Raw genomic sequence first — 72,089 nt, 5'->3', positions numbered from 1 at the left:
AGTAAATATGAACAGTTTAGGGTTCCATAGCCGCAGGCAGAACAGTTGAAACTGGAACAGCAGCAAGGCCAGGTGGACTGGAGACAGCAAGGAGTCATCATACCAGGTAGTCCTGACGCATGGTCCTCGGGCTCAGGTCCTCCTCCGAGAGAAAAAGAGATTTAGAGAGAGCATACTTAAATTCCCACAGGACACTGGATAAGACAGAAGAAGTACTCCAGATATAACAAACTGACCCTAGCCCCCCGTCACATTAACTACTGCAGCATAAATATGAGGCTGAGACAGGAAACACTATGGCCCCATCCGATGAGACCCCCGGGCAGGGCCAAACAGGCAGGATATAACCCCACCCACTTTGCCAAAGCTCTACTCAATATTGTGATGCTGATGCCAGGTGCCATAGCAGTCTCTTTCTACTGTAAAGCAGAGGGTCACCAAGCATGTGGCGCAGGTGATGGGGGACTTCATTTGGCAAAGAACACAGCGACGCATCCATGCTGTGCCCTTTTGGCCCTGAAGCACATCCATGCCTGCATAAATACATTTGGGAAGATGAACACCACTTGTGGCAGGAGCTGGATGAACCAGCTTCAGTGGGGGATGGACACCTTGGCCCTGGGGGCTGCCATTCGGAGTCAGTGTCACTGTGAAAGAAAATATTCAGTTAGAATAGTTTCACATATGAGCCCTGTATCAACAGTTATAATAAACATATATATATATATATATATATATATATATATATATATATATATATATATAGAGAGAGAGAGAGAGAGAGAGAGAGAGAGAGAGAGAGAGAGAGAGAGAGTACAGGGAACATAAGGTTGAATATATTATGACAGGCCAGCTAGATCTACTGTCTTTATTATATTACAACAGACCAGCTGTATCTACGGTCTCCATTTCACTTTGGCCATTGTTGTGGGCCTGCCCTCCCCTCAACAGCCTCAAATAGGCTATTTCATGTGGGTTGGGGTGGGGCGGCAGACTCACGCATCTCACATTTCATGACATTACATGTTCATATATTGCTTCTAAAATTTAAATATCACAAATAATATTTTATATTATTAATTTCAAACAAGGGCATTAGCATGAGAAGAACATACCAGTCCAAAACGATGTCCTCTCCCGTTCAAAAAATATTCCTCCACTTGGGAATCGCTAAATGAATTGTCCTACAACAATCTCTGTCTCACTTTCCCAATCAATTTATTCTAAAATTGTGTGTACATCTGTATATCTAGACTTAGATTTAGCTTTCCCTGACTTAGTCTTAATGAATGATATATAAACAGCTGAATATGCGAAACATTGCTGTGCGTAATATGTGTTGCTCCTTCCGGTATGAAACTTCAATAGCAAATTACTCTATTTACGCTGGAGCTTACTACATGGGTTGGTCTTGCAACACATAAACATGACCTATTGCCGTTTACCTCAGCTCATTGGCTATCTACCCATCTAGATTTCAAGATGATCAGTGGTCATTGGGGTAAAATACAGTCAATCAATGAAACAACGGGCAAATCATTGGTGGCAAACCATTACTTGTTGTCTTCAAATCGGTTTCTTTCAGTCAATACTGAAATGACCCATCACGTTTGATTGTGTTACAAATTGTGTTACAAACAAACCAGTTGATTGCAGTGAAACCAAACATGACTGGAAAAGTCACGTTCTGTGTGGGTTATTTACCTGGAATGTGTCGTTGAAAATGGAATGAGACGGAATTCACGACACAAATGGTTCACAAAATGTTTTGTGTTAGGCTATAAAAACTGATTTTATCAAACAAAAGATCATTCATTGTGTAACAATGAGCATTGGGATTGCAAACAGACGAAGATCGTCAAAGGTAAACAATTTATTTTAATGCAGTTTGTGATTATGTTACGCCTGTGCTGGTTGAAATGTTTTTTTTTTATGGGGCTCTATACTCAGATAATCGCATCGTATTCTTTCTCAGTAAATCCTTTTTAAAATCTGACAAATCTGATTCTAGGCTTTCGATACATGTGAGACACTTTTATTTTCATAAATGTTTAATATGACTATTTATGTAGGTATAATTAATTACTAGAGATTTGTTAAAGTAATGCTGAGAATATCATTAGATACCATTTAAACCACCCATTCGTAGACGTACGTAGGTTTTGAGTTGGTATCTTTAATGGATAATTTGATAAAGATGAGGGTTTAACCTCTGAAATTCCACAACATACGGTGATCCACACACATACAATTTATCATAATTTCAAATATTCACAGAATCCATATAAAACGTAAGAAAATCTTACTCACACAGACCTTTAAGGATCACCCACACAGGATTGGGCAGATGTTCACACAGAACTGGTCAGACGTTACTCACACAGAGTCAACCTACCCCGCTCACACAGAACGCTCCGACAAATATTACCTAGTGATCCCATAACAAAATACTCAGACAGAGTAACCTAGGGCATACCTGGCTAGCACATTTAAAATAATTGGAATTCACCACGTCTGAGGGTCACTTAGACAATCACACAGACACACAGAATGAGGTCCTTCTTCCAATAGGGCTTCACCAAGTACCATGTTTCACACAGAACACACAGTCACCCTGGCACTGAATTGATCACAGACCGCACCAATCCCCACTGTGATCAATTCAGTGTCAGGACAGCTCTTGGTCACTCGCAACTGGACAGTGGCAGAGTATCTTTGAGTCCACAAACTCTCAGATTACTCTCCTCTGACTCGGCCCTGCTGACGCCTCCAAGGTGCCCTCCTTACAAAGGAATTTTCACTCAGAGTATACGTAACAGAGGCATATTCTTTTTAAACTAGACTTCAAGTGTGTGTGGTTCGCTCACCTCTTTCTTTTAAAAAAACGAAGTTTGAGATGTGGTATCCACTCGGCTCGCTTCCTCTCAGATCAAAGGTTGGTCCATCTGCTTCGTTCCCGAAGTGTAGTTTCTCTAAGATCCCAAGTTTGAGGGATCCCTCGTGCACGATTTATTTACCTAGATCGTCAGGAACGGTCACCGAGTGAAGATTCACATCCCTTCCTCGTCGCCAAATGTCGTGGAAATTTCCTGTATTACCAAATCATGAGAGAGCAAACCACACACAAGTCCATCTGTAATTATATGAGCTTCACCATAGCCCTGTGACTCTCAGATCAATTCAGTGTATATAAATTAATTCTCTGAGTTTGCTTACAAAACAGTTCTTAGTATCATTTATAGCCAAGACACACCCCTCTCAACTCACATGGCAAATAACACAGATCTTAGGAACATTACAAAAAGGAAGATTTACTTTAGAGAGGAGTATCCCATAGCCAGACAGCATTAGCTATAAATTATTGTTCAGTTTGCTCTCCTAAAAGTTCTTATCTCGTTCTTGGTACCACTTAGGACCAAAACATTATCTCATCCAATGGCATATATCAATTGTCAATTCTAGATACTCCCATCAAAAATACAACCCCTCCTGGACAAGATCATGGAGAGGAGTGACTTGCACACAGACATTGTGGAGCCAACTAACTGGTTCCCCATTAATCACACCATCCCTTCACATGGTTTAGGAATAGTTACAGACACATTCACAGATAAGACTAACCTGACCTCTCCCCTCTCTGGGCCCCAAGTAACTTTCCCACATAAGCATACTTATGAAAATTGATAAAACATCTTATTTAACAATGTTACCTAAAAGATTCTGATTCTGCCACAACAAATGTCAAGTCATTATGCCTACAGAATGTTTGGTGCCAGGCATTGTCCATCAAGGATGTTACAGAACTCACGGTGGAACGCCGCAGTGGCTTGTATTGGCTAGTATTCATGGATGCCAAGGGAAGCCTGGCTTCCCCAAAACATTTACCAAGAAAAAAATACATTATTTTATATCTTTCGTCTCTCTGTGTTTAATAATTTTCCTTCAATTCGCAGGAGGCTGAATGTATCTCACCGGAGAAAGCATCTGAGCAAGTGAGACAGCGCCCCACTGTCTCAGAATGTGTAGGCCATCTATCTGATGCTGTCTGGCCAAAAAGAGTATGACATTGTTGCAAAGGAAGCAAAAGAGCATTTGGCTTGCCTTGATAAAAAAAATGAATAAAATAATAACCAATCTGCGTTGAGTTAAAACTTAGTGAGCTCAACTGTGAATGGTCCTTGTGCAACAAACAAAAAGTGTCAAGGGAAGCCAGTTTAGCTTTGGCTTCACACCAATCACATCAAATCAAAAGCACACGTAATTTACAGAAAGACTTTGCGTCGTCCTCTGGTGGCTAGATACAGTGCATTCGGAAAGTATTCAGACCATTTCGCTCTTTCCACATTTTATGTTGCAACCTTATTTGAAAATGCATTAAGTTAAATGTTTTCCTCACCAATCTACCCACAACATCCCATAATGACAAAGCGAAAACAAATTTTGTTTGCATATTTAATGAAAAATAAAAACAGACCTGATTTACATAAGTATTCAGACCCTTTGCTATGAGACTCGAAATTGAGCTCAGGTGAATCCTGTTTCCATTGATCATCCTTGAGATGTTGCTACAACCTGACTATTCCATGGAAGAGGCCTGTTTTGTTGACAACACTGTGACGTATTTACTATTACTACTACCAAACATTCAGATCTCATGTAACATGTGTTTAGATACTAATTGGATTTCAGAAGAACAGCTATCAGAGATAATTTCTTCAACCGCCAGGGTCCTCACCTCAGAAACCCTATGGTGTTATTGTCTTATTGCTGAACTGACGATTGAGTGTGATAAGAATGTGTTTTTCTGCTGTAAGTGCTGGTGATATCATCTATCATGTCAGTCCTCTCTTTTTCATGGAAGCGTCCAATTGCATTCCAGTGAAGGCACAGTGGTATCAAATTAAGGTAACATCCCTCTCAAGCTTCTGGGAGAGAATTTACCTGAAATTGAAAATGTTCTCGCCTAGCTACTCACTGAACCCTATGATCACTCGACTACGCATGCCTCTCCCTAATGTCAATATGCCCTGTCCATTGCTGTTTGGGTTAGTGATTATTGTCTTATTTCACTGTAGAGCCTCCAGCCCTGCTCAGTATGCCTTAGCTAGTAGCCCTTTTGTTCCACCCCCACACATGTGGTGACCTCACCTGGCTTAAATGGCACCTCTAGAGACAAAACCTCTCTCATCGTCACTCAATGCCTATGTTTACCTTGTCTGTACATTATGCCTTGAATCTATTCTTCTGTGCCCAGAAATCTGCTCCTTTTACTCTCTGTTCCAAACGCACTAGACGACCAGTTCTTATAGACTTTAGCCCTACCCTTATCCTACTCCTCCTCTGTTCCTCTGGTGATGGAGAGGTTAGCTCCACTCCCAAGTCTCTCACCGTTGCCGCTTTTTATAGACCCCCTTCAGCCCCCAGCTGTGCCCTGGACACCATATGTGAATTGATTGCCCCCCATCTATCTTCAAAGTTCGTACTGTTAGGTGACCGAAACTGAGACATGCTTAACACCCCGGCCACCCTACAATCTAAAATAGATGCCCTCAATCTCACACAAATGATCAAGGAACCTACCAGGTACAACCCTAAATCCATAACCAGGGGCACTCTCTTAGATATCATCCTGACCAACTTGCCCTCTAAATATACCTCTGCTGTCTTCAACCAAGATCTCAGCGATCACTGCCTCATTGCCTGCATCCGTAATGGGTCAGCGGTCAAACGACCTCCACTCATCACTGTAAAACGCTCCCTGAAACACTTCAGCGAGCAGGCCTTTCTAATCGACCTGGCCGGGGTATCCTGGAAGGATATTGATCTCATCCCGTCAGTAGAGGGTGCCTGGATATTTTTTTTTAAATGCCTTCCTAACCATCTTAAATAAACATGCCCCATTCAAGAAATTTAGAACCAGGAACAGATATAGCCCTTGGTTCTCCCCAGACCTGACTGCCCTTAACCAACACAAAAACATCCTATGGCGTTCTGCATTAGCATCGAACAGCCCCCGTGATATGCAGCTGTTCAGGGAAGCTAGAAACCGTTATACACAGGCAGTTAGAAAAGCCAAGGCTAGCTTTTTCAAGCAGAAATTTGCTTCCTGCAACACTAACTCAAAAAAGTTCTGGGACACTGTAAAGTCCATGGAGAATAAGAACACCTCCTCCCAGCTGCCCACTGCACTGAAGATAGGAAACACTGTCACCACTGATAAATCCACCATAATTGAGAATTTCAATAAGCATTTTTCTACGGCTGGCCATGCTTTCCACCTGGCTACTCCTACCCCGGTCAACAGCACTGCACCCCCAACAGCAACTCGCCCAAGCCTTCCCCATTTCTCCTTTTCCCAAATCCATTCAGCTGATATTCTGAAAGAGCTGAAAAATCTGGACCCCCACAAATCAGCCGGGCTAGACAATCTGGACCCTTTCTTTCTAAAATTATCTGCCGAAATTGTTGCCACCCCTATTACTAGCCTGTTCAACCTCTCTTTCGTGTCATCTGAGATTCCCAAAGATTGGAAAGCAGCTGCGGTCATCCCCCTCTTCAAAGGGGGGGACACTCTTGACCCAAACTGCTACAGACCTATATCTATCCTACCATGCCTTTCTAAGGTCTTCGAAAGCCAAGTCAACAAACAGATTACCGACCATTTCGAATCTCACCATACCTTCTCTGCTATGCAATCTGGTTTCAGAGCTGGTCATGGGTGCACCTCAGCCACGCTCAAGGTCCTAAACGATATCTTAACCGCCATCGATAAGAAACATTACTGTGCAGCCGTATTCATTGATCTGGCCATGGCTTTCGACTCTGTCAACCACCACATCCTCATCGGCAGACTCGACAGCCTTGGTTTCTCAAATGATTGCCTCGCCTGGTTCACCAACTACTTCTCTGATAGAGTTCAGTGTGTCAAATCAGAGGGTCTGCTGTCCGGACCTCTGGCGGTCTCTATGGGGGTGCCACAGGGTTCAATTCTTGGACCGACTCTCTTCTCTGTATACATCAATGAGGTCGCTCTTGCTGCTGGTGAGTCCCTGATCCACCTCTACGCAGACGACACCATTCTGTATACTTCCGGCCCTTCTTTGGACACTGTGTTAACAACCCTCCAGGCAAGCTTCAATGCCATACAACTCTCCTTCCGTGGCCTCCAATTGCTCTTAAATACAAGTAAAACTAAATGCATGCTCTTCAACCGATCGCTACCTGCACCTACCCGCCTGTCCAACATCACTACTCTGGACGGCTCTGACTTAGAATACGTGGACAACTACAAATACTTAGGTGTCTGGTTAGACTGTAAACTCTCCTTCCAGACCCATATCAAACATCTCCAATCCAAAGTTAAATCTAGAATTGGCTTCCTATTTCGCAACAAAGCATCCTTCACTCATGCTGCCAAACATACCCTTGTAAAACTGAGCATCCTACCAATCCTCGACTTTGGCGATGTCATTTACAAATTGGATGCAGTCTATCACAGTGCAATCCGTTTTGTCACCAAAGCCCCATATACTACCCACCATTGCGACCTGTACGCTCTCGTTGGCTAGCCCTCGCTTCATACTCGACGCCAAACCCACTGGCTCCATGTCATCTACAAGACCCTGCTAGGTAAAGTCCCCCCTTATCTCAGATCGCTGGTCACCATAGCATCTCCCACCTGTAGCACACGCTCCAGCAGGTATATCTCTCTAGTCACCCCCAAAACCAATTCTTTCTTTGGCCGCCTCTCCTTCCAGTTCTCTGCTGCCAATGACTGGAACGAACTACAAAAATCTCTGAAACTGGAAACACTTATCTCCCTCACTAGCTTTAAGCACCAACTGTCAGAGCATCTTACAGATTACTGCACCTGTACATAGCCCACCTATAATTTAGCCCAAACAACTACCTCTTTCCCAACTGTATTTAATTTATTTATTTATTTTGCTCCTTTGCACCCCATTATTTTTATTTCTACTTTGCACTTTCTTCCATTGCAAAACTACCATTCCAGTGTTTTACTTGCTATATTGTATTTACTTTGCCACCATGGCCTTTTTTGCCTTTACCTCCCTTCTCACCTAATTTGCTCACATTGTATATAGACTTGTTTATACTGTATTATTGACTGTATGTTTGTTTTTCTCCATGTGTAACTCTGTGTCGTTGTATCTGTCGAACTGCTTTGCTTTATCTTGGCCAGGTCGCAATTGTAAATGAGAACTTGTTCTCAACTTGCCTACCTGGTTAAATAAAGGTGAAATAAAATAAATAAAAATTTAAAAAATTCACTCGTCACCCCCAAAGTCAACACTTTCTTTGGCTGCATTTCCTTCCAGTTCTCTGCTGCCAATGACTGGAATGAATAGCAAAAATCTCTGAAGCTGGAGTCTTATATCTCCCTCTCTAACTTTAAGCATCAGCTGTCAGAACAGCTTACCGATCACTGTACCTGTACACAGCCAATCTGTAAATAGCACACTCATACCCATATTGTTACTTATCCTCTTGCTCTTTTGCACCCTAGTAGCTATATTCTCTACTCTCTCATCATCATCTGCACATCTGTCATTACAGTGTTAATGCTAAATTGTAATTATTTCAACTCCATGGTCTATTCTGCCTTACCTCCCTACTCTTCTACATTTGCACACACTGTACATAGATTTTTCTATTGTGTTATTGACTGTACGTTTGTTTATGTGTAACTCTGTTTTGTCGCACTGATTTGCTAAATCTTGACCAGGTCACAGTTGTAAATGAGAACGTATTCTCAACTGGCCTACTTGGTTAAATAAAGGTAAAATAATAATAATAATAAAAACAGTACCAGTCAAAAGTTTGGTCCCACCTACTCATTCAAGGGTTTTTCTTTATTTTTACTCTTTTCTACATCAAAACTCACAATTCCCACGTGAAGCATGGAGGAGGAGGTGTGATGGTGCTTTGCTGGTGACACTGTCAGTGATTTATTTAGAATTCAACGCACACTTAACCATTATGGCTACCACAGAATTCTGCAGCGATACACCATCCCATCTGGATTGCGCTTAGTGCTACTATCATTTGTTTTCAACAGGACAATGTCCCAACACACCTACAGGCTGTGTAAGGGCGATATGACCAATAAGCAGAGTGATGGAGTGCTGCATCGGATGTCCTGGCCTCGACAATCACCCGACCTCAACCCAATTGAGATGGTTTGGCATGAGTTGGACCGCAGAGTGAAGGAAAAACAGACAACAAGTCCTCAACCAATGTGGGTACTCCTTCAAGACTGTTGGAAAAGCATTCCAGGTGAAGCTGGATGAGAGAATGCCAAGAGTGTGCAAAGCTGTCATCAAGGCAAATGATGCCTACTTTGAAGAATCTAAAATGTATATTCATGTAAAAAAAATTGTTTAACTACATGATTCAATTTGTGTTATTTCATAGTTTTGATATCTTCGCTACTATTCTACAATGTAGAAAAAAGTATAATAAAGAAAATCCCTTGAATGAGTAGGTGTGTCCAAACTTTTGACACGTATTATACATACACACTATACGTGCTTGCACACACACAAACACACACACACACACACACACACACACACACACACACACACACACACACACACACACACACACACACACACACACACACACACACACACACACACACACACACACACACACACACACACACACTCCCTCTCTTTCTCCCTCTTTCCCTTTCTCTCTCTTTCTCTTACACACACTCACACACAAAACACACACACACACACACACACACTCCCTCTCTTTCTCCCTCTTTCCCTTTCTCTCTCTTTCTCTTACACACACTCACACACACACAAACACACACACACACACACACACACACACACACACACACACACACACACACCCTCTCTTTCTCCCTCTTTCCCTTTCTCTCTCTGTCTCTTACACACACTCACATACATGCTCTCTGTTTTTGAATACCGCTGATTAATTATGTACCAGTAACCGTAACTATGCAGAGTAGAATAATTACATGTTATTCACATATGATGGCTATCTAGAGAAACCATGGAGAATATATATAGAATGTTGGGCAAATGCCCTGCTCTGCTCAAGTGGAATGCATATTTTCAAGTATTGTGGTGGCAGTTGTCGTTCTGCCCCTGAACAGACAGTTAACCTACTGTTCCTAGGCCGTCATTGAAAATAAGAATTTGTTCTTAACTGACTTGCCTGGTTAAATAAAGGTAAAATAAAAATAAAATAAAAAGTTTTATCAAATCAAACTTTATTTTCCACATGCGCCGAATACAACAAGTGTAGACTTTCTGTGAAATGCTTACTTACAAGCCCTTAACCAACAGTGCAGTTCAAGAAGAAACTGCACTGGGTCCAATGTTATGTGGCTCAGTTGGTTGAGCATGGTGCTTGCAACGCAAGAGTCGTGGGTTCGGTTGACCAGGATGAAAAGGTATGCAAATGTATGTACTCACTACTGTAAGTCACTCTAGAAACAGTAAGAGCGTCTGCTAAATGACTAAAATGTAAAATGTCTTGTTAGTGGGAGGGACTGGGGGGTTTGTCAGGATCGAAAGGAGCATGGCCCAGGTAAAAAGGTGGTCAACCCGCCTTCTGAAAACCTAAACCTGGGATAGTTTTATTTTTCAGCTGGACAATTACACAAATTGTAATGCCAAAGACACACTAGAATGGCTATCTAAGAGGTGTTGGGTGTTCCTGAGTGGTCCAGTCTAAAATTTGTTTGAAAATCACAGTCAAAGTTGGAATATTGCTGTCCAGTTGGTAGATCATGGTACTTGTAATGCCAGGGTAGTGGGTTCGATTCCCAAGACCACCCATACGTAAAATGGATATACACTGGAGGGAAACATGTTGGATGGGTGGGAGGTTAGGGGTGGAGGCTCATTTTATTTTTAATTCTCTTTACATACTCAATTTATTGTTACTTTTTGGCTCTGTAATGCGAGCTAACTATTAAAATATGAATTTGTGTATTGTGCATGTGGTCCCCCCCTCCCAACCTCAACAAGAAAATACTTTTTTATATAAAGATTTGGTCACAAATTAGCCTAGTATCAAGATCTTCCTCCTGGTGATTCATTGTAAGAAGTAAGAAGTTGCCCATATGACGTGATGAAAGTGATGCCTATTTATCGCCATCATCGCTGTTCTGGAGAATGAGATTAGCATTAGTATCTACAACATCTCAGTCCTGAATATTCCGTGGAAGAGGCATGTTGACAGCACTGTGACGTTTTCAGTAGCAGTGTGTGGGTAAAATCCCTGGGGAAGCCAATCCAGGGAAAATAAGCAATATGCCAACCTATGTGGTGTGACAATTGCGTTGTTTGCTATATAACCTGTTTGTTCATATGCCTAGACACTGTGATATATAGGCCTAAGGATGAGACAATAAGAAGACACAGTGGCATAATAAATTTAACAACACCTTGGTTTCATCACAAAACCAGAGATCAACATCTGTTCAGGTAAAATCCACAAAATATGTTGCATGTAACAAACATTTACATGCCCTACAGCAAGTTAATGTTTCCCACATTTTCAAAATGAAAAACAAACAACTAATGATTTAGAAGCACAGAGTTACCGCAAGTCGCAAAGTCCACTATTCCAGCCAATCACTTTTGCTAAGTCTAATTCAGTAACAACGAAAAGATACAAAAAACAATTTAGTCCAATCAACGTGAGCTAAATATTTGTCTGTCTATGGTAGATGTGGCTGTCCATGGCACTAATTTCTCTGTGTGTGTGTGTGTGTGTGTGTGTGTGTGTGTGTGTGTGTGTGTGTGTGTGTGTGTGTGTGTGTGTGTGTGTGTGTGTGTGTGTGTGTGTGTGTGTGTGTGTGTGTGTGTGTGTGTGTTTGTGCTTGCAAGTAGAAAAAAACATGTTGACACCCTAGTTGTAGAGAAATGCCAATGCCATCCTCCTCTTTCATGTTGCCTAAACTGCCTATGACTCAATCACACAGTACACGCTTTTAGTTTTTGTTGTCCTTGGCTACCTGGCTAAAATACTTGCTCGCTAGCCTAACTTCCTTTCATGGGAAACTGAAGAGAGAAACTGAAAGAGAGCAGCTCTCCAGTTAGGCTGGTCTGTGATTCACAGACACCTTTCCTGGTCATAGGAATAAGGCAACCTCACAGAGAGTTACACACACTAAATAACTTTATTTCCAGAGGACTTATGAGATGGATGTGGTTCTGTAATGAGATGAATTAATATACTAATAAACAGCATGAGACTGAATCAGTAATAGCATTAGAGCAATAATAATTGACTGTATCAGGAGATGGTGACATATGCAAAGGACTGTATAACACATACAGTTGAAGTCGGAAGTTTACATACACCTTAGCCAAATACATTTAAACTCAATTTTTCACAATTTCTGCCATGTAAAAATTCCCTGTCTTAGGTCAGTTAGGATCACCACATTATTTTAAGAATGTGAAATGTCAGAATAATAGTAGAAAGAATGATTTATTTCATCTTTTATTTATTTCAGCACATTCCCAGTGCGTCATAAGTTTACATAAACTCAATTATTATTGGGTAGATTTGCCTTTAATTTGTTTAACTTGGGTCAAACATTTTGGGTAGCCTTCCACAAGCTTCCCACAATAAGTTGGGTGAATTTTGGCCCATTCCTCCTGACACAGCTGGTGTAACTTTGTCCGGTATGTAGCCCTCCTTCCTTGCATACACTTTTTCAGTTCTGCCCACAAATTTTCTACGGGATTGAGGTCAGGGCTTTGTGATGGCCACTCCCAATACCTTGACTTTGTTGTCCTTAAGCCATTTTGCTACAACTTTGGAAGTATGCTTGGGGTCATTGTCCATTTGGAAGACCCATTTGCGACCAAGCTTTAACTTCCTGACTGATGTCTTGAGATGTTGCTTCAAAATATCCACATACTTTTCTCACCTCATGATGCCATCTATTTTGTGAAGTGCACCAGTCCCTCCTGCAGCAAAGCACCCCCACAACATGATGCTGCCACCCCTGTGCTTCACGGTTGGGATGGTGTTCTTTGGTTTGCAAGCCTCCCCCTTTTTCCTCCAAACATAACAATGGTCATTATGGCCAAACAGTTCTATTTTTGTTTCATCAGACCAGAGGACATTTCTGTCAGGTGTCCTTCCCCTCCAGCAACCTCCCTAGCAACCTATCAGTGCCCACTGGCAGTTTGGTCACTGGCAGTTTGGGGAGACAGTTTATGAGCCCCTAGTCATCCTGGCACTATAGGGGGAATGGGTGGAGTGAGCTGTATGACATTTTAAAACTCACAGGCAGGGAAATCCATAACAGAAAGGTTTCTGGATCAAATCCTTGAGCTGACAAGGTAAAAATCTGTCGTTCTGCCCCGAGCAAGGCAGTTAACCCACTGATCCCCCGGGCGCCGAAGACGTGGATGTTGATTATGGCAGCCCCCCGCTCCTCTCTGATTCAGAGGGGTTGGGTTAAATGCGGAAGACACATTTCAGTTGAATGCATTCAGTTGTTCAACTGACTAGGTATCCCCCTTTCCCGTTTCTCTTTCCATTCAATGCTATGGGCGGCAACAATGTCATACTCTTTTTGACCAGACAGCATCAAATAGATGGGCTACACATACTGAGACAGAGGGGCGCTGTTTTGTTCAATTGGATGCTTTCTAGTGTGAGATACATTCAGCCTCTTGCAAATTGAAGGACATTTATGAAACACTGAGATCAATTATTTTCTTTCTTGGTCATTTTTTCGGGGAAGCCTTGTCATCCATGAATATACACCACTGTTACAAGTGGACCTAAACCATGCCAGGACAATTCACCCCACACCCTAACATATTATTTGTATACTTCATTTACTCAAGTATTTCCTTTATTTAGTCAATTACCAGTTGCCTACAGTCGAGAAGGCCTCCATTTAGCCAGCATGCACACCAAATATAGTCTACAGCTTGTTGCTTTGTTGCCATAGACATGTAATCCATAGAAGGGTTTTGGAACCCCTGGCAGTTTGACTATTAAACTTGTGTGTGTTACAACTTCTAACAGTGGTGAGTGGAGGAGTCAAGCGCAGAGAGCAGGTAATTCAGTTCGTGGATATTTCATTCCATAGACTGTGGAGTGTCGTGGAAATTTCCTCTATTTACCAAATCATGGGAGCAAACCACACACACACGTCAGAGTTAGTTATAAAATTCCATCTTTAATTATATGAGCTCTATCACAATCCTGTGACTCTCAGATAAATTCAGTGTCTCCCCAGTGAATTCTCTGAGAGTCCCCTTACAATGCAACTGAGTTCCTTTAATAGCAAAGACACCCATAGTCAGACAGCATAGACATAATTCATCGTTCAGCTTTGTCTCCTTTCCCAAAACCCCAGAACCATAAACCAATCCTCCAAATCAACAGGCATATATCAAATTGTCATTTAGATACAACCACTCTAAATACAAACTCCTGGACACACTCACGGATAGGAGAGTGATCCTACAGGTCAACAAAGAGGGAGCATAGAATGATTCCAGACACTGCAACCCCTCCTTTCCCCACTGGGAAAGTTAGGGAGTATAAGATATGTTTACACATGATGACACTTTGACCTCTCCCCTCTCATGTGGCCCATGCAACTTAGTTTTGACATAGAACAGATAACTGCAACCTCGCCACAGAATTACACAAAAATACCATTCTGATGGGAAGTAACTTACACACATTTGATGAATATTAAACATCTTACAAATGTTACCAACATATTCTGATAATTCCACGACAGGAGCCACGACATGCAAAACACCAGGGCGCATGAAACAACCCGTCCCAAAATACAACAGGCGCACAGTGTTTCCGCCGACACATTGGTGTGGCTGGCTTCCGGGTTGGATGGCGCTGTGTTAAGAAGCGGTGCGGCTTGGTTGGGTTGTGTATCGGAGGATGCATGACTTTCAACCTTCGTCTCTCCCGAGACTGTACGGGAGTTGTAGCGATGAGACAAGATAGTAGCTACTAAACAATTGGATACCACGAAATTGGGGAGAAAAAGGGGTAAAATTCAAAAAGAAAAAAACAGTGTTTACGGGCATATTCAATCTCTCCCTGTCCCAGTCTGTTGTCCCCACATGCTTCAAGATGGACACCATTTTTTCCTATACCCAAGGCGGCAAAGATAACTGAATTTAATGACTTAATTTAATTTAAGCACTCACCTCTGTCATCATGAACTGCTTTGAGAGACTAGTCAAGGATCATATCATCACCTCTACCTTACCTGCCACCCTAGACCCACTGCAATTTGCCTCCTCTCCGCTGATCCTCATCAATGTATTTGAGAGACAAGTGCTCATTATGCAAATGTATTTATGCTTTCAATAAACATTGGAGACTAAATATTGCTTACATGTTTTCAACAATCTAAGCCAACCCCGTCTACTTTGTCCCATCGTTGTGCACGAGTCGCTAAACAACCTTTTAAGGTTGGTTGAATAATGGTTTATAAATACACTTAAAATGGTCATAAGACAAACTCTTATTCCATCATGTAATCTTGCAAGGGTTTCACTGTTGAGGAACATTCTCACTTTTGGATTGGTTACATTGGTGCAATTATTTATTTATCCCAGGAAATGAGGATCTGCCCATCTAGATCAAGATCTGCCCATCTATGCAACACGCTCAAAATAACATCAACCTCAAATGTGCCCACGTGTTGACACTGACGTCATGTAACAGTGCAAAAATAATGGGGTCAAAAAGGTCCGTGTGCAAAATACAGACATGAAAGATTGACGCGAAGTGTTGTAGGTCAAAAATGGCAACACATGAGAAAGCACGTTTCCCATGCTAGTTGTTAAGCTTTTTTGGATACATGAATTCTGCTGGACGATTTGGCATAGGTAGTTAGCTAGCGTTTAGCATGCGTCAACACAAGCACTATCAATGTTAGCTGGATAACATAACAACTAGCTGGGCCTGACTAGCTATATTCAATTCAATTCAAGGGGCTTTATTGGCATGGGAAACATGTGTTAACATTGCCAAAGCAAGTGAGGTAGATAATATACAAAAGTGAAATAAACAATAAAAATGAACAGTAAACATTACACATACAGAAATGTAAAAACAATAAAGACATTACAAATGTCATATTATACATATATATATATATATATATATATATATATATATATATACAGTGTTGTAACAATGTACAAATGGATAAAGAACACAAGGGAAAATAAATAAGCATACATATGGGTTGTATTTACAATGGTGTTTGTTCTTCACTGGTTGCCCTTTTCTTGTGGCAACAGGTCACACATCTTGCTGCTGTGATGGCGCACTGTGGAATTTCCCCCAGTAGACATGGGAGTTTATCAAAATTGGATTTGTTTTAGAATTATTTGTGGATCTGTGTAATCTGAGGGAAATAATGTATCTCTAATATGGTCATACGTTGGACAGGAGGTTAGGAAGTGCAGCTCAGTTTCCACCTCATTTTGTGGGCAGTGTGCACATAGCCTGTCTTCTCTTGAGAGCCAGGTCTGTCTACGGCGGCCTTTCTCAATAGCAAGGCTATGCTCACTAAGTCTGTACATAGTCAAAGTTTTCCTTAAGTTTGGGTCAGTCACAGTGGACAGGTATTCTGCCACTGTGTACTCTCTGTTTAGGGCCACATAGCATGTGTCAAGTAATTGTCTTTTTGTTTTCTCATGATTTGGTTGGGTCTAATTGTGCTGCTGTCCTGGGGCTCTGTGGGGTCTGTTTGTGTTTGTGAACAGAGCCCCATGACCAGCTTGCTTAGGGGACTCTTCTCCAGGTTCATCTCTCTGTGGGTGATGGCTTTGTTATGGAAGGTTTGGGAATCGCTTCGTTTTAGGTGGTTGTAGAATTTAACAGCTCTTTTCTGGATTTTGATAATTAGTGGGTATCGGCCTAATTCTGCTCTGCATGCATTAGTTGGTGTTTTACGTTGTACCTGGAGGATATTTTAGCATAATTCTGTATGCAGAGTCTCAATTTGGTGTTTGTCCCATTTTGAGAAGTCTTGGTTGGTGAGTGGATCCCAGACCTCACAACCGTAAAGGGCAATGGGCTCTATGACTGATTCAAGTATTTTTAGCCAGATCCTAACAGGTATGTTGAAATTTATGTTCCTTTTGATGGCATAGAATGCCCTTCTTGCCTTGTCTCTCAGATCGTTCACAGCTTTGTGGAAGTTACCTGTGGCGCTGATGTTTAGGCCAAGGTATGTATAGTTTTTTGTGTGCTCTAGGGCAACAGTGTCTAGATGGAATTTATATTTGTGGTCCTGGTGACTGGACCTTTTTTGGAACACCATTATTTTGGTCTTACTGAGATTTACTGTCAGGGCCCAGGTCTGACAGAATCTGTGCAGAAGATCTAGGTGCTGCTGTAGGCCCTCCTTGGTTGGTGACAGAAGCACCAGATCATCAGCAAACAGTAGACATTTGACTTCAGATTCTAGCAGTGTGAGGCTGGGTGCTGCAGACTTTTCTAGTGCCCGCGCCAATTCATTGATATATATGTTGAAGAGGGTGGGGCTTAAGCTGCTATATGCCTAAACTATAGAAATCATGATGATGATGGTAACTAGGGGTAATGTATAGTGTCTATGAAAACTGTCATACTCTTCTTCTCTGATTAAAAAACATGAGCTGGCGCACCCAGAAAAAATGTGTTTGTGTGGAGGTGCTGACTAACGGCGGTTTATTTTGATAGTTTATACTCTTCTTCTCTTCCACAGATTCCCAAAATGTCTCAGACTCCAGGAATGGGAAAATGCTTACAAGAAAGAAACGGATGAAGACAGAGACTGAGTTGTCGATTTCCATTGTTTCTTGTAATGTTAAAAATGGAAGAAAAAGACAATCCCGTTTTTCTAAATTAGCTAGCTATCTAGGCTACTCACCATACTTTAGGCTACAGATTTGAGTAACCTCTAGAATAGTTATTTTTATGTTATTGAGTAGACCTATATATCCTTGTTTAATGTAATTCAACAAATGATTAATCTAACAACAAAAATCCTTATTGTTTTGTAAGAAATATAAGGTATTTTTTACATGTTGCAATAAAATGTACTAAAGTAGAAACTCTTATTTGTTTGTAGGTATTTTCAATTGGTAATGAGTAATTATATAGAAATGTATCATAGGTATCTGTAAAGTTACACTTCACTTCAAATAGCTAAATCCTGTGTAAGAACTATCGACAACTTTGTATTTATTACAGATATGTAAGTACACCTCAAGATACCCTTCATTTTAACTAGCCAAATCCTGTGTAACACTTAGTAATTACATTGTACTTATGCAGATATTACATGTACTCTCTGGTGTACTTGTGGGTTTATCCTCTGACTCAGATGGCAAGGAGGTTCAGGTTGTCATAATGGGTAATCTAGATTAAAAAGCATGAGCTGGCACACACCCAGAAAAATTTGTTTGTGTGGAGGTGCTGACTAACGGTGAATAATGGTAATCTACACAATAATTATACGTTTGTTTTTAAATTATAATCTGTTATGACAGCCGTATGGTAGACCCCAGTCAGAGGTTTATCTATGTCTGATCTGTTATTGTAAACCCAACCAAATGAACCCAGATGGTACACTTTTTGGGGACAAGTGCTAGCAACCACATGTGGAGTGGAGATTTTGAAGAGTGCACATTCACGGGTAGGTAATTAAAGCCTATTGATCCACCAACCTCTGTAATCTTGGACACCCAGCACATCTGTCGACAAGAGATTACAACCTTGTGACAGTTATCACTGAATCAGATGCAGCTGAGAAGAAACTACACACTGAATTGGAGATTTTAGGGGAAACTTTCCCATGTGTAACAAGTATTTGCTACTCCTCTGTAATTACAGACCGCAATAACCACCCCAGTTATTATTACATGTTGTTATTACAGTGTAACTATGAGCTATTACAATGAACTACAATACTTGTTACAGTGTAATTAAACATGCAATTACACTGTAATAAGGACCCCTTAAAATGAAGTGTTACCCTACTTTCATAAGAAGACATTCCTATCTACAGTACCTTTTCAATTTCACCATTTCAGGTCAGTTCTCTAAGGAAGCTTGAGAGGGATGTTGCCTTAGGTTTTCTAAGAAACTTCAAAACTGGTCTGATGGTGACTTGTTTGTTTGTTCCCGTACATCAGTCCCATAATAGCAGTAGAGTAAAGATAGATATATGATACCACTGTGCCATCTCTGGAATGTAACCAGACGCTTCCATGAAAAAGAGAGGATTAAGATAACAGATGATGTCACAACAGCTCTTACAGCAGAAAAATACAATTTCTTATCATACTCAAGAGTCAGTCGTAAAATATTTTGGCAAATGCGATGACCACCTTAGGGTTTCTGAGGTGAGGACCCTGGAGGTTGACGAAATTATTTCCAATTGCTGTTCCTCTCAGTTCCAATTAGTGTCTTAACAATGTCTCAATTGTCTAAATAATAGTAAAAACGTCCAATGGCATGTTTTCATGGATGCCAAGGGAAGCCAGGCCTCCCCAAAAATCTAACTGAAAACTGTCTGAGATTGTAGCTCACCATAACAGCACTGTTGCAGACTACAGGGAACATTGTCAGTTTCAATTATCTGATATCTATTTATCCAGAAATGTATTCAATACCTTCACTGTAGGAACATCCGCTTTATTGGAATCGCACACTTAAATTAGTAATAATCAAAAATACTTAACCTAGTCAGCCAAAAAACAGAAAACACTGGAAAACAATATTGGCATGTCAATCACATTGTATGGGTATGAGCTGGAAAGTTTGCACAGTGATTCCTTCATTCAAATGGAAAGTTAACTCAGCATTAGAATATAACTTCTTCTTTTTTTAAAAGTGATTAGGGAGTTCAGGTATATACATCATACACATACAGTATGTTTCATATTGAAGTATGGGATTCAGATTTGAGTGGAAAGTGTCATTCAATTCAAATTGTGACCTAGTTTCTTCATACACTAAAACATTTACAAAAAGGGAATTATGTGAATACATACAACTGACCAGGTTAGAGTGAAGATAAACGTTCAAATAAGTTTTATCTACAAAATAAGTATGGTTACTGTTAAAAAATAATTAATTTGTGCTGTGGTCAGTGTTCTGTCGTGGAAATTCAGTACTGAGAGAGACTTGGTCATTTCTTCAAACAATCATCTTTATGTAATATCAATTAATTATTGCAATAATGAAACCGTCGGCTGAGAGCCTAACTGATAAGGAATAAAGAGATATTATATAGGCCCTAAAAATGCTTAGTCAGTCATTTCTAACCTTCCCATAAGCCCCCTTGGTTGATGTCCTGGTTATCTGCATGGGATGTTGTTTTACTTCCATCCAGCTTAGTTTCCCAGATGCCAGGAAGATGAGAAAATGAGGCATTGTTCTAAACTCTTCCAGGTTATCTCTATCTCGGGTCACACACACCACATCTTGGAAAACAATATTGGCATGTCAATCACATTGTATGGGTATGAGCTGGAACGTTTACACAGTGATTCCTTCATTCGAATGGAATGTTAACTCAGCATTAGAATACAATAAAAGGAACACACCACATCTTGTCTATGAAGTGCCAACTTTAGGTTTTTATCAGCAAGCCATTGTCAGCTCAAGCAAAACCCATTTTCCTTGACCATACGCCCAGACTAACTGCAGGAAGCTAGAGTGGAAACCATCTCTTCAACAGTTGCCAGCCCATGCTTCAAAAGACTCCTCTCAGTTAACTCAGAAAGAGAGTCCTAAGAACCTTACTCTATTTCATAAAACAACAATTTGGTGTATAAACATAACATAATCTTGTAATTATGCTATCACAGTTCATAAAAGTACTGTTCTGTTTTCTCTTTTGATAACTTGGTCATTGGGATCTGTGCGCATCACTGAAAGTTTATGGGCTCTATTAAATCCGTATCACGGAAGTTCAGCGTTACGGCGTGATTGAAATTGAAAGGCAACATTCCTGCGTTAGTGGAGACTGTATTCACGCGTCGGAAATTACCTTTACATTTCTATTACGCTTCAGCACTACAGGTTGAACAGAGCCCTGGATGTATGTAAGTCTCCCATTTACATCAATAAATGATTAAATCCGAGTTATGCATGTGGATCTCAAGTTAGGATTCATGTCAAGTGCTTGTTGATCAATGTCAGTTCATATGCTGTCAGTTATGAGGCAATAATTACTTAAAATGCAGGAACTGAAGGACCTGTCTGTTGTATTAAGTGCTAAGGGGTGAATCCTGACTACATATTTTCTAAGTCAAAATCATATTTGAGTGGAAATGAGGATTTGCCCCTTAGACTGTTTATAAGCAATACATACAAGTAGATGTGGTCACTAAACCATCACAAACATTTGTCTCAGATCATTTAACTGAACCTGAATCTAAATCAAAGCGTAGGTAAGGGTGGCCAGATGCCTACTTTTCTCATGCTTCAAATGACAGGAGACTACAGGTAGTGATAATTCATCAGAACACTAGAAGTCTCTATTTAGTTCATAAGAATTCTTGTTTCACTATCTGTTTCTAACCAGTAATTACAAGCCATCAACTGTGGAATGTAAGCCTGTGGAATGTAAGCCTGTGGAACGTAAGCCTTGATGTGATTTTATCATGTCTCATCTGCACTTGATATGGAATCTCCTCCCTCTTTGTATCTGTGTGGTATACCTGTCACAGCATTGTGCAATCTATATCTCCAAAATGGCACCCTACTCCCTATATAGTGCACTACTTCTGTTCAGAGCCTACACTATAGGGAATAGGGTGCCATTTGGGACACAAACAGAGTTGACAATGAGGCTCCTCATCTGACAGTCTTGTTGAGGTCATTGTCAGGATCGAGGCCAAATGGATAACAAGAAAAAAATGAAGGATGGCAGGTTCCTAAAGGTGCCATTTATTTTTTTTAAACAATTGGCACTCAAGGAAACCTTCCATTGAAGCAAGGTCACTAAAGTGAGCAAATGTGTAAGTGTATACCACCTTTCAAACGTTTGGAGTCACTTAGAAATGTCCTCGTTTTTGAAAGAAAAGCAAAAATGTTGTCCATTAAAATAACATAAAATTGATCAGGAATACAGTGTAGACATTGTTAAAGTTGTAAATGACTATTATAGCCGGATACTGCAGATTTTTTATGGAATATCTAGGCGTACTGAGGCCCATTATCAGCAACCATCACTCCTGTGTTCCAGTGGCACGTTGTGTTAGCTAATCCAAGTTTATAATTTTAAAAGGCTAATTGATCATTAGAAAAACCTTTTTCAATTATGTTAGCACAGCTGAAAACTGTTGTTCTGATTAAAGGAGCAATAAAACTGGCCTTTAGACTAGTTGTGTATCTGGAGCATCAGCATTTGTGGGTTCGATTACAGGCTCAAAATGGCCAGAATCATGTACACCGGGGCCACCCACTCCTCTTTCTATTCTGGTTAGGGCCAGTTTGCGCTATTCTGTGAAGGGAGTAGTACACAGCATCTTCAGTTTCTTGGCAATTTCTCGCATGTAATAGCCTTAATTGCTCAGAACAAGAATAGAATGACGAGTTTCAGAAGAAAATTCTTTGTTTCTGGCCATTTTGAGCCTGTAATCGAACCCTGAAATGCCTACGCTCCAGATACTCAACTAGCCTACAGAAGGCCAGTTTTATTGCTTCTTTATTTAGAACAACAGTTTTCAGCTGTGCTAACATAATTGCAAAAGGTTTTTCTAATGATCAATTAGCCTTTTAAAATTATAAACTTGGATTAGCTAACACAACGTGCCACTGGAACACAGGAGTGATGGTTGCTGATAATGGGCCTCCGTACGCCTACGTAGATATTCCATTTAAAAAATCTGCCGTTTCCAGCTACAACATTAACAATGTCTACACTGTATTTCTGATCAATTTGATGTTATTTTAATGGACGAAAAATTTGCATTTTTAAGTGACCCCAAACATTTGAACGGTAGTGTATGTTCTGGGCCTCTTCCTCAATGAAATGGCATCTAACAACATATTACATAAATACACAACTGACACGGCGTTGAAGCAACAACCTCAAAACGTGAGGTCTGGGGCGTCTCTTGTCGCCTCTTATCATTCTTGTGGTCTATAGATGGGGGAGGGAGTTGTAAGTACTTTCATCCAATAGTAGCAGGCTATGGGAACATGATTCAGTCAACTGCCAATCATCAGGCAGCAGCCCAGGTTCTGGGGTGAAGTTTCCCCTAGGTACAGAGCTAGGATCAGCTTCTCCTCCCCCAAAACTGACTTTAAACATTAGTATAACTGACCCATGATCAGTGTCTAGTGGCAACTTCCACCTACACCTCAGTGGGTCTTCTTTGGTGGCCACTGGGTGACAGTGACACAACCGTGGTAGCTGACACTGCGTGACATGGGCTTCTCGTCTGTCAGCTTGCCGCTCTCAGGACTGTAGGCCCAAACCTGGTCGGTGGCCGAGGCACAACTATCTCTCCCCCCGACGATGTAGACCTTCCCCTCACACACAGTCAGGCCACAGCTCTCCTGATAGACAGACACAGAGACATAAAGGTCAGGGGCCTTATTCATAAAGGGTCTCAGAGTAGGAGTGCTGATCTAGGATCAGGTCGCCCCTGTCCCTGTGATCTTGTTCATTATGTTCCAAAAGATAAAACTAAAAGATAAAATCCTAGATCAGCACACCTACTCTGAAAAGCCTCATGAAAACCATCCCAGGTTTCCTTTCCTTTGATAATATGTCATTTGGAACTTCCTGACTGAATGAATTTCAACCCATACAAGCCAAACTAATGTGTAACAGGCAGCTCCAAAATCATGTGGCTTTAGAAGCTTTACAACCCACAAATGATAAATGAATGGCCTACTGCTCCTCAACTCCTGTTTCTTCTCATATGTGGCCATATCAGAAATTATAATCCCATTCTCTGTACACGGGTGTCTACATAGGGATTGTTTTTGTTGTGATTTCAACAATTGTGATTGTAAATCCTTATCTGGCAATTGACAAACAGGAGTTGTCAAAAGCAAAGTGATTTCCCTATTTTATGTAACCCACTGGTTACACCTACTAGTATCAAATTCACTTACCAGCTTCATTGGCAAGTCCACCACTTTGCTCCAGTTATCGGTCTTTGGTGTGTAGCTGTAAATCTGGTCCAGGAGTCCTCCCACCACATAGATGGTGTTATTGTGTGCGGTGGCATTGATGCATCTCTGAGAGAAGGGACAGGATGACACATACTGCCATTGGTCCTCTTCTGTGTTATAGCATTGAACCTGCATGGACCATAGAATTACATTTAGAACATACACTATGACCAAACGTATGTGGACACCTGCTTGTCAAACATCTCATTGCAAAATCACTGGTATTAATATGGAGTTGGTTCCCCCTTTGCTGCTATAACAGCCTCCACTCTTCTGGGTAAGCTTTCCACTAGATGTTGGAACATTGCTGCGGGGACTTGCTTCAATTCAGCCACAAGAGCATTAGTAAGGTCGGGCACTGATGTTGGGCGATTAGGTCTGGCTTGCAGTCTGCATTCCAATTCATCCCAAAGGTGTCCGATGGAGTTGAGAGCAGGGCTCTGTGCAGGGCACTCAAGTTGTTCCACACCGATCTCGACAACTTCTGTATGGACCTCACTTTGTGCACAGAAATGGGCCTTCCCCAAACTGTTGCCACAAAGTTGGAAGCAAAGAATCATCTGGAATGTCATTGTATGCTGTAGTGTTAAGATTTCCCTTCACTGGAGCTTAGGGGCCTAGCCCCGAACCATGAAAAACAGCCCCAGACCATTATTCCTCCGCCCCCAAACTTTACAGTTGGCACTATGCGGTTGGTGATCTTAGGCTTGTGTGCGGCTGCTTGGGCACGGAAACCCATTTCATTAAGCTCCTGACGTTGCTTCTAGAGGCAGTTTGGAACTTGGTAGTGAGTGTTGCAACTGAGCGAGGACAGACTATTTTTACTCGCTACGCACTTCAGCACTCTGTGGTCCCGTTCTGTGAGCTTGTGTGGCCTACCACTTCGCGGCTGAGCCGTTGTTGCTCCTAGACATTTCCACTTCACAATAACAGCACTTACAGTTGACCGGAGCAGCTCCAGCAGGGCAGAAATTTGATTAACTGATATGTTGGAAAGGTGGCATCCTACGACAGTGCCACGTTGAAATCAAAATCACTGAGCTCTTCAGAGGGGTCATTCTACTGCCAATGTTTGTCTATGAAGATTGCATGGCTGTGTACTCGATTTTATACACCGGTCAGCAACGGGTGTGGCTGAAATAGCCGAAATCACTCATTTGAAGGGGTGTCCAAATACTTTTGTGTATATATTGTATAAAACAATCGGATCTCTATGGTATGGACAGCACAAGCAGGGTTGTTTAAGAGAAGGTTAAACATAAAATTAGGTGTGCTAGAGATATAGAGATCACATATTAGGCATTACATATTTTTTTTTACGTATGCATGTGTATATAAATAGCAAATTGTATCTTTATTATGTATTTTTAGACATTTAGTATGCCTAAAGGGTTTTCTTATAATACATTACTTTTGGGGATGGTTTCCTGATATTAAGACTAGTCTAGGAGTAAAATTAATTCTCAATTGAGAATCTCTATTGAAACTGCTTTTTAGTCCAGGACTATTCTGTGTCTGGGAAACTGGCCTAAAATGCACTGAACCTCTATGGACAGTAAAAGTAGGGTCTTGTAAGAAATGGCTTAACACTACATTTGACTAATACTACAGTATTGTGTGTGGCTTCCACATCAGCAGAACAACAGTGTCTCACTTTTTATTGATCTCTCTAAGGCTTTTGATTCAGATGATCATGCTATACTAAGGCAGAGATTGTCGAGTGTAGGTCTTTCGGAGCATGCAGTTGCATGGTTTGCTAACTATCTGTCTGATAAAACTCAGTGCACTCAATTTGATGGGCTTATGTCTGTTAAATTGCCTGTCTGGAATGGTGTGCCCCAGGGCTCTGTACTTGGTCCTCTCTTATTCACTATTTATATAAATTATTTAGACAAAAATGTCCAAAATGCACAACTTCATTTTTATGCTGATGATACTGTTATTTACTGTTGTGCCTCGTCTCTTACAAAAGCTTTCCAGAAAATGCAAACTCCTTTTTATACTGTTCAACATACCTTGTGTCAATTGAAACTTATCCTCAATACTGAGAAAACTAAACTAATGGTGTTTTATAATGCAAGAAATAGACCTCTGAACCTTTCACCTATTACTACCTGTCAGGGCAAGGAGATTGAGGTTGTAACCTCATATAAATATCTTGGAATTTTAATTGATGATGGCCTCTCTTTTAAATTGCATATTCAACAACTTACAAAAAAATTTAAGCTGAAATTGGGATTTTATTTTAGGAATAAAGCCTGTTTTTCTTTTGAAGCCAGAAGGAGGCTAGTATCAGCTACATTTATGCCTTTACTAGACTATGGGGATATTTTATATATGAATGCTTCCGCTCAGTGTTTGAGATCAATTGACACTCTTTACCATTGCACTTTAAGATTGATTTTAAACTGCAAAACCTTTAGGCACCAATGCACTTTGTATACCAGGGTTGCCTGGCCTTCTCTAGTCACTCGTAGGCTCAGTCACTGGTATACTTTTATTTACAAAGCCATTTTGGGTTTATTACCTTTTTATTTGTGCATTTTTATTGTTCAGAAATGTTGTTGGTACTCTTTGTTCGCTGGACTTTATCCTGCTAACTGTTCCAAATGTCCGAACTGAATTTGGTAAAAGGGCTTTTATGTACTCTGCGCCATCGTCTTGGGACACCTTACAAAATACTTTTAAACTGGAAGAACTTGTCCCGATTGGTGTTTTTAAATCACTGATGAAGGATTTTGAGGCTGATTCCCTGACCTGTCAATGTTTTAATTTGCTGTTTTATACTCTTGTGAACTCAATGGTTTTTACTAGATTACTTGTAGTTTTACATGTTGTCTGTCTGTAATTCTTTTGTAATGACTTTGTGCTGCCTATCTTGGCCAGGGCGCTCTTGAAAAAGATATTTTAATCTCAATTAGCCCTTCCTGGTTAAATAATAGTTAAATAAATAAATAAAAACAGCAGATCCATTTGACACAAATAGTGTGTCTGTTTTGTATGCAAATACTAAATGAGGGGGTTCTTAATGGAGTATGATAGTACTGACAGTTTGGAATGCTGCTGGTTTCCTGGAATCCATTCTAAGAATCGTGTTAAGGCAAGCCCTAAGGCATAAAAGAAAAGCATCTTTTGATCTTTAGAATTTGGTTATAGCCTACAGTCCAATGAGCATTACAGTATAGAGAACATCTTCAAATGGACAACAAGATATAACATGAAAGTAAGTAATGTGATTCTGAAGGTATTCTTTGGAAAAGGTCACTTCCATAACCACTTCCATGGCCAATTCCACAAAACTTTCCAAGACATTTCACAAAAGCAAAGCAAGGCTCTCTATGTCAGAATTTAAGAACCTTGGTTGACATTTAATATATCTACATAGGGAGTACTTGTCATTCCGTAATCCAGCTATTGTTTGTTTAAGCCGTTGTCTAAGTGTGGTGTGGACTACAATATTTATTTTAATTTATTTAACCTTTATTTAACTAGGCAAGTCAGTTAAGAACAAATTCTTATTTCACAATGATGGCCTACCCCGGCCAAACCCTCCCCTAACCGGACGACGCTGGGCCAATAACAACAACACGTGCTGGTAGATCATGAAATGTCAACAATATTGCTATTCTGTTCTTAAACTTTAACCGTGATTTCATGATACGTGTGAAGTAAAGCAAATAGTTTTAATGTAATAGTTTACCTCAACTCTCAATACCCTTTTCACACTACCATACCACCCAAACCGTACTGTGCTGGCTCAGGTCTTTTCTTTTCACACATGGTTCCAACAACTATGGTGAATGCATAACTCAGTTCGCCTCAGTTCAGTATTCTGAAAAGGGTAATCTAACCTCTACTGTATGCCTGACCCATTTCGGGCAGAAATTTTCCATAGGTACAGATTTTTTGCCCGTGCTACAGATGCCTATATCGGTCCATTAATACAGGACTAGTAAAGGCCCAGTGCACTACTTTTGTGTGGAGAAAAAAAATCTTCAAAAAACATAAAATGCATTATTAATGTGTATTTTTTTATTCCGATTTTTCACAGGGGCAGCAGCATCCTCAGCACCCCTACTTCCTGTGGCTATGTCCAGGTATGTCATGAAATTGCACAAGTGGGGGGGTGGGCATTTCCTCTTTTGTTCTCTATTGCTCCTCTATTGTTCCTCAAGCGAGGAGGCCGATGGCATAACGGAATCCCATCAGACTAACTCCTTGAATACCCTACTCCTTGAAGTTTGCTGTGTATTTTCATGTATTTATATTTGTGATATCGCTTTTCAACATTAAAAGTAAAACAATTGCTGGAGGGGGTCTTTAACCATTAGTGGGGGAAATGCAAAACTGACCCATGATCAGCGTCGAGGGGCAATTTCGCTCTACACCACAGATTAAAGCTCACCTTGTTGGTATTGCAGTCATTGTTCACGGCCCCACCAATGACGTAGAGCTTGCCAGAGCAGCCCACAAGAGCCGCTGAGCTCACGGCCAGCAGTAAAGGGGCTACAGTCCGCCACTGGTTGTCGTAGACGCTGTAGCACTCCACATTGGACAAGCGCTCCAGCCCATTGAAGCCTCCCACTGCATACAGCTACAACCACAAACACACACACAGCTTAACTCAGTACAATTCTTATTCTACCCAGTCAGTCTATGGTCAAATTGCAAACCAGCCTGCTCAGACTCTACAAATATTCATTATGGGAGATCTCCTAAGCGCTCACAACACTGACTTTGACTTAATCACAAATGGATGTCAATTATTATGGGGAGGGAGGCAACTGGAACAAAGGCAGGCTCACCTTTCCAAGCAGAGCAGCCATCTTGTGCCTCCACCTGGCCTTGGCCAAGGAGGCGACACGAACCCAGTGGTCCACCTGGGGCATGTACTTCCACACATCTGAGCTATTCAACTGGCCTCCTGCAGGACGATACAATCAAGTCAGGGTCAATATGAAGGCTATCAAGCATCTTAGAGTAGGAGTGCTCATCTAAGATCAGGTTTGCCATTTAGATCACAATGAATAAGATTGAATGGACACTCCTACTCTGAGACTATTGATACATATAGCCCCATATTTCAGAACTGAGACAGTGGCCATGTTTAATAACTTTCAAAAATGCCACTGCCTTGGGTTTTCTTATAGGCTGTGGACATGCCTGTCTGGGAAAATAAACCTAGAGCAGAGATGCTATGGAAAAGCAATTAAAGACATCCCACATCCCACAGAAAAACATGCATTTCCCTTTGAATAAGCAGAAGCTCTGTCAGTTGACAGTAGAACTGACGTAAGGTGTAAAAACAGGTTTGACAGCAATGTGCTTTGCACAATAACAAACATGGCTTGTTCACAGCTATTGCCCTGATAAAGTATGAATAGCTTATTATCTAGGGGACAGTTCCTAAACATCTACCATTACATAATAAAAATATTTTGGTAGCACTTTACATTACAGCATGGGATAAAGTTGTAATAACATGGTAATAGTATGTTCACAAGTAATTGTCAAAGATAAAATACTAATATAAACCTATAGTAATATGCACCATCGTCTCATCTTGTGACGATCAACATTTCCTTATAACAGTGGCACACCTGACACGTATACTTCATTCTGCAGCTCACAACTGGCAAACTCGGACTTAGAGTATCCTGGGATGGTGGCACCGGGCACCCACTCTTTTGTGTAAGGATTGAGTTTCTCAGTGAAGGACAGTCTGGAGAAGCCGTTTCTGTCACAGCCTCCGATCACCACGATCACCTCCGCTCTCCCCATGCACCTGAGCACAGACAGACCGACAGCCAGAGTGAATATATTTTAACTGAAGAACTGAGAACAAACTGGACAACAATACAGACTCCCTGAATATGTACTAGTATTTTTACAAATGTGACTATTAGTGATATGAGTCTACAGCAGAGAGACATACCAGAACTGTATTTTCGCTCATAGAAGAATTCCCTCTTCTCTCTCCTTTACTTTGTTTTGGTTTCAGGTTAGAAAAAAGGTAGCAAAATCCTGGTCCTGAAAGAAGCTATGTTCCAGCCTAGCACTTGATTTAACCAAATATCGTATCATCAATACTTTAATTAGCTGAACTAAATGTGTCTGCATTGGGCTGGGGAAAAAAGCCTCCACACCTCAGGACCAGTGTCAGCGACCACTATAGAGCATAATTGTACATACATACATAAGGCTGGCTAATGTTTTTGACACCAATAGCTTTAGTACTTACTTTCTCGGTCTGGTCCGCACAGAGTCCACTTCCCTCCCCAGGACATGGTACATCCTGGCCTCCTGCAGCAGTGGCCGGCACTCCCTGCAGTCCTGGACCAGGTCGTCCGACTCTATCACATTAACGAAGAAAACAGGGTCCACCAGAGGCAGACGCACTAGCTCCAACAGCTCCTGGAGGGCCGCTTTCCTTTCTGCGGGCACGTGGTGCACCCATTTCAGCACTGCCTCCACCAACACCTCCTCCTTGTCCACCTGGAGTTGCTCGCTGGTCAGAAGCTCCACCACACGCTCTTTGGCTAAGCTCAGGAACTCTTCGTGCTTGTAGACCTCCACAAAGTCCCTGTACAACATAGTCTGGCACTTGTCTGCCAGAGGCGTGATGAGGTATGAGCTAGCGAAGTCCATGATGCCTAGGCAGTTGGAGTGGTCCATACGCTCCTCCAGGAACTGCACACATGCCTTGCTGAGCACGCTGACACCCAGCATGTCGGCGGCGCCGAACACGCTTCCCACGTTGGCCTCATCCAGCACCGCCTTGCCCTCATACACGAAGTTGAGCACCGTCTCCATGGTGGAGGCACCTATGCCCTGGATGCGCACCAGCTGCTGGCGGCTCTCGCGGAGCTGCCCGTTGAACATCGTGCGGAAGTAGATGCTGCCGGCGCAGAGGATGGCGCGGTGGCATGGGAACTCACTGCTGTCCACCTGCAGGACCATGTCGGTGAAGGTGCCGCTGCGGCGGTAGACGTTGAGCACCTGGAGGATCTGTTCTGAGTGGCGTGGGCCCTCGCAGAAGCTCATCTCTTTCCACTGGGGATGTTGGTCGCCCTGAGGCAGAGGTTGAGGCTCACCAGCGCTTCCAAACCCCATGGTGAGGAATGGACGAGGGAGCTGGAGGGAGGGAGAGAGAAAGAGTGAGCGAAGATGAGAGTAGAGAAGGCTTCAAATTATTGGATTAATTAATGTTTTACAGTACTAGGTCTAATCTATATATTTTTTCATTTGGTGTTAAGAGTTCGACATTGAATAAAGCTGATTTTAACATTTCAATTAAAGTGAAATCTGACTTTGATTTTATGGTGAACTATCCCTTTCATTGCATATGCTTTATAATTAAAGTCACTTGTACACAGAATAAGACCACTGTAGCATACATTTTATGGTTGCTCGTTTTGAATTGGTAGACGATTGTGCACCGATAACACAATAATAAGCCATCTACATGCACAGGCGGCACAGCATGAAATTTGATAGCCATGCACAGCAGCTGCTCCCTGCACGATAATATCACCGCCGGGATAGCCAATCAGCCTTCCAGGCAGCATGCGCTGTTATGGTTCTGATCCACCCACACCCTTTGTCAATCTATTCGGGAATAAACGTGTATAGGCTATACTGCATTCACAACCTGGTCGTTGGCTTTTTTTGAATGTGGTATATAAAAAGTAAACATCTAAACGGAGTGTTTTCTTTATTTTGTACGATCGTGAAATAATAGGCTATTTACTTATTGACTGGAACAAACGTATTATTTGAATACAAATACGATTAAACATTCACTGCATAATACGAAACTATGGTTTGTTGTTCAGATAATTAACATTTCCATTAAAAAACAATAACATTAGCCTACAATATAACTGTTTTCCAAATAAGTGTTTATTTGGTTAAACTAGACACTCACATGCAAACTTATTTACTGAAAAAAATAGGCTAGATCTAAAATACAATAAGGTAATAAACGAAAAAATCAGACATGCACAATAGCACAACATATTATAAAATGTACCTTCAAGACTTCACCTGGCATGGATGGGAAATTAGGCTATGTTGCTTAAAACCAATAACGGTCGATCATTCAACGACAAGAGCAACTGTTCAGGTATCCTCTACAAAGGAAGTTACACACTAGGCTTTTTATATGATTGCCGACAGGGAAGATGCGAATACAAAAAATAAACAATAACCTGGAAGTTCACGTGAGGTATCCTGTGCAATATTAACCGTAGCCTAGCCTACCTGTCTCGACCACTGAGGTAGCGACTGAAAGAAAGGGGGAGGAGCGTAAGACAGCATCAGTTATGTCCAACAAACACAAAGGGGATAAATGATTTGCCTATGCCAGTAGGTCTACTGTGGAATTAGACGCATATTCCCCCACCCCTTTGTTACCCAGACCCAGTGCTTTTCACAGCCTACACAAAGCAGATTATTTCAGGTTTGTCTGAAAGGGGCCATCAGAGGTAGGCCTATTCCTGTTTTTTGGTTGCAAATCACATTTCCCTATGATATAATAACATATTATATGATATTCTATTTCATTCTATTATATTACATTCTTCTAAGACCTGAGTAGGGCTCCATGGAGGATTTTTATTGATGTGTGCCTCTCATCTGATCCTGTGCCCCTATAGGCATACAAAATAATAATAGTAATTGTACTTAATTTATATAGCGCTTCTCATTACAAAAATAATGTCAAACTGCATGAAAGCAAAAAATACAAAAAACAAATATACATTGATGGTCAGCTTCCAATGATGGAAAGGGAGTTGGAAAGGGAGTTGCAGTTTGGGTTGGAAAGAGTTTTAAATTATTTTAAAATAGAGTTTAAGTGTTATTTAAAACTAAAAGCACATTATTATCACTCGATTTTTTGGCAAAAAATAAATACAAAATAAAATATTTACATAAGTATCCAGACTCTTTGCTGTGAGACTCAAAATTGAGCTCAGGTGCATCCTGTTTCCATTGATCATCCTTCAGATTTTTCCACAACTTGATTGGAGTCCACCTGTGGTAAATTCAATTGATTGGACATGATTTGGAAAGGCACACACCTGTCTATATAAGGTCCCACAGTTGACAGTGCATGTCAGAACAAAAAACAATCAATGAGGTCGAAGGAATTGTCCGTAGATCTCCAAGACAAGATTGTGTCGAGGCACAGATCAGGGGAAGGGTACCAAAAACATTCTGCAGCATTGAAGGACCCCAAGAACACAGTGGCCTCCATCATTCATAAATGATCAAAGTTAGGAACTACCAAGACTCTTCCTTGAGCTGGCCGCCTGGCCAAACTGAGCAATCGGGGGAGAAGAGCCTTGGTCAGGGAGGTGACCAAAACCCCAATGGACACTCTGACAGAGCTCTAGGGTTCCTCTGTGGAGATGGGAGAACCATCCAGAAGGACAACCATCTCTGCAGCACTCCACCAATCAGGTCTTTATGGTAGTGACCAGACAGAAGCCACTCCTCAGTAAAAGGCACATGACAGCCCGCTTGGAATTTGCCAAAAGGTACCTAAGGACTCTCAGACCATGGGAAACAAGATTCTCTGGTCTGATAAAACCAAGATTGAACTCTTTGGTCTGAATGCCAAGCATCACATTTGGAGGAAACCTGGCACCATCCCTACGGTGAAGCATGGTGGTGGGGGCATCATGCTGTGGGGATGTTTTTCAGTGGCAGGGACTGGGAGATTAGTCAGGAACAAGGCAAAGATGAACAGAGCAAAGTACAGAGAGCTTTAGAATAAGGTTATAACGTAACAAAAGTGGAAAAAGTGTGTACTTTCTGAATGCACTGTTTTTCCTTTTGTTCATGTGGGAAAGGGCAGTTTGGAGTGCAATTGAGATTGTGTCATTTGTGGACACAAAGGGTATAATGTATTAGAGATCTTACCCGAGGGAGAGCAAATTATGAAGGGTATATTGTGGTTGAATCTGTGGCTGACTGGCTGTGTTTGTTTACATATTTCCTTGCCTGTTGTTTGGCTGTTTATGAAAGCCACAATCTGTAATTAGTTTTTCAGCCAAATGGGAGCTCCACCACTTGAACTTTTGCTTCAAAGCTAACTTGTGCTTTAGAAATGTATGAAGCTATGAATGCAAGGACTGATAATCCATGACATCAATATGATGGTTTTTAACATTCTGAAGATAACATTGTTGTGTAGGCTGACCTCATTTTTGATTGTGATGGGGTAAGAGTTGTACTAAGTTTATGAGGCATTTCTAAGTTAAAGTCTTCAAGAATCAATGGATACGAATCAATCATTCAATTGACCATTGAGAAGCATGAACTATTTCAGATTCCAGAGCAGTCATTTTCAATCAATTTATGTGCAATCAATTATTTTTGGCACTAGGGGGAGACATAGACCTTGATAGATAACATATACCTGACAAATGGCTGGTATAAAAACTATAAACTTGACAAAAAGCTGTTTGACTCAAACAAAACAGTGTGCAGCTGCAGCCCGCAATTCGGGGAGTTCCTGAATGTGGGCATTCCTGCACCCTTCTTAAACACTCCCCTCAAGCATCTCATTGGTTCCTGCATGAACGCCGTCCCCTCGAGCACGATATATTGTTGCTTGTGTAACACGTTTTAATGTGGGACAAAAGGGAAATAAAAGTGTTATCAGAGTTTTTTCACCCCCGCCTGCTGTGTACTGGAGTCATCTTGGCTAACTAGCCAGTGGTAGTCCTTGGCTCCTGCCTGCTGAACACCTGCCCTCACCATCGTTAACTGAACTGCGGTATCGCCCCCGCCTCCTGTGTACCTGAGAAAACCGTGCCGACAGGCAGGTCCCAAGGACAACTGTCTACCGGAAGCCCCGCCTCTGGCTAGCACAGCAGGCGGGAGGCTGGGGTGACACCCTGTGCTAACTAGTTAGTTTGCTAGTAGCAAGCTAGCACACGGTGTCATCCCCTGCCTGCTGTGTACTGGAGAAAACCGTGCCTGACAGGTGGGGGTGAAGTACACTGTCTACCGGTGTCGGCCCCGCCTACCGCTAGCTGGTCTGGTACACAGCATGCGAGACACCATGTTCTAGCTAGCCTGCTGTGTACCGGAGTCCTCCTTAGGACTAGCTAGCTAGGCTAGCACACAGTATCCTTTGCTCCCACCTGCCAATCTCCCAACCTTGCTATCTATCATTAACAGAACTGCGGGAGAACAGTGCCCAACAGGCTGGGACAATGGACACTCTACTGGTGTGTACTAGCTATAGCTAGTTACTGTTGACGCCCCCTCCTCTTCTTCCGTTGGGTTTATCTGAGGTTGCCAACCAACATTATGGTGCATTACCTGCATCTACAGTCCTGGAGCGTCCCTGCTTCCTGTTTATGTACTGGAGATATAGCCTAAAAATGGACCAAAAGAAGTATAAAGAGGGGTTGACGCAAATGCAGGAATGCCCACATGCAGGAACCCTATGAATTGAAGGCTGCAGGTGCACCCTTCTCACTCAAACAGGTGTACTCACAAGGTAATATACCTATCCAGAACGGCTCACCCTTTCACATTTAGTGGAGCTAATTCAAAGACGGAGTTAAGTTAATGACATATATTGACGAAACTTTGTAACATGTAAACTATGGATAGAACTGAATAGTCCATTGTTATCGAAGTTGGATATTATCTAGTTGTATCCCTTGGGATAGGCATATCATGCAATGGGATTCCCCATTGTGCTCAATATAACTGGACTGAGGAAGCTGCAATGGGGACTGCCACAGATGGACATTCACTTCACTTAATGTACACCTCTGGATGTGAACTAGGGGTGAGAGGACCATATTTCTGAGATTCAATTCTGGAATGGTACAACACCTCAGAAGACGTTGCCTTTTTGGATGGAAAGGGTGAGTGTGTGTGCGGACGTGCATGTGCGTTCGTGTGTGTGTGTGGGCGTGTGTCTGTGCAATGCGCATGTGTATCTTTCACATCCCCAGTTGAGGCTTCAACAGTATTTGAAATTTGGCCAATGACATGTTACTTACCAAAGTGTACGTCTTGTGAATATGTATGTTTGTCTTTCTCTGAAGAATAGGATAACGATCTGGTTAGTTTATAATAACTTGGCTGGACATGGAGACTACCGAGACCACATAATAAATAGCCTCTTCGCCGAGCGCTTTTTGAACTTTATATGTTTGCATGCCTAACTGTTTACAGAAAGATACAAGGAATTTATAACCTCCCTATGTACACAGCTGTTCCAGAATGAGCAACTGCCAACATGTGGGAACGACAAGCCACAAAGAATTAAGACCCAGCTCTTCTGACTGATGAGCGACAGATGAAGAGAGGGAGGGAAAGAAAGAGAGAAAGAAGAGAGAGACAAAGGGAGAGAGGGAGAAAGAGATACAGAGTGAGAAAGAGATTGATAAAGAGAGAGAGGGAGGAAGGAAGGATACGAGAGAGAGAAATTAGTGTGATATGGGAGGAAGTACAGAGAAAATGGACTTCCAAATCCCATATAAGGTATTTCCCAAAAAAAAGAGAAGGGGAAAAACAACAATGATGCAGGATATTCTCACAGGATGTGTCAGCCCGGGACCAGCGCTAAAAGGTGCGGGGTAGAGTCTGCTGTGTGTGAGAGTGTGTAGGAGTGTGTCAGTGAGGATGTGAGAGTACCACAGCAGCAGCAGCATGAGCAGAAGATTCTGCATGGGAAAGTAACCATTTCGAAGAGGTAAACACCTATGGACGACTTTGGATAATATCTCATTATGTTGCTTGCTGGTTAAGGTGAATGGTAAGAATGTATTGTAAAATGGTAGAATGGTCCTCAGAGGGACAGAGGAGAGGAGAATGATACACTTAGCAGTGGAGGTTGTGGAGTAGGGGAAGGAATGTTCTATGTAAACGTGTAAAGAAAATAATGAGAAAAGAGGTGGATGGGTGTACAGATTAATACATGAGAGCAAATGTGTGAAATGTTTTTGTACTTGCTGGGTAGGAGTGTTATGTTCTCGTGGGCTATTGTGGAATCTTGAGGAGAGTATCATTCACTGAGAATTCAGAGGGTATTTTCCTATGTTACCTGAGTGATGTTGACAGCATTGTGTTCAGGGCAAAGAAAAGTCATGCAATAAAAGTCTTGATTTTTGCTGTAGATACAGTATGACACAGAAATATCTATTAATTTCTACTATTTGTGGTGAGACAATAAAGATGCATGATATCCAATGTCAGCTCTTCAACTCTAAGAACCAAAACAAGTCCTTGTTGTTGGTTAAAGACCATCTGTATTCCTATATTAATTAACCTTTTAGATCTCGGCTTGAGTGATCAGTGGGAGTTTCCTTTTGCGTCACTTAAAACTAAAAACTAAAAACAAGCCTGAGAGGAACAAGTACTAAATATAGTAGCATGGTAGCATGTTGTATGTGTCCACTGCAATTACACTTATTGAGCAAACCAATCTTTCTCTTACTCTCATTCTTTGTAATATTGTTTAGTATTCCATATTCTCATGTAGGGTCATATTGTGATTGATGAAGTTTGCAAATGTTATTGGCGGTCAGTGGACACCAGAGACATTGAGGTAACTAACCAACAAAATCATTCTCATTATTTAAGAAATAATCACAATTTAAGCCTTGCATGTGCGGACCTACCCAAATGAACCAAGACATGCATGGTTAAGCTCAGTCATGAATTCTTAGTAGCAGCGATATGACGTTGCAAGTGGAATAAATGACAGATCTCAGTTCATGTCATAAACCCATCAGTGTGTTTCCTGCACTCATGTGTGCTCTCTCTCTGTGTCACAGCACCATGGCAGCCTACCTCTGGCTGGTCCTGGCCATCGTCAGTGATGTTGCAGCATCCTTGTTACGTCCCCCACGCCAACTCTCCCCCTGTCAAATGGTGAGTTGCTGCATCAAAAGGCTTTTGAAATGTTTTCATAGTATACTAGTATGCCAACTAGAAGTATTTCAACTATGTGTAAAATATGTAACTACCCTGTAATAATAATAATATATTTATTTGTAATGCACTTTTTTTGCAAAGCTTTAAAATATGTGCAATAAAATAAATAAGTAATATGGGACACTTATTTTATGGCGTTTTCATTTAAAGTGAGACCCCTGGTTTTAGTAACATAGAGGGGAGGAATAGTGTTGATAATTGCTGATAACTGATGTTTCTGTAATCGGTTTTGATGGTGTATTCTATGCTTTATTGTCGTTTTGAGTTTGACCAAGAATAGTTGAGTATTATTATATCTATATTCTACTATAGCATTTGCAAAACTGTGCTTTTAGCGTATCCACTGGGCACACACTTGTTGAATCAATGTTGTTTCCACTTCATTACAAGGAATTTACATTGAACCAACGGGGAATAGATGTTGAATTTATGTCTGTGCGCAGTGGCTAGTGTATACCTTGATGTTGTTATCTGAGAGTTTTGGCAGTTTTCTCACAAACCTCTCATGTATTGTATATCCAAAGTACAGTATATCAGGTACTTTCGAATTGTCCAGGGGCATAGAACGTTTCTATTGGAGTCTTGTGATATTAAACCAATAGTTTTTGTTATTCTAGCCATGCTGCTTCCTCCTGCTCTGAACCACAGATAACAGAACATACAGTGTGACCACATAACCCATAAGTAGTCACACCTACACTGTTTCATTTTGAGATGGAGATGAATAAGTAGATGTGCCCAGGCAAGATAAAAGCAAGCTACAGTCTTAGAGGAGGCACGTGTGCCATTACCTCACAGCTCTGCACTGTGATTGTGATGTCTCAAATCACTTGCAGACAGTGCAGTGTATTCAACTCTAATCGTCCAAGTACTTACATTAATGTGGGTGTTTAGACATAGCTGAACTTAATGTCAGACTCTTCTTGGCATCTTGGGTATACTGACTGACTTCCTCTGCCTGTTGTTGTGTTGACAAAATGTGTAATCTCTGACTTAATGTCAGACACTTCTTGGCAACTTTGGTATACTGACTGACTTCCTCTGCCTGTTGTTGTGTTGACAAATATGTAATCTCGGTCTAGCTCCGAATTTGGATGAAGCATCTCTATGTCCACAGCCAAACGGATCAAATTAATAAGCATAAAGCCTCAGTGCTGCTTTCTGTAGGGGGAATGTTTCCTCTCTCAGGTAATATCAATCTGGACCTGATGTTACACAGTGTCCTTTGTTAGTCCTTTACTAAAAGAGGCTCAGGCATTGCTTTCTGTCCATAGAACAGCGTGTTGGTGTTTTCCTTCTCTCCTTATTCCACCATTTGCAGATATCAGCCAGGTCACACCAGATCCACTTCAGTATTCAATATTTGTCCTTCAGTATTCAACATTTGTCCTTCAGTATTCAACATTTGTCCATGTCCCAAGGACATCAGGAGATGCCTTTATACCGTCCACTAGGGCCAACGTGAGTGCCTATTACCATCTACTAGGCTCGCGGCTTTCTAGGGTGGTGTGGATGAGGATAGAGGAGGGACTTGAACCGCAAACTATGGCTTCAAGTATTGCGGGTTTAATCCCAGTGCTAGGCACTCGTTTATTTTTTTTTCTGTTTTAACCCCATCCCAAACCTTAACCCTTAACTTAACCAATCGTAATTGATGCCTAAATATAACGTTGAGTATGTTTCTATTTTAACCCTATCCCAAACCTCAACCAACCGGAATTAATGCCGAAACTTAACCATCAAGTTTGACATTTATCCCCCTTGACAAACGTTGAATGCTGAAGTCAGACCGTGAGATCTTGTTGGCAAAGACATAAGAAAACAATATCTGATATGAAATTCCTATTGCTGTAGTCCTGGGAATGTATCGCATTCCTGACTACTGACGGGAAAACTGTATAAACAGGCAGGATGATTTGGAACTGGGCAGGAAATTGCCTCTTTAGACTGCAAGAACTGATATCAGTGTGCCAGTTTGAATGAAATAGATTAGAGGGAGATGGTGTTTTCATTTTTTGAGGCAGTGTCCAGAATAAGAATTAGAATCAGAATCAGCATCATTCGCCAAGTACATTTACACATACTTTTACTTGGTGATATGGTGCTTCTAGTCATAGACAATATTTAGAGACAGAATACAGACTATGGAGTTTAAACAAAGTTTGCATACATTATATACAACTAGGTAGAGTGAGCAAAGAGCTGTAAGAAAATGAACAGTGGATATACAATTATACAGTGGGTATACAGTTGATATACAGTGGATGTACAAATGTACAGTATCAGTATGAATATATCTAAATGCAGTCAATTGTTTGTGCATTCACTTTAATATATGGAAACAAACTTGGTGGTTTACAAATGTGCTGTACGTACCTCAATTTATTTCCCTTTCTATAACAGTATTACATTCTGTTATAACATCTTTAGATCATATGATGATATACAGTATGACTTGTGATTTGCAAGTTCTTTTACATGCATATGAAGTTTTTAATCAAAAACATATAAGTGAACACTTGATCATAAAAGCCAGAAGAACTCTTTCAGAAAAGCTTGTCTTTTAGACAAAAAACTAACTAAGGAATGCTTACTGGTGACGTCAAAACCACAAGTATGCCAAGAACCTAAATCCACTTTGTTTTATGTGAGTGTGTGTGCGTGTGTGTTTTTTATGTGTTGTATTTAGAGAGGGCTCATGCCATATGGTTTCAATTACCAGCCACACTGATAAGTGAATAGTTGAATGTCTAAAATAAATATGGAAATACTTTGTCCACCAGGCGTTCTAAAAATCCCGAGGTAATAAGAGCTTGTTTTATGAGGTGAAATCCCCACAAGCCTCACAGTCTTCCTGACTGCCAAGAACACAGATACAATGGTCAGTAAAACAACTCTCTGGTCTGTTTGGTCTGTGATAGTGTAGTGTCAAGGTGACTTGTGGTCTTCTGGGAGTGTGCAGTGGTGCTGTGAAGGTCAAAGCTCATGTAGTTATCTTTCCTTGTTCTGTTCACAGGTCCAGAATGACGTGTACTGCAACGATCTGAACCTGAGGACCGTTCCAGCCAAGCTTCCTCATGGCATTCAAAAGCTCGACCTGTCTCGTAACCTTCTACAAAACATTACTCAAGAAGTTCTAGCAATCTACACCACCGTTCATCATCTGAACCTCCACTCCAACAAGATCCAGTTCATCCAGCCAGGTCTGTTCAAAGACATGACCAATCTGCAAGTGCTGGACCTCTCCAGTAATTACTTGGATGTTTTTGCTGTTTCGAAAACCAGCATTGGGCCTCTTACGGCTGTGGAGAGGCTTGACCTCTCAGGCAATGGCCTGTACACGGGGATGACCGACTTTTTTCTCAGTGAAGCCCCAGCACTAATGAACCTTTCTCTGAATGGCAACAGTATCACCAAAGTGGGCAAGGAGACCTTTTGCGGAGCTTTGGCCTTAAGAAACATTGATCTTCACAACAACGTCATCTTAGAGATTGAGGACGGAGCATTTGACTCGTTGCTCCATCTGTCCGAGCTTGATTTGTCCATTAACTCCATCACTTGCATCACTGACTTTAACCTTTCCAAACTCAAGGTGCTGAACCTCAGTAAGAACAGCATGGAGTGCTTCCAAACCACAGATTCAGACCTAGAGTATGAGCTCCTCTACCTCGACCTGAGGGAAAACAATATCCACTACTTCCCCGTTCTCCCCAGAAGGAACAAGCTCATGTACCTGGATTTGTCCAGGAACCACCTGATGAGTGTCAATACCACAGGAACTGCCGATGAGCTCGAGCACTTCAGAAACACGTTCGTACCTCAAACGCAGTCAGGTGGAATGAGCAGACACCAGGACTTCTCAAGGCTCAAGTACCTCAACATGAGCTACAACCAGATAAAGAGCATACCGATGTCTTACTTCTGCAGCATGGTGTCCCTTGTGCATCTTAACATAAGTAATAACTGTATCGGGGCCTTTTCTATAGACCAGGAGAGCCCTCTGAACTCTCTGAAGACCCTGGACCTGAGTTACAATGCCCTACAAAACCTCTCATTTGGGGAGAACACCCTACGGTCACTGCAGGAACTCTTCTTACAAGGGAATTTCCTCACCATAATGGACTCTGGAACGTTCCAAAGACTGCCTAGCATCAGAGGCCTTCACCTCCAGCAGAACTACCTGAAAGTCTGCCCTTCACAGCGAAAATCACCCCAGACAGACCACAACTCCCAGGATCCTCCAGGCTGTGTCTCCTTTACATCAATACCAAGCCTGCACTTGTTGTACCTTTCTGGAAACAATCTTGAGGTTCTGCCACCATATGCCTTCAATGGCACCCCACTCAGGTTGCTGGACCTGTCCCTAAACCCAGGCTTGGACATTCACCAAAATGCTTTCTCTAGTTTGGAGACCTCCCTAACTAATCTCTCACTGAGAGAAAACTACATCCCAGAATTGAACACGGACCTTTCCCTGCTAAGTAGTCTCAAATTTGTGGACCTGTCCACCAACAAGCTGACCACTCTCCCCCTTTGGAACAAGGCGTCCTCCATCGAGTCCCTGAACCTGCAGAACAACAACCTGGTGACCCTGGAGTACAACACAGTCCTGGTCCTGGAGCGGACACTCAAAACCCTCTATATGGGCTCGAACCCTCTCAGTTGCTGCAGCAACCCCCGCTTCCTCAACATGCTCCAGCACTCTGATGTGGTCATCCCGGACTTCGCGATAGTAACCTGCCAGTACACAGAGAACTCGGAGCCAGTGGAGGTGAATGTTGGGAGTGTGACGCAAGAGCAGTGTCAGAAGCTAGACAGTAAGAGCGTGAGCATTATCGTCATCGTGGTGACAGCTTTGGTGCTGATAGCGGTGCTGGTGGTGCTCTCCAAGGTGTGCCACCCCAAAAGGCGCAAGCTCAACATCAGCTTCAGGGCCTAAAGAAGGTGTCCTGTGATTGAGGACAAAGAGATGCTGGACATGTCTCCTCCCAGAGACTACTAGGCTGAGAAAACCAGAGCCTGTTGGTGCCTTTCAATGTGAAGTGTGCACCATTTCCAAATGTTAGCTCAATTTTGGAGGGAATGTGCTGAGTTCTGGAACATGGGAGCCAAGTTTTGAAGGAAATGGCTCCATTAGATATTTCAGCTCACCTGTGAAGTTAAAGAAAAATACACAAAAACAATTACCACAACAATAGGACTTTATTGGAGAGAGGGAAACTACGTCAATGACAGTACAGATTTGATCAACCGAAGCACAGTGACTCATTTGGGGTCAGATTGGTGACACGTTGTGTCTTATAGAAGTTGCATAAATTGAAAGTGTTGTTCTCTTCTTTTCTTCTTCTAGTTAATAACATACAGTTATGTGAAACACAAGAGGGTGAATGTGGTCACTTTTTATATCATTATCATGTGCACATACAGTATACAGAAATGTAGCCATTATTTAATGACTGCACAGGGTCAGCTGATATGCATTAGATTTGCTGGTCCAAACCTATGGCCATACACCAACACCTCTCTTTCTCAATGCAGTAGTTTGCACTTTAATTGTATTGTATTTGTAGATTTATTTTATTATTATTAACCTGCTTTTGACTAAGGTATTTTTGTAATATAGACTAAATGACACTAAGTGGGGAGCGCATAATGCAAACATGCCCATTAGTGCCATGTAATGGCAGAGTGGAGAGCTCTCTTCAATTAATCTCAAAATCAGCAAATCATTATGAAACCACAGGGTGTGAAGGTCATGGCTGCAGTTCTTTAGAATAGATGAATATGACACTACTTTAGTATTCAATCAGTGTTTTGTAGAATTTACAGATTATATTTGTGGGACATGAATAGGATGTACTGTATAGACATGAATCATTTCTCCTCCTGTGGGAGGAGGAGTTGCAGTGAATATTAATTTCGTAGCTGTATTTTTGTATTTTTCACTGGTAGAGAAAGGGGTGTTATGGGGGAACAAAAACAGGATTGAAGCAATAACTCCAAAGGAAGCAGTACTGTCGGAACACCGACAGAAAATTATGTAGCTTGTTTTCACAGCTTGTAGGGCACCGCAGATACCTTTCCTGTTATTGATAAACTCACTCTTGCAAAAGCCCATACTAAATAATAATTTGCAATTTCACAATGCTGGGTTTCCCTTGCTACGGGCATTAGTCAAGAACATTTTTTCCACAGAAATCCTCTCTGGTTGCTACCATACATAGAGAGACTGTCAAGTCAAATTACCGGTTTGATAAGTTAAATGATACAGTGGATTAGTGAGGCTTTAACAGATAGGAGGCCTTGTTTTGTTTTACTGAAACAAAAGCCTTGTTTAATGCATTCTAATCTGGCCTTTGGCTCGAGGTTTTCTACCTATGTCGGTTGAATGACAGAGCAGAGTGAGAGGAGCAAACATCAACCCCACGCTTTCTTCACAGGGAATTTGGATAGGCTTGGTCCCTTAATCATCGTTGCAGTGAACTCATGCCAGACTGAAATCCTTCACTGCGTAACATTCAGGTTTTTCCACCAGTATAACCATGATCAATCAAAATCACGTAAATGCACGGATTTGAGACAATCAATGTCATTTTGAAGAAAGATTGCTTTGTTATTCACAGGGAAGCTATCCATGTTGCATTTGTTCTCACAGAGATCTTGGCCTCTTTATCTGCGTAGGCCTAGCCCACAAGACCAATTATGAACACTAGAGATTCCCCAGACTAGAATTGTCCTAAGCCTTACGCAAATGGAACACTTGCCCCAACAGGTCAGTGATGTAACAAAGCAAAGTAACAAAGAAGTGACAAAGTGACAACCAAAGACAGACCAAACTGTGTAGAGAGTTGGTTGCATGATGTGTTTGCTTTCTGCCTTTTACATTGTTGCATACGTAATGAAATAATTATTATAGTGTATTTCTAAGTTGGATGTGGTAGAAGGAAGGATATGGTTCCTTACTTATCTTCTTGTTAATGGTAGGACTATTTTAAACAAGAAAAACAAGCCAAGGGAAATACTTGGTGAGGGAAATATGACCTGAACCATATTTATAGATATTTGTTCCAGAGATAGCACGACAAGAAGAGTTATATCCTGTTTCTCACTGTTCATGCAGAGTCACAGTACTGCATTTGGGGTAACCCTCTTGCTGCTTTTGCCCGCTCACATGACTGAACTTCAAGTGAAACCGTCAAACTAATGTATATGACAAAAGAAGTAATCTGCTGCTTGAAGTGACATCCACCACAGACAACAGTCAGTGCTCAACATTTTACATAAATTGACAATAATATAATATAATGTCATGAATATCTTAAGCCACACGTGTGTGTCGCGAAACGCTAGACTGGCGGTTCAGTTTGGATGCTATGCTTATACAGGCTAATCAAAGATACGGCTGTGTATGTTTCGCTTAATAAATAAAGGATATTAGCATAAATGGAGAATGGTTATGATGGTGTTATGTCACTTTCATACGTACTGAAATGTTACTGACATACAGTTTAATGCCATGTTAAATTGAAGTTGCACCCTTGCTTCTGTTTTATCTATCCACTTTTACATGTACAGCATATGAAGGATATTACAATGGATATATTTTGAACTACGGTAAAAAAGATATATTTATATTGTTTTGTATTTTCTTAAGTAAATGATCTGTGAATCAGAATCTGTTGTCTTTGTTTTCATTGTGAGCTTCAGGAGCTGTTCAACTAACCCGGGATCATGTTCATTTGACTTTAAATGGAGAAAAAAAAAAACAGAAACAACAAAAAAAATCCTAGTTATTAAACATTGCCTGTTGCATGCCCTAATGAACATGACCCAGGTAATTCATTTTCCTGAAGCAGATAAGATTGTGGCATTAAATGTAATCCTGCCATGGTTCTGGGAAGATGCTTAATAATAGAACGTATGCTCTTGCAAGTAAAATTCTCTCTGATTGGTCTCCCTGGGCACAGATAGCACAGTGTATTACTATTCTCCACCAAGAACACTGCTCTAGCATCTCTTTCTTTTTAACTTAAGGGACTGAGATTTTCTGAGATAGCAGCCATACAGCAGCCCCCTCTGACCCCTCATAACAGGATGCAGGCTCACAGGAAATACCTCAGGACACAGATATATAAACTGACAATTTATTGGATGCAGGCTGACACATGCAGGTCTGGCCGGAAAGACCAACATTTCCAAATGGACCGACCACTATAGATCTGTTGTGCTGTTTTGTTTTGGGTTGCTTCATTCTTTTGATGTGTTCTTATTAAACTCTCACTGTGGTTTAAAGCCTGGTGAAAAGATGTGGTGCAAGATTCCATTTCTAATAGTGTGTTTAGAGTCTGTCATGATCAAAAGTGATCATGATTACCCAGCAACACCAGGGGTGTGTGTGTTAAAGATGCACCACTGTCTCTGAGGTATTTGTGAAACAATGCAAGTGTTCATGGATGTGGCATGCACAGGGATCATCCCAGTAACATTATCCTCTTTTATCCAAATTCTAAATGAGCACTGTGCACAACTTATTTTGTGCATTCTCTCAAAGCCTAGGGTGAATGTTGAACTTTAGACTCTACACTTTTAATTAAAATAAATTCAACCAACTCCTATGTTAGATTTTGGAGGTAAATTCCAAACTGTGGGCCAGTGAACATGTGTATGTGTGTGTGTGTTTGTTTGTGTGTGAGGCCTAAGTAGGCTCACCATCAGACTAATGAGGGCCTCCTCTCCCTCGGCCCTCGGGCCCTGTGACATATAGGCCCCCCATGAGTAGGACAGGCAACTAGGTAATTTACTGTCTGAGCAAGCATTTGGTACAGGAAGCTATCAGAGGGAGCATTATTTGATTTTGGAAGGAAAAGGCTAGTGCATCTGTGTCACGGATGGAGTTAGTGGTGTAAAGTACTCAAGTAAAAATACTTTAAAGTTCTAATTAAGTTGTTTTTGGAGTATCTGTACTTTACTATTTATATTTTTTGACAACTCTTACTTTTACTCCACTACATTCCTAAAGAAAATTATGTACTTTTTACCCCATACATTTTCCCTGACACCCAAAGGTACTCGTTACATTTAAAATGCTTAGCAGAACAGGAAAATGGTCCAATTCACGCACTTATCAAGAGAACATTCCTGGTCATCCCTACTGCCACTGATCTGGCGGACTCACTAAACACAAATGCTTCATTTGTAAATGATATCTGAGTGTTGGAGTGTGCCCCCGGCTATCCGTAAATTTAAAAAACAAGAAAATGGTACCATCTGGTTTGCATAATATAAGGAATTTGAAATGGTTTATATTTGTGATACTTAGGTATATTTTAGCAATTACATTTACTTTTGATACTTAAGTATATTTAAAACCAAATACTTTTAGACTTTTACTGAGGTAGTACTTTATTGAGGGACTTTCACTCTTACTTGCAACATTTTCTATTGAGGTATCTTTACTTTTATTTAACTATGACATTTGCATACTTTTTCCATAACTGGGAGTTAGGACCCCGCAGTCGATGACCAAAATGATTAATATATTAGTGAGGGTGTTAAAAATATTGAAGCCACACTAAAGCTTTCACTTTCTGCCAAGTGACCCCAAATGTATAAGTTATGGTGAGTGTGTATTTAACAGATGTAAACAGTGCCTTGATTCAGATGTTACTCATAAGTCAGATGTAATGTCTTACGATAGTTCCAGTTTTGTGGTCTTGAATAATGCTTTCCTTAAAACTTCTTAGGGCTGAGATCCCACTAACGGGATCGATATGACAACAGCCAGTGAAAGAGCAGGGCGCCAAATTCAAAACAACAGAAATCTCAAAATTAGAGTTCCTCAGACATACACGTATTTCACACCATTTTAAAGATACACTTCTTGTTAATCCCACCACAGTTTCCGATTTCAAATAGGCTTCACGGCGAAAGCACCACAAATGATTATGTTCGGTCAGAGCCAAGTCACAGAAAAACATTTTTCCAGCCAAAGAGAGGAGTCACAAAAAGCAGAAATATAGATCAAATTCATCACTAACCTTTGATGATCTTCATCAGATGACACTCGTATGACTTCATGTTACACAATACATGTATGTTTTGTTCGATAAAGTTCATATTTATATACAATAATCTCAGTATACATTGGTGCGTTATGTTCAGTAGTTCCAAAAACATCCGGTGGTTTTGCAGAGAGCCACATCAATTTACAGAAATACTCATAATAAATGTTCATGAAAATACAAGTGTTGTACATGGAACTTTAGATACACTTCTCCTTAATGCAACCGCTGTATCAGATTTCAAAAAATCTTTACGGAAAAAGCAAACCATGCAATAATCTGAGTACGGCGCTCAGAGCCCAAACAAGCCAAAAAGATAAATCACAAGGACTAGACGAGGAATTACCGGAAACCAGGTCCGCAGGAATTAACACCCATAGCAAGGACATTAAAATTCAAATTTCTCCCGCTCTCATTCAAGACCCTATCCAGGGCCCGCTTGATAAAGAAACAAGCCCCCGGGCTTTGTCTATGGACTCTGATACAAAGGTAGTGAAGAAAAAGGTCAAACGCCTCGTTAAATAAAGCCAAGCCCACTCAAAATTGGAAAAGTCAATCTGCTTCCACCTTGAACAGAAATGGCACATCACGTCATTACGAATGACCACTCCACTTTGTGGGAAATATGTCCACTAACCATCAATCTAAACGGCCATACCTGGAAACAGTCCTAGAGTACTGCTTAACTTCTCATGCGTTAATTGATTCGGGTGCGACAATATCACTCATCTCTCAAACCTTGTTAGATGATCTCAAAAGGGCTTTGAAGCCAACTAAACTTTGGTTAAAAGTGGAACGATGCGACACTACACTTCGAAGGTTCACTCAGACTACCTCGCCTCTCACATTGAGAGTCATGCTGAAACTACACTTCAAGGACGTATCGCTCGTTCACCCTTTTTTTATTTATTTATTTATTTATTTTTTATTTCACCTTTATTTAACCAGGTAGGCTAGTTGAGAACAAGTTCTCATTTGCAACTGCGACATGGCCAAGATAAAGCATAGCAGTGTGAACAGACAACACAGAGTTACACATGGAGTAAACAATTAGCAAGTCAATAACACAGTAGAAAAAAATGGGCAGTCTATATACAATGTGTGCAAAAGGCATGAGGAGGTAGGCGAATAATACAATTTTGCAGATTAACACTGGAGTGATAAATGATCAGATGGGCATGTACAGGTAGAGATATTGGTGTGCAAAAGAGCAGAAAAGTAAATAAATAAAAACAGTATAAAAACAGTATGGGAATGAGGTAGGTGAAAAAGGGTGAGCTATTTACCTATAGACTATGTACAGCTGCAGCGATCGGTTAGCTGCTCGGATAGCTGATGTTTGAAGTTGGAGAGGGAGATAAAAGTCTCCAACTTCAGCGATTTTTGCAATTCGTTCCAGTCACAGGCAGCAGAGTACTGGAACGAAAGGCGGCCAAATGAGGTGTTGGCTTTAGGGATGATCAGTGAGATACACCTGCTGGAGCACGTGCTACGGATGGGTGTTGCCATCGTGACCAGTGAACTGAGATAAGGCGGAGCTTTACCTAGCATGGACTTGTAGATGACCTGGAGCCAGTGGGTCTGGCGACGAATATGTAGTGAGGGCCAGCCGACTAGAGCATACAAGTCGCAGTGGTGGGTGGTATAAGGTGCTTTAGTGACAAAACGGATGGCACTGTGATAGACTGCATCCAGTTTGCTGAGTAGAGTGTTGGAAGCCATTTTGTAGATGACATCGCCGACCCTGTGTATGTTACCAGCCTCGAAACTGTAACCCTGCTACTTGGCGCAGACTTGATGGATCGATTACTCCCATTGATGGATTGGAAAACCAACCAGGTATGGTCACAGGACACCGTGCCTTCTCCACTGACCACACTGTCTTCCCCTAACGCTATAGCTGCAATGCAGTCATTCACAAGGGGTATCTGTCGAAAGCACCCCTTGGGAAAAAGACGTTTAGAAACCTCTTGGGGCAGAATCCGATCCAAGGAGATATTACGATATCTGGACACATTCCATCAGCCAACTTGATTGACCGTTCTTTCATGATTTCGAGCCAGCTGTCTCTGTGAGTACGCAACTTCCCTCCTCCTTGCAATCGTGCAATGCGGTAGTTGAGATGAACTCCTCTTGCCCTTCGGACACTTCAGCAAGCACTGTGGCCATCTCAGCAAGAAAAACATTGATGCGCAGAGTATACTCTGCATCCGATGATACACCTTCCGCTTTGTTGGGGACTGTCACCCCTTACAATGATACTAATGGCGTCAGTCCAGCAATTGACCCGATGATTCCCACTGGTGAAACACTTTGCGATATCACACACCGATATCCTCGTCTCAGTTCGCTGGTACTGAAGAGGTTGCCACACGCGGACGTGGTGGTGAATGACATGCCACTGAGCGTTTTGCAGCACAAACACCAGGAGATTTGGTTGAAAGGTTACAGCCATTCTCATAATGCGGCCGCTGACAACTCGTATATAGGGTCCAACCTTTTCGTTTGCGCCTCGGACACCAACACCACCCGCTGGTGGGGGGGTCCCAAGACACAAAGGGGGGGAATAGTAGCCCAGACCCATGATGAGGGAAGGGGGGGGGTTGACACTACGGACAACACCGTACGTTGCCGCCAGAGCATAAAACAAATCTAGTTGTAAACTCCCCTATGAGAACAGTGAGGAGCAGACAGGCCCCTAGACGGGGATTATCTTAGAACACGTCTAAGATAGTACTGAGGTGCACCACACTGGTCATAATGGAAGACCAGTGGACTTGTCCACCTCCAAAACAAATGGCAACAATAATCATTCCTTGCCATGTGTAGGTTCAACTACAATACAACTAGTAAAATGCTCCAATCATGTGTTCCGGTAGTATAATATTTCAGAATAAATTGGTTGGATAACTGGTCCCTTTGAGCACCAGTACCAATACCAGCAACAGTCAGTGCAGCTACAATCAGTAAGGAAGTTAGAGACCTAACCAATCAAATTACCCTTGACAATAGCGACATAGGAGTCACTCAGAGTGCAGCACGTGGAAGGGAATCTCCAGTGCACTCTTCCAATGGTTAACACACATGTCACTAATAAATAGAATCCTTCATTCAGGAGGAAACTTATTAGAAGTCATTAAGCATGATCACACCACGTACGACTGGTCCAATACTTAAAGAGTACTTCCGTTGTGAGGTTAGCTCCTCCATGGATAACATAGCTATGAAATAGACTTCATACCTATCGCCACTACGATAGTGGAAGACACAGTGACTTGTAGAAAAGACTACTAGACTCCCTCGACACCAATTCTGACTGACCTCCAGGCATTGACCTGAAAATTACCTGACTACGTCAGACTCATTCTGAACAAGTTGTAATCTGCCAGGATACTTGGTTTTCTTCCCTTGACATGCTTGTGTAAGCATAAACGCACATGCACAACGGAACATCCAATTAGGATTTATGCTAGGATCACCTAAGGGTCCAAGCAAAATACCAGCCTTAGTAAAGTTTAACATTTACTTCTAGGCCTTTGACTCTACAGCACTCACCAGTTTTCTTCCCAGAAGTCCATAGGTCATCCCTGTAGACTGCCCAAAACTAGTGCCATACAGCTGTAAACTTATCATATAGTTATCAACTTAGGATAGTGTCTAAGCAACACACCAAGTAGGAAAACCCTAGATATGGCATTAGAGACAATGCCATGATAGTCATTTTGCCAGAACATTGGACGTATATAGAATACAGTCCAATTTGATGATTTTTGTGTGAGAACTATATTTTGTATATCTTTTGTTTATGCTTTCATTCCTTTTCGGTTCAGTTCCTTTGACACTTAGGAAGTGATAGAGCCATAAACAAAGTCCCTATACAACCATCACTTAGTGCCACAACAACGCTCATTGGGGAATGAATGTAATTATATATATTTCATGAGTGAGTGTGCGTTGTTAACATCTGACTAAGTTACTGCCCAGATCTTCCAGTCTGGACGACGACCAGACTACGTGTCCGGAACGGCGAACCCAAATCCAGACACCCACGGCCCATCCTTGTGGCGGCATGCCCCGCTGTCAGAGAGCCTACCAAGGTGCATCACACCAACCGGACATCAACTGCCATCCTTGTGGTGGACTGCTCCGCTTTCAGAGAAGCCTACCAAGTTCAACCACCAGAGGGGACTGCAATGATGATCTACAAACAGGACATCATGTGTTCATGATTTTATGTTGATTTGTAACTTGCAGGACAAACAAGATCCAAACCACCAGGGGGGCATGTCATGACGTTGCCCTCTTTGGGTACAGAAAGCCCATCCCCCTTTCCCTGCCTCCCCCTTTCCTCCTTCAACTTGGCTGCTGTGGTCAGAGAGACATCGTAAATTCACATGGAAACACAGTATAGAGAGAGTCAATTTTCATAGAGCACAAAGGAATTTCTTCCACCTCACAGAACTTGAGGTATGAACAAATTTCATGTTCCGGAGAAAGTATAAAAGATTGGTGAAGAATCCAGCTACAAACTGGTCCGTTTGTTACAACTTGGGGAAGCTCAGCGTTACCATAACGCTGTTTATATGATAGCCTCAGATATGAGGTTTACATCTAATTGTTATATAAGATGAATGAGTGAGTATGATACTGTTTGTAAAATTGTGTAATATGATTTTGGACTGTTTAATGAAGGAAAATACAATTCCCTTTTGATTTGAACTAAATCAGAGGACCGCCCCTGAGCCCAGTTAGGGTCAGGCATCCTGGGACAGCCCCTTTTCTGCAATTCCGAATAAAACACAACTTTGAGAAATTATCACCAGACCATGTTTTTCTCCATTAGGAGAGGACAAAGGTTGTAGACCATTGCTGAATCTTTTAACCATACCACGTGGTTAAACTCTTAGACTATCGATACCGACAGAATAAGAACAAGTCTTTGATATTAATTACTAGTCTGCAGCTAGGAATTCTTTATCATTGAACGCGAAGAACGACAACCGCCGAAACATACATTCTATAACAAATGAATGAATGTCACTCTGAACTATCCCTGCTAACCAAGATAGAGAGAGGACGAAACTCTCCAATAGAAAAAAACTTTTCACCAGCGATCAGGACGACACACTGAACGTAAATGTATATATTGATTGCAATTGTTCCCAAATGAGTGAGCGTTTGTGTGCAAAGGATTAGCATTTCAATTGTTATAATTATCACTCTGTAGTGACTTCTTAGTCGACCCCCAAATCCCCTTTGGCCTAACAAGCCGCCATGCTAGTTTAGTCGACTAGGACACACTATCCTATCATTTCTTTTAACCATATTTACTGTTTGTTTATGCATTTCTGTGAATTACTTAGTTAGTAATAAATAAATGATTTAAGACAATTGATGTATGGATGACTCATAGTGAAGACTGGGTTCGTGCAGATAACCAAGAATTTACGACGTTTGGAATGAGACTAACGTGAGGTAAAGTAATTAATTAATTAATTTGAAGACTAATTGATCAGATAAAATATCTGAAAAGTTATTTTAGGTAATGATAACTTTGTAATCTGAATATTTTTCCTTGGTGCCCCGACTTCCTAGTTAATTCCAGTTACATGATTAATCAGTTGATCGAGTAATACTAATTACAGAGAATCTTTGATTAAAACTATAAATCTTCAATTTAATGATAGTAAAGACACGACACCGCCATATGGTGCCGTCAACAGAAGTCAGAAATAACATTATAAATATTCACTTACCTTTGATGATCTTCATCAGAATGCACTCCCAGGAATCCCAGTTCCACAACAAATGTTTGTTTTGTTCGATAATGTCCATCATTTATGTCCAAATTGCTACTTTTGTTAGTGCGTTTGTAAACAAATCCAAACTCACGAAGCGTGTTCACTAGGAGCAGACAAAATGTCAAAAGGTTCTGTTACAGTCCGTAGAAACATGTCAAACGATGTATAGAATCAATCTTTAGGATGTTTATAACATACATCTTCAATAATGTTCCAACCGGAGAATTCCTTTGTAGAATTGTGATGGAACAGAGCTCGCTCTCACGTGAACGAGCGTCACGAGCTCAAGGCATTCTGGCAGACCTCTGACTCATTCCCCTCTCATTCTCTCCCACTTCACAGTAGAAGCATCAAACAAGGTTCTAAAGACTGTTGAAATCTAGTGGAAGCCTTAGGAAGTGCAACATGACCAATATCCCACTGTATCTTCAATAGGGAATGAGTTGAAAAATGACCAACCTCAGATTTCCCACTTCCTAGTTGGATTTTTTCTCAGGTTTTTCCCTGCCTTATGAGTTCTGTTATACTCACAGACATCATTCAAACAGTTTTAGAAACTTCAGTGTTTTTTATGCATATGTTAGCAACTGGGACTGAGTAGCAGGCAGTTTACTCTGGGCACCTTATTCATCCAAGCTACTCAATACTGCCCCCAGCCATAAGAAGTTTTAACAGTACTGTACTGTTTCAAGAACAAAAGAGAGAGGTGGGTGGATAATGCTATGTTGCAAAGCAGACAATTAATTTCTCAAACACAATAGCTCATTTTACATCTATGCTGCTCTAGTAAATGCCATGTCAATATCTGCCCAGCAAATACCAGGATTCCGTGGTTTTTCCTATCCAACCTAAACAATGTGAGGAATGCCAGTGACATGTCAACACAAGGGGATTTGATGGCATATTGGTGGACTTCTATGTTTCTTACAAATAGACAATCTACATCCTAGCCTGCTTCAGAATCCAAAATCTGATAGGCAGGAAGATCCAAACAACCATTCCAGACTCTATTTATTGGTATATGGGAAAATTGTGTCTTCCGTTCACCCAATGTGACATTCCCAATTCCCTCTGCTGTGTAGCTGTCCCACCATGGGGACTTAACTCTGTTATGTAGCCAACAATCACCAGTCTGTACGTGCATCTCACACTCCAACCCTTCATCAGAAAGACCTCGGGTGAATCTTAAAAGTCCTTTCTCAATTCCTTACGTCCATGATTCCTTGGCTTCCTTATTAAAACACATCTCCTTCATTGCATTTTGAGGAGAAGGTTGAAGAGTCAATGAATCCAAAACAGGAATCGAGGAAAGACTTGAATTTCACCCCTTTGCTTGAGGACCATTGGAGGTCTGTCGTAGAGTTGAAGTTCTTACTACTCTCTGGAATTGGTGGTGGAATTGGACTGCTATCCTCAGATGTTAGCCATGTTCCTGACACCAATACAAATCGCTGCCACACTCCATAGCTTTTTTATATCTTAATAATATTCAAAACCCTGAAAGGATAAAGACCAGAGAGACATTTGACAAGTGCCTTAAATCAAAACCTGTACTGTTGTTGCAGCTTGTACCTACAAAGGCTCGTGCTCCTCCAATGCTGGAACTAACGTAAAAGGCTGACATTGTGAACTTCCTCCGAGTAGCCCAAAGCTAAAGCACACCCATTCAAGAGCTCGTCCAGACAATAATGTCAGATGGATGTTATTCTTGTCAGCCAATTCAGAGTACAGTGAACTCTCATACTATGAGATAGCCAATGGATTGTAATTTGGCTTGTGTAAATGTAGGTTTACTTCCTTGTACACAGTGTCAAAGTAAGGCTTTTATGTGTCCGGTGAGGGAGTGAGAGTGGGGTTGAGGCCTGGGCCAATATGTCCCTCATGGTTGAGCTCATCCAGATGACATTATTTACGACCCTGCAAAGGTCTCTTATCGTTTAAAGACCCACAGTCCACAGAGCAATTTTTTTACAGACAAATTATTAAGATGTGTGGTCCAAAGACATGAATCAAATCAAATCAAATGTAATGGTCATATACACATGGTTAGCAGATGTTATTGCAATTGTAGCGAAATGCTTGTGCTTCTTGTTCTGACCGTGCAGCAACATTTAACAAGTAATATCCAACAATTCCACAACAAATACCTAATACACACAAATCTAAGTAAAGGAATGGAATAAGAATATATAAATATATGAATGAGCAATGTCAGAGCGCATAGGCCAAGATGCAATAGATAGTATAGAATACAGTATATACATATGAGTTGAGTAAACATTATTAAAGTGACTAGTGTTCCATTTATTAAAGTGGCCAATGATTTCAAGTCTGTGTGTAGGCAGCAGCCTCTCTGTGCTAGTGATGGCTGTTTAACAGTCTGAAGGCCTTGAGATAGAAGCTGTTTTTCGGTCCCAGCTTTGATGCACCGATACTGACCTCGCCTTCTGGATGGTAGTGGGGTGAACAGGCAGTGGCTCGGGTGGTTGTTGTCCTCGATGACCTTTTTGCCCTTCCTGTGACATCGGGTGGTGTAGGTGTCCTGGAGGGCAGGTAGTTTGCCCCGGTGATGCGTTGTGCAGACCGCACCACCCTCTGGAGAGCCTTGTGGTTGAGGGTGGTGCAGTTGCCGTACCAGGCGATGATACAGGCCGACAGGATGCTCTCAACTGTGCATCTGTAAAAGTTTGTGAGTGTTTTAGTTGACAAGGCAAATTTCTTCAGCCTCCTGAGGTTGAAGAGGTGCTGTTGCGCCTTCTTCACCAAACTGTCTGTGTGGGTGGACCATTTCAGTTTGTCGGTATTGTGTTCGCCGAGGAACTTAAAACTTTCCACCTTCTCCAATGCTGTCCCATCGATGTGGATAGGGGGTGCTCCCTCTGCTTTTTCCTGAACTCCACGATCATCTCCTTTGTTTTGTTGATGTTGAGTGAGAGGTTATTTTCCTGACACTCAGAGAGCCCTCACCTCCTCCCTGTAGAAGAACATCAGTCAAGTTTTTTTTTAACTGTTTCCCTGGCAGATGAAAGTATTAGCCATTCATGATCATGGCTTGATCCCTATTAATTTACAGTGCCTGTTCTGTTTTTCTCCCAGAGGCGTTTGATATACTGTGAGAGTTAGAGGGAAAAATAGGCCCCTATATGGTTGACTGTCTAAATTCTATTCAAATGACACTGTGTTACACAAAAGGTCCCCCGCAGGTCAGGATGTAAGCCGCCTCATTGTTTTCCTAAACTCAAAACTCATATTAGTTGATATTTAATAAAGCAGAGAGAATGTCTTGTGTTTTGCAATTCCATGAATTCAACATTTCCCTTGATAACTGAGGGAAAGGAAATCAATCAGCCAGACTAAAACTCACAGTACAAAACTCCCCTCAGGCTCAAGTTCTCTCACTTGTTTTTCTGGATTTAAAAGTGGGTCCACTCTGGCCCGCTCTATGTTTGCCAGTTCAAATACACAGTGAGGCAGAGGCTCTGTAGCAGTGTGAGCTCCCCCTCCAACGCCTCTCTCAAAGATAGCAACCCTTTCTCGTGCCCCTGACGAGTTGACCCCATTCCATGTTTGACCCTAAAGCAAAACTCCTCTCCAGACAAAACAACATGGGGCCCCAGGATATTGTTTTTGTTTACTGGGTGAATCTTGGGAAGCTGAAAGAACATCAAAGCCAAGGCGGCAAGGTCATCTTTCTGTTTGTTGCTTCATACGGAGGTATTTACATGGCCAAGGGTTGTTCATTACTGGTCCCCAAGACCTCCATGCGTGTGAATTAGTTACCCTAAATGTGTTGTTTATCCCTCAAAACCGCTGTCATGTGACTGTGAAAACTCTGTCTGCATCCTCAAACAACTTTAGTGCTAGAGAACAGAGGCTGGATAGACATTGTGGTTTGTGGCTACTTTCTGTGGAAAGCAAAGAGGTTTATCACTCCTTAACATTTGTTTTACTCCTCTTTCATCCCAAACAGATGTCCTATGTGTCCTCATGCCACAGCCAACCCACACTAATTTGTCTGGAACAGTATTTATTTTAAGGTATGTACTTTATCAAATGCATATTTTTTTTAAACATAAATCATATTGTGGATAACTTTCAGATCACAGTTCGAAAAGTACCTTGAATTACATTTAATTTTAACGAATTACATTTAATTTCCACAACATATTTTAAATGATCTAACCATTTGAAAACAAATATTGACAACTTTTGATAGGTTTTAGGAATGAGGTCTATTTTTGAATTACTGGCTTAAACTGAAAGTGATGCAGATTCGGCATATTCATCAATTCTACCAGTTAATAGGCACTGAAAATTGCTGGAGGACTTCAGTTATTTTTAACTGTTGTATGTTTTGATACAAAAACAAGCTCAATTCCAATGTTCTTAGTAGATAAAGGAAACCCTACATAACCATCAAAATTACATTGATCAAGTCTACGGCTAGAGTCGATAAGGGACTCCATTGAACCAACATTTCAGTGAACACTTTCCAAATCTCAGTCTTAGGCTTCTGTTATTGTTATTTCCTTTGTCCTGTAAAAATGTTATAGATGAACCAGTTCTTCTGTGCTCCCATCTCCCCCTACACTACAGTAAGGCCTCATGCAAAAGAGTGCCGTTAGCTGGATAACAAGCACAAGTGGAATCAATTAGAGACTTGCCACTGCAGCCTGATTTATTTTTCTTCCATGACATGACCTCCCCAGGGCTGTGCTCAGACAGACAGACAGACAATAGAGGGCCCTTTCTCCTAGCCTCCCCTTAAGATGAACGCAAATTCCTCAGGACCCTCTGTTTTGACAGGTGTCCAGCGCTAAAGCCTGTGCGAAAACTTAATCTTGTTCTTCTGTTCACAGCTAATATAAAGGGGATGTCACACACACATAGACTTTTCGCACACTCGCCGCCACCATTCTTAGAAGGCATTTTGGTATCTGCTGAACTCAGTCCCTTGTTTTGACTGTCTTACAGTAAGTACAGCCAACGATCTATGCTCGACTGTTGGCTTGCCAATTGAAATATTCCCCACAATTTCGATTCATTTTGGTGTCTCTCAGGGTTTGCACTCTTGAATGTCATTCTCTTGGCTAGCTTTGGAGAAAGAGAGGAGGACAGAAGACCAGATGACACCCCACCTCAGCAGAAATAAGCTATGTTTAATTAAATACTACAGGAGAGCATTATCATGGATGGAGTATTAAAGGCCCAAGGCCAGAGCAGATGAATTGTTTCTCATCCCTCATATGGAACAGGCATAGCCCCGTCGCAGGGGATCCATTACTGTAACTGCACGTGGAGTGGTCAGCCTTTGCATAAGGAGAGAGCAAACTCCACAAACAACCCATGGCTCAGATTCCTTTTCCATCTGTCTGAGACATCTTGGGAGTGGGAGGGTTCTGAGCATTATTTAAAAGGCCCTCCACTGCTCTTTTCACACTGGTACTGGACCTATGAATAAAGTGAGGGTTTCCCTTTCACAATATGATTGACTGTGATTAAGTGCTTAAGATAGACAAAAATATCGAATCAATACATCATCTATGGTTATTATGTTATATCTATGTAACTCAAATACATTTTTGTTGAAGTGAGTTAAATAGCCTAGGGCTATATATTGAAATTCTCCTCATGGGCTGTAAAAGTAAGTACCAAAAACTCTCTTTGAGGCTCACACGTGTACCAAGTGCACAACACTCACACCTTGTTTTTCTGTTCCTTTACCAAACAGATGTTGTTGGCAATTCCATGCCACCCCGCCTAAAGGCATCATTTCCTTTCACGCAGATTTCCTGTCTTGCTTTTTTGACCCCTCCTTCACTATTTTGACTTGTTTATGACACAGTCAGAGATAAGAGCGGTGTACAGGAGATGCTTGCAGTTTCTTAATTGGAAGCAGACCTCAGTCACTTTCCTCTTTGGCCGTTACTCAAGTAGTGTTGAATCACTGAACACTGGTCACCACTGAGTCACGGGAGAGAGCCGTGTTTATGTCAAACTGCACCACCCCTCTATACAGGGACGGACTGGGACAAGAAATCATCCCGGGCAGTTCTAACACACCGGACCATTTTTTCTCTCCCCTCAAGACCCCATTATTAGCCAAATAATAATATTTCTGCACTAAAGATGGACCAGTCCCCCTGGCATTTGACATAATTGCTCTATGGCCAGTCCGTCTCTGCCTCTATACCCAACTGAAGGATGAGCGGCCCACTGAACAAAACTTGTTTCTAATAATACTGTGTCATAATGATACAAGTTACTTTAAAATAGTGAGCTCCACCTCCTTATGAAAGTCCTTTATATAAATGAGTTTTAGACTTTGTAACGACCCGTTAACAAACTGTCCAGACAAGTAATATACTATTCCCTGAAGAGAGGACCTGGTCTCGCAAGGAAATTCCAAAACCACGTCAAAGTTGATCTTTTTGTAGCCAACTGTATTTACAAAAGGGAAGAATGAAATACCAAGACTATACGTCAGGGATCATCAACTAGATTCAGTCGCGGATGGTCGGGGGGCCGGAACATAATTACAAATCATTTGTAGACTGGAAATTGACCGCAAGAAGCCCAAACAGATAATGTTTGACTAAAACAATAATTTCAAACCTTGCTTACATTTGTATACAATCACGTCTCTCTAATATGCAAAGGAATACTTGGAAACAGATTCCTTAAATTAATATCACTTGGAGCTTATTTCCTGGTGTCTTTACAGTCTTTTATGTCCAACAACAAATAAAAATAAAACATATTTTGCTCAGAAAACTTTGGGGGCCAAATAAAACCACCAAGTTCGGCCGTGGGCTGCCAGTTGAGGAAACCTGGCATACGGACTGTAGCTAACCACTCACATAGAGTAAATAAATAATGATGTGATTTATGAATAAAAAAATACCAGATTGTTTGATTTTGCTATTGAAAATCCAACACTCCCATGTTATAGAGACGTAGACACTCCTTTCCAGCTTTCCCCCCTGAAACTGTTCACCGAAGTCAGTCTGGGTATGAAACTTGAATTATGATCATACTTTGCATCTGTTTAGATTTAGAGGAGCAATATGTTGGTGACTCAAAGTGGTATTTGTTTCATTATCCCCAACAGCCTATTTAGCCATAAAACCTGTACAAGGTTAAACAACCCAAGGTAACTCTGTGAAGAGACGCTTTACGAAGTTTAGTTGCAAATTGTTGACCTTAAATTTTGTCTTGAATCTTTCCTGAATGGTTCATATACATGTATAATATAAAATTAATCAATTAATGAAACACACAACTACACCACACCAGTCAACAGACTCCCATTCAGAACGACACACAGAAGTATCCAGGATCAATGCCCTGCTCAAGGGCATGTTGACAGATCTCCCACAAGGCCAAAAATGGGGACCCAAACCCTCCAAGACCCCCCCCCACAGGTCCCCAATAGCTGCCCCATCAACCATTTTTATACTTTTATCTTCGACCATCATTCTATCTCCCACCCGGCAAATAAACTCCAACCCCACTTAGTCTTAGGACGTGCCCCTTTCTGTCCATAGAGGTAATTTCTAGACAATATTTTTTCAACTTTATGGGACCCCTTTTGGTGCAAGAGAACCCACATACAGAGGCAAAAGTTCTGTGTAGCCTCTTTAAGAAAGACTTTTGATTATTACCGTTTCTTCCAAAATGCGACTATTAAATGAAATCCTCATAGGCTGTGTGATTTGGAAAAATATTTAGTTTATTGAGGAGCCATCACTTTCCTAACCCTGGTAAATGACTATAAAACGAACTGCAAACAATAAAAAGACCGACCCACTCTGGTTTTCATAACACCTCAAAGTGAAAAAGCCAAATGTTTGTAATGGTGTTGTGTTTTTCATGCAAACAACTGATTTACCAAGGAAACTGAGCAGCATATGGTTTGATTCCATTGTCCTGAGTCTTTTTGTTTGTGTTCTGTTCTCATGTCCACCCTCCCATCCCGATGTTTGAAATGAAACACAACAGCTGTCCCCTAGTAACTATAGTCTCAAAGATGCAGGGATTTCATTTTTTCAGATGGAGTTTAGAATAACTACTTAATCTTAGTTATACAAGTAAAATAGTGTTTTCAGTGAGCGGGGACAGAGTTTACACCATACTGGTCACCCTTGACCTCTCCCATGCTCCTCAGAGATAAATGGGGTGAGGATGGGGTAAGAAGCAGTGGAATAAGGGGTGAGTATGGGAGCAGTGTGATAGAATGCTATGAGGAGAATAATGTGAATTTGTATATGCCAAGCCAACCTTATGAGGGAGGGAATCAGAGCCAGGGGGCCGGAGAGCAGAGAGCCAGACACAGCCAAAGCTTAGCACACACACTTTCCTGACGTGAAATAAGACTGGTGGTGGACTGAGTCATCATCAGTCATGGACTCAGAACCTTCTCCCAGTCACGCACTCATAAGTATACTCATATGCACGCACACGCACACACCACACACACACACACGATCAGGACCACGTTGTCCTCTATGGTTGCCTAGCTCACATAGCTGTGATGTGTGTATTTCTTCCTAGTCCTCCCCCAGGTCTGGAGACCAGACCTCCCAGGAAAAGAGACCTACAGTAACAGAACCCAACCACCCAGATAGGCTGTGAAAAGGGGTACTACTTTCCATTTCATTATCATCGGTTGCTTCCCAAATGGCACCCAATTCCCTATGTAGTGCACTTCTTTTGGGCTCATAGGGCTCATGTCAAAAGAAGTGTGCCATATAGGGAATAGGGTGCCATTTGAGATGCAGGCATTATCTCCCCCTATAGAAGCCTATTAACTTTTCACCAGAACTCGTATTCTATCTCCTTTACTGTATTATGATGACTTGGAGCTGTAAACGGGAAACAGATGCTGTCCTGCTCCATGAAACAATTTGGCAAGGACAATTAATACCAAATAGGGCGGACAACTGACCGACTGAAGATAAGTAGGTCCATAGCAAAATGTTGCCTAACATGGTTACGAAAACAAAGGTACAGCAACAGGGAGCTTTTTTTTTCTTTTCATTTTGCGATGGGGATCTCAGCAGGTGACAGCATGTAAAAGTGCATCATCACCTTTCTGAAGGTAGCCCAGTGTCTGTCAGTTAATGCTGCAAATTAAGCTTGTAATCCATGGAGTTCTGCAACGCCAACAATTGCTTTGCGGCTACAGGTGAAAACTACATTTGGTCTGCTTGAGACCATGAACCTTTACATTGCTGCACTGGCTGATTACATTTACTAGAGAACTAGACCATGTCTCAACAAATTTAGCTAGACATCCTTTTGTTTCAGTCATTCGAGCCAGTAAAAAACATAATTACAGTCTTAAAAAATGGACCTCAGAGCTGCGCTCCACAGCTCTTTCGTGATCTAGGAGGGGCCCTGGTCAGAGATGAGAGTTTATGGAGGGCAGAATTTCAAAAGTTTGCACATGTCAGACAGAGGTTGTGTCCCAAATGACACCCTATTTCCTATTGACCAGGGCCCATAATGCAAATTAAACCTACCATAGGGCTCTGATCAAAAGTAGTGCACTATCTAGGTAATAGGGTGCTATTTGGGATGGAGACAGAGCCTTGTTTTCTCTCCAGGATGACCAATGCATTTCCTGTTCTGAAGAATGTTACAGAAGTTTCCCATGAAGTCCTTTTGAGAGTTTTAACTGGTTTCATGTGCGGTAGCTACATATCTTGAGCCAGCCATTGCTGGTTAGTGTGCATCATGAACTCATTCTGGCAAGAGTGTCAATGATCCTGAGAATGTACATGAGGATTACGCTGCCTGTTTAAAGCCAGACTCAGTAAGTCTCATTTACGTCATTTGTGATTATTAAATATCAACCTGTCAGGGCGACAAAACAAACCCAGGCAAGACATAACGTAAACAAACCCTAAAGGTACAAGTGGAGTCAGCTATGAACGTTACAGAATTAAAATGTAATTCAATATAAGTTACATAGAGAAGTTCAACAATATAGGTAATCTACTGCTGTGCAACGGTAACGCCCTTATCGGCTTGTGCTCTTGCAGTGGAAACACCTGCCTGGAAAAGTATACCCTCAGCAACTATAGAATTGAATACATTTGCCATCAAAAGGTTGCAATAGTAAATTCCATATTTAAGACAAAACAACTAGCCAGCTAGAAACTCCAGCAAAGTTCACAAGTGCATGAACGTTTATTTGGCTGTAGGCTAATCACCCACGTGCAAACAATGTGTCTGTGGATCTAAATGGATGTGGACAAGACATGGAGAGTAGCTAACGATAGCCAGATTTAGCGATTTAGAGAAAGTTTGTGAGCAGCACTGTGACATACTTATAAAACGGTGATGAAGGGTACTAAATACATATATTTACAACATTCTGTGAGAAGCCGACTGCTAGTTAGCTGGATAGTGTTTACATTGGCAGCTGACAGAACAACGTTTGAATCCCACCTTGGAATCGGCCATCTTGGATCTGCCTAGACAAGGTTCAGGATCGTGGTAGGTTGGTTAGGCAGCTCAGATAGGGTGAGTAGCAGTAAGAGGCCAAATAGTTGGGGCTCTACTGTATCCTCCCTTTAGCAGGTGTCAATATGTCCTTGGACATAAGGGAGAGGGAAATGTAACATTAAAACCAAAGACACGTGGTTAACTCCTTTTCACATACAGCCAGGGTTCCCACCGGATGTTGGTGTGTTCTGGGTTTCACGACTAGTGCCAGTCTAATTTGAAAATAAACAAAAAATGTAAAGATGCAATATGCAGAAATCCTAAAATTATTGCTAATTGCTCAAATTAGGCAATATTTTGCCTCATTTCCCTTTATGTGACAAAACAAGCAAGTATAGTACAGACAGTCATTGTACTATGTAAACCGCTGTGAAATATATTTTCCATAACCCACAATATTGTACTTTCAGCTGTTTGAAGCTTCTGTACAAAACCGAAAGTAATAGATGCAAAAACAAAACGTAAGAATGTGAAGCATAGAAATAGCACACATAGAACATATCTACTACCACTTCTTAGGCTTGCTTTCAATGCAAATGACATGTCTGTAACACATATTTCTATGTGCATTTGGTTGGGTTGGCCAAAGTTACATATTGGCGCTTTAAGAACTTTAAGCCTTCATTGTCACGCCCTGGTCGAGGTATTTTGTGTTTATCTTCATTTATTTGGTCAGGCCAGGGTGTGGCATGGGGTTTTTGTATGTGGTGTGTTGGTATTGGGATTGTAGCTTAGTGGGGTGTTCTAGTTAAGTCTATGGCTGTCTGAAGTGGTTCTCAATCAGAGGCAGGTGTTTATCGTTGTCTCTGATTGGGAACCATATTTAGGCAGCCATATTCTTTGTGTGTTTCGTGGGTGATTGTCCTTAGTGTCCTTGTTGCTGTGTTAGTTTACACAAGTATAGGCTGTTTTGGTTTTCGTTACGTTCTTTGTTTTGTAGTGTTTATAATTGATTCGTGTTTTACGTTTGTTTATTAAACATGGATCACAATCTACACATTGCATTTTGGTCCGACTCTCCTTCACCACAAGAGAACCTGTCGCGCCCTGGTCGAAGTATTTTGTGTTTATCTTCATGTATTGGGTCAGGCCAGGGTGTGGCATGGGGTTTTTGTATTGTGGTGTGTTTTGTCTTGGGGTTTTGGTGTTGGTATTGGGATTGTAGCTTAGTGGGGTATCTAGCAAAGTCTATGGCTGTCTGGAGTGGTTCTCAATCAGAGGCAGGTGTTTATCATTGTCTCTGATTGGGAACCATATTTAGGCAGCCATATTCTTTGAGTTTGTCGTGGGTGATTGTCTTTAGTGTCTTTGTTCCTGTCACTGTGTTAGTTGACACAAGTATAGGCTGTTTCGGTTTTCGTTTCGTTATTTACGTTCTTTGTTTTGTAGTGTTTGTGTTAATTCGTGTTTACGTTGTTCATTAAACATGGATCGCAATCTACACGCTGCATTTTGGTCCGACTCTCTTTCACACCTAGAAAACCGTTACAGAACCGTAACATTCATAAACCCTTTATAAGGCCTATACATTTGCATACTGCAAATGTTATGCAGTATGCGAGATAGCTGGCCTTACTCAAACATTTAAGAGACTGTAAAAGGACTGCGGTAAAAACTAAGCTTAAACACGTGTTAAATAAGCGAATTTGCTAACCAATCAGAATGTGCAGCTGAACACTGTATACTGGAAAAACTTGGTTTGTTATTTTAACAAAAACAACACATCTTTGTTAAACATAAATACCAAACTTGTTTCTGCATGGATTCTGTGACGCGGTTAGCTTTTAACAGCTAGGACTGCCATCAAGCTAAGGAAGTTTGTCCCAGATGAGTTTTCCAATGGAGCCCTCTGAAGTAAATGAACGGTTCTAGTGCTGTAGGAGCTGTATCTACTACGCTTTGTTTCGGGACAAACTGGATCACTCAGAGTTCCAATGTTACAATTGTTTGCTTGTGAGGATTGTAGGCTTGAGGTGGCTTCCTTGATCACGAAGGTAGCCAGCCTACATAAGAAACTGGGGAACACGCAGAGTGGAATGTTTACCTTTTCTACGCCCGTGGCTGGACAGTGTTCGCACATGTTCGATGCATCTCCGTCTTGGAACTTTTGTTGACAATTTCGATACCTTTTGGAAACAAAACACGTTTTATAAGGAGGATGGGATCCAACCAAATCATTTGGGTTCCTGAATCCTTTCACAGCATTATAAGGCTTTGTTGAGACAATGACTTGTGAATGACCCAAGTCCAGCTCAGTTAATCCCTACCATTGTGTCGCAGAGTCATCATAATATTTTTAGCAAATGTACATTATACCAGGGGCGTTGGTAGACACAATGTAAGTAACCTAATTTGTGTCCTTCTAACTGCCCTTAATTCCTCTGCTGATCCTACAGCTATTGTATGCAGCAATCGTGTCTATAAACCAGATTTATGCTGTTATGCAGTGTGCCCTAGTAGGGAAGTACATTATGTGTGGCGTTCATCCTGCAGTAACATAAATAACATGACAAATACAGTTGAAGTCGGAAGTTTACATATACCTTTACATATACATTTAAACTCAGTTTTCCACAATTCCTGACATTTAATCCAAGTAAAAATTCCCTGTTTTAGGTCAGTTAGGATCACCACTTTATTTAAAAAATGTGAAATGTCAGAATAATAGTAGAGAGAATGATTTATTTCAGCTTTCATTTATTTCATCACATTCCCAGTGGATCAGACGTTTGCATACACTCAATTAGTATGTGGTTGCATTGCCTTTAAATTGTTTAACATGAGTCAAACGTTTCAGGTAGCCTTTCACAAGCTTCCCATAATAAGTTGGGTGAATTTTTGGCCCATTCCTCCTGACAGATGCCATCTATTTTGCGAAGTGCACCAGTCCCTCCTGCAGCAAAGCACCCCCACAACATGATGCTGCCACCCCTGTGCTTCACGGTTGAGATGGTGTTCTTCAGCTTGCAAGCCTCCCCCTTTTCCCTCCAAACATCACAATGGTCATTATGGCCAAACAGTTCTATTTTTGTTTCATCAGACCAGAGGACATTTCTCCAAAAAGTTCTATCTTCGTCCCCATGTGCAGTTGCAAACCGTAGTCTGGCTTCTTTATGGCGGTTTTGGACCAGTGGCTTCTTCTTTGCTCAGCGGCCTTTCAAGTTACTTCGATATAGGACTTGTTTTACTGTGGATATAGATACTTTTGTACCTGTTTCCTCCAGCATCTTCACAAGATCCTTTGCTGTTGTTCTGGGATTGATTTGCACTTTTCGCACCAAAGTACGTACATCTCTAGGAGACAGAACGCGTCTTCTTCCTGAGCGGTATGACGGCTGCGTGGTCCCATGGTGTTTATACTTGCATACTATTGCTTGTACATATGAACGTGGTACCTTCAGGCATTTGGAAATTGCTCCCAAGCATGAACCAGACTTGTGGAGGTCTACAATTGTTGTCTTGGCTGATTTCCTTTGATTTTCCCATGATGTCAAGCAGAGAGGCACTGAGTTTGAAGGTAGGCCTTGAATACATCCACAGGTACGCCTCCAATTGACTCAAATGATGTAATTTAGCCTATCAGAAGTTTCTAAAGCCATGACATTTTCTGGAATTTTCCAAGCTGTTTAAAGGCACAGTCAACTTAGTGTAAGTAAACATCTGACCCACTAGAATTGCGATACAGTGAATTATAAGTGAAATATTTTGTTTGTAAACAATTGTTGGAAACATTACTTGTGTCATGCACAAAGTAGATGTCCTAACTGACTTTCCAAAACTATAGTTTGTCAACAAGGATTTTGTGGAGTGGTTGAAAAAAACAAGTTTTAATTACTCCAACCTAAGTGTATGTAAACTTCTGACTTCAACTGTATCTACTTACGCAAAGCTTCCCAGTAAAGCAATGAAATCAAGCAACCATGCCAGAAAAGTGAACAAAAAATAGCCCACGTTAACATATGTAGCTTAAGAAACAAGGCTCATGAAATTAGTATCTTGCCAGTAACAGACGACATTCATATTCTCTCTCTTAAACTCACTTAGACAATACTGTTGATGATACAGTGGTAGCAATACAAGCTTATAAAATGTACAGAAAATACAGAAATGCCAGTGGTGGAGGTGTAGATATTCATATTCAGAACCACATTCCTGTGAAAATTAGAGAGGATCTCATGTTAAATACTGCTGAAGTAATATGCTACAGTGATCACAATATCGTAGCCATATCTAGCAAAACCAAAGTTCCAAAGGCTGGGCCTAATATAGTGTATAAGAGGTCATACAATAATTTTTGTAGTGATTCCTATGTTGTTGATGTAAAGAATATGTGTTGGTCCGTGGTGTGTAATGAGGAGCAAACACTTGACACATTTATGAAATTGCTTATCCCAGTTACTAATAAGCATGCACCCATTAAGAAAATGACAAAAAATGGCTAAATCATTGTGGATTAATGAGGAATTTAAAAATTGTATGGTTGAAAGGGATGAGGCAAAAGGAATGGCAAATAAGTCTGGTTGCACAACCGATTGGCAAACGTACTGCAAGTTGAGAATTTATGTGACTAAACTGAATAAAAAGAAGAAACAAATATACTATGAAACAAAGATAAATGACAAAGAATTATAGTAAAAAGCTTTGGAGCGAGCACCTTAAATTAATTTTGTGGAAAAAAGGCAAACTCAGCTCCATCATTCAGCAACAAATGCTGACACGACACATATCTGACCAAATTATGAAAGACAAAAATTGTCATTTTTAATTCCATAAAGTGAGCGTGGAAGAGGTGAAAATATTATTGTTGTCTATCAACAATGACAAGCCACCGGGGTCTGACAACTTGGATGGAAAATTACTGAGGATAATAGCGGATGATATTGCCACTCCTATTTGCCATATCTTAAATTTAAGCCTACGAGAAAGTGTACGCCCTCAGGCCTGGAGGGAAGCAAAAGTAATTCTGCTACCTAAGAATAGTAAAGCCTATAGGCTCAAATAGCTGACCAATCAGCCGGTTACCAACCCTTAGAAAAATGTTGGAAAAAATAGTGTTTGACCAGATACAATGCAACAGTAAACCAACTGACAACAGACTTTCAGCACGCTTACAGGTAAGGATATTCAACAAGCACAGCACTTACACAAATGACTAATGATTGCCTGAGAGAAATTGATGATAAAAGATTGTGGGGGCTGTTTTGTTAGACTTCAGTGTGGCTTTTGACATTATTGATCTTAGTCTGCTGCTATATTGTGGATAATGTTTTACCTGTCTAACAGAACACAGAGGGTGTTCTTTAATGGAAGCCTCTCCAACATGGGGTGACAGGTAGCCTAGTGGTTAGAGCATTGGGCCAGTAACTGAAAGGTTGCTGGATTGAATCCCCGAGCTGACAAGATAAAATCTGTCATTCTGCCCCTGAACCCACTGTTCCCCGGTAGGCCGTCATTGTAAATACAAATTTGTTCTTAACTGACTTGCCTAGTTAAATAAAGGTTACATTTAATCCAGGTAGAATCAGGAATTCCCCAGGGCAGCTGTCTAGGCCCCTTACTTTTTTCAATCTTTACTAACGACATGCCACTTGTTTTGAGTAAAGTCAGTGTGTCGATGTATGTGAATGACTATACATGTTGGTTACCTATACACGTCAGCTACTAAAGCTACTACATAAACTGAAATGCCTGTAACATTTAACAAAGACCTGCAGTTAGTTTCAGAATCGGTGGCAAGGAATAAGTTAGATATATTGAAATATTTCTTAAATATGAAAAAAAAAAAACTAAAAGCATTTTATTTGGACAAATCATTCACCTAAACCTCAACTAAATCTTGTAATAAATCATATGGAAATTGAGCAAGTTGAGGTGACTAAACTGCTTGGAGTAACCCTGGATTATAAACTGGCATGGTCAAAACATATTGTTACATCAGTAGGTAAGAATGGGAGAAGTCTGTCCATAATAAAGCATTGCTCTTAACAGCTCTATCAACAAGTCAGGTCCTACAGGCTCTAGTTTTGTGGCATCTGGACTACTGTTCAGTCTTGTGGTCAGGTGCCACAAAAAATTACAATTGGCTCAGAACAGAGCAGCACGGCCCTTGGATGTACACAGAGAGAAAACATTAATAATATCCATGTCAATCACTCCTGGCTCAAAGTAGAGGAGAGATTGACTTCCTCGCTACTTGTATTTGTGAGAGGTATTGACATGTTGAAAGCACCGATCTGTCTATTTAAATGATTAGCACACAGCTCAGACACCCATGCATACCCCACAAGACATGCCACCAGAGGTGTCTTCACAGTCCCCAAGTCCAGAACAGACTATGGGAGGCGCACAGTACGACATAGAGCCATGACTACATGGAACTCTATTCCACATCAGGTAACTGATACAAGCAGTAGAATGAGATTTAAAAAACAGATAAATATACACCTTATGGAACAGCGGGGACTGTGAAGCAACACAAAGCTAGGCAGACACATGCATACACAAACATGATAACATACGCACTATACACACACAGATTTTGTGTTTTAGATATGTGGTAGTGGAACATGGGCCCGAGGGCACACACTTAGTGACATAATTTTTCCGGACCCCAGGAAGAGTGGTAGCAGCTAATGGGAATTCATAATAAATACATATACAAATACTCAAACAATTACACATGACAGCAATGGTTGGACTGGTGGGAAAGTACTAGAAACTGGATGGTTTGGTAAATTTAACTTGCTCTTAAATAAATACTTGGCAAAAGGTTTATGCCACCTTTGGCAACATTTGTGATTTGTGAAGCATCTTTCTACGTAGTGTTTATGAAGACTATGAATGCTGCATAAAACTATTTTTATGTTGTTATCATTTAAACTGGGTCCCTAATGTTTTTGATACCAGTGTTGAGGCATACAGAGACAACTTGGAAATAACATGACATCAATACTCATCGGCAGATGGAGATGTGGTAAAAACCGATATAGAACAAGCACTCTTTTTGCTCTGTCATAGTTTACAGAAGTGCTGCGTCACTGACATTTTGCTTATCTTTCGCTCGTACTGCCCCTGACATTGTTCCACTAGGCTATTCACTCGAAGTGAAATGTACACCCACTATCTGTCTAAGTAGAGTGTACCGCCCCTCTGTCTGTGGCCTTTATTGAGTGTGTGGGAGAGGGGAACCTGATAGCAGTGTGTGAAGGGTACTTCTCACATAGGGATGGACTACAGATGCTATAAGGGGACTTCCTCATTGTTAACAGTGGGTGCAATGTCCCAAATGGCACCCTATTCCCTACACCCTATTCCCTACTACTTTTTAAAAGTAGTCCACTATGTAGGGAATAGTTTGCCATTTGGGACACAAATAAGGTATGCTTTCTTGGTGGACTAATCTCAATTAACTGACTTTTCTGACAATTGCTACCTCTCTGGCAGAGATCCGCCACTTTCCCTCAAAACAATGATGGGACACTTGCGAGAGTTGAGGAAGTTATTCCAGTATGATCGTTCTGCCAGA

General features: G+C 41.3%; 2 protein-coding genes and 1 long non-coding RNA gene across 12 annotated transcripts; 2 read left to right on the top strand and 1 right to left on the bottom strand.

Moving 5' to 3' along the window:
- Positions 1-19,517: 19,517 nt before the first annotated feature.
- On the top strand, positions 19,518-29,990 carry LOC127933102 (uncharacterized). The gene is made up of 3 exons (XR_008147400.1): positions 19,518-21,131; positions 28,271-28,316; positions 29,845-29,990. It is a non-coding gene; the product is annotated as an uncharacterized LOC127933102 (long non-coding RNA).
- On the bottom strand, positions 23,356-32,519 carry klhl35 (kelch-like family member 35). Of its 2 annotated transcripts, none has more exons than XM_035779806.2 (7): positions 32,252-32,519; positions 30,461-31,353; positions 29,820-30,004; positions 29,025-29,143; positions 28,625-28,813; positions 24,160-24,348; positions 23,356-23,595 (listed from the first exon to the last, which is right to left on the bottom strand). In XM_035779806.2, exons 1-7 carry the CDS (start codon positions 32,270-32,272, stop codon positions 23,398-23,400), a joined length of 1,794 nt encoding a protein of 597 aa, XP_035635699.1. In that variant the 5' UTR covers positions 32,273-32,519; the 3' UTR covers positions 23,356-23,397. The 2 variants fall into 2 exon arrangements, with proteins under 2 accessions (XP_035635699.1, XP_035635700.1); XM_035779807.2 differs by having other exon boundaries at positions 32,266-32,519.
- Positions 32,520-36,262: 3,743 nt separating this feature from the next.
- Positions 36,263-45,865, top strand: LOC118389864 (transforming growth factor beta activator LRRC32-like). Of its 9 annotated transcripts, none has more exons than XM_035779800.2 (4): positions 36,798-36,946; positions 37,716-37,801; positions 38,031-38,127; positions 41,207-45,865. In XM_035779800.2, the coding sequence occupies exons 2-4, from the start codon at positions 37,752-37,754 to the stop codon at positions 43,127-43,129; spliced, it is 2,070 nt and encodes a 689-aa protein (XP_035635693.1). In that variant the 5' UTR covers positions 36,798-36,946; positions 37,716-37,751; the 3' UTR covers positions 43,130-45,865. The 9 variants fall into 9 exon arrangements, with proteins under 9 accessions (XP_035635694.1, XP_035635693.1, XP_035635695.1 ...); XM_035779798.1 differs by having other exon boundaries at positions 36,814-36,946; positions 37,736-37,801; XM_035779799.1 differs by having other exon boundaries at positions 36,830-37,009; positions 37,736-37,801.
- Positions 45,866-72,089: the final 26,224 nt, after the last annotated feature.

This window comes from Oncorhynchus keta, chromosome 11, assembly GCF_023373465.1.
Source record: "Oncorhynchus keta strain PuntledgeMale-10-30-2019 chromosome 11, Oket_V2, whole genome shotgun sequence".
NCBI lineage: Eukaryota > Metazoa > Chordata > Actinopteri > Salmoniformes > Salmonidae > Oncorhynchus > Oncorhynchus keta.
Note: the sequence above shows the minus strand (reverse complement) of the source record. Positions and strands in the feature narration are given on the sequence as shown.

What these genes read in the sequence shown, in the direction of transcription:
- klhl35 (XM_035779806.2), bottom strand. Translation starts at nt 32,272, where the DNA reads ATGCCAGGTGAAGTCTTGAAG. An exon ending in GTGCGGACCAGACCGAGAAA is followed by an intron (nt 30,005 to 30,460) that starts GTAAGTACTAAA and finishes GTCTGTGCTCAG; the next exon opens with GTGCATGGGGAGAGCGGAGG. An exon ending in GAATGAAGTATACGTGTCAG is followed by an intron (nt 29,144 to 29,819) that starts GTGTGCCACTGT and finishes ATCGTCCTGCAG; the next exon opens with GAGGCCAGTTGAATAGCTCA.
- LOC118389864 (XM_035779796.1), top strand. Translation starts at nt 37,954, where the DNA reads ATGACAGATCTCAGTTCATGTCATAAACCCATCAGTGTGTTTCCTGCA. An exon ending in AACTCTCCCCCTGTCAAATG is followed by an intron (nt 38,128 to 41,206) that starts GTGAGTTGCTGC and finishes TTCTGTTCACAG; the next exon opens with GTCCAGAATGACGTGTACTG.